Raw genomic sequence first — 72,089 nt, 5'->3', positions numbered from 1 at the left:
ACACACACACACACACACACACACACACACACACACACACACACACACACACACACACACACACACTCATCTGCAGCAGGAGAGACTCCAGTAGACGGGGGATTGTGACAGAAGGAACACACACACACACACACACACACTAATCTACAGCAGGAGAGACTCCAGTAGACCGAGGATCGGCAGTCCTGACAGAAGTAATGTGCGCGCGTGCACACACACACACACACACACACACACACACTCATCTGCAGCAGGAGAGACTCCAGTAGACGGAGGATCGTGACAGAAGGAACGCAGAGGTCAGTGACTGTAACTTGATTTCTGCTGCTTTTACTCTCTGACGGTCTGTTGATGCTTCTGTTGTCATAGACAAAGAAATGAAAAACCTTATAATACACAGCTAAATTTACAAGGTTTTATTAATTTTGGATTGCATGACACACTGAAGTCATGAATGATGGTTCATGACTGTAATAACAGAATAAAAATACAACACAACATTTATCTGCATAATCCACTGAATGCTCTGTAATACACCCTATAAAGTCAGGGCCAAATGTGTGTACACTTAGAGGAATGTTCATAAGTCTGGTGGATGTGGATTGCTCTTTCTGTGTTGTGGATGTTTGTAGAGCAGCCGTACGCCTCTGCGTTCATCTTACGCCTCAAATACTCAAATATATATAAAGTGAAATGTTTGCACTACTTGTCTATGTATGTATCAGATGCATGCAAGCCTTTATGCTGAAGGACAAACTCACTTCATCACAAGATCCTCAGAAAACAGAATGAAAGTGACTATTAGTTATTGTGTGAGTTTAAAAACAAACCTTGAACCGGCTTGAGACGCAACTTTATCCGACTGGGTTTCTTCCAGCGAGACCTTGCAGATTTCTCATCTAGCTCTCAAACACTGTTACTGTGAGTAACTTTTTCCATCCTGGTTTTGAGTCTGCTAGCGCTCGAATAAGCTTTACATGCCTTACATTTTCATGTTCAGATGAAGATGCTTTATGGCTATACATGTAGAGTACAGTAGTTCACTCCTGACAAATCTGCAAATGTTTATGCAGGATTACTAGTATTGTTGAATTTAACAAAAAGTGACATGCAAAACCTCTGAATGTGTTTTTTTGATGTTGTTGGTAGAATAACAGTTCATTTTCCATATTCTCCTGGTGTTTTTTATTTTATTCATATTCAACAAATGCAAACAATACAAGTCTGAAAATTGTCAGTGTTTTGTTCATTTTTGTGAATAATTGGGATCATGGTTATTAATATCCAGCTGCATGCACACAAGCCCAAACATCCTTTATGCTTCAACAATGTGGATTTATTCTCAAGTGTTTCTTTAATTCAGCAGCGATTGAGTTCCAGAGCATCTCAAATGATTTATTGTTTGACTTTTCCATCCCTACATGGCAGAGCAGAGAACTACTAGAAGAAAATCTGACCTAACTTATTTTCTTTGACTCGGGATGGCAACAGATCCTTTCCCTCCCCCGTTCTGTTTTCTGGACATTGTGAAAGAGCAGTGTTGGTGATGGAAAATACTGAAGCCGCCAGTCCTGCTTTTCACCAAGCCGCTGGAATAATGTTCATGTTATTGTGACTGAACTCATCAGTCGTGCCAGGCTCTATTTAAGGCTGCAGTTCTGCTCATGACAAACACATTTCTATTTTCCTGAACAGACAATCCTTCACACTGAATTTGGCAAAGGGTGCTAATGCGGCGCCCGCAATATGACAAACACACAGGCTACACTTACAGTGAAATCTCTTGTTTTAATGTCATATTCTTCATTTCTAAATAAAGCATGCCTACTGAAACCTTAAATCACAGATGAGTTTCCACTTTGAATGACAGCGATACGCTACCTATGCTGAAGGAGTCACTGGGTTTCTTATGAGAAACCAAACCTTTCATGAGCAGAGAAGGGAAAAACTGGACCACTAATAAGATGGAAAGCAAACTCACCTGACCGTGAGCTGTCGTTTGACGGCCAAACGCTCCTCACAGAAACCCTCCCCTCAAACATTAATACTGCATTCTGTCATCATTCATCCATGTGAGCCGCGAAAGGAGATGTTGTTAAAGCTCATCTGTGTCTGAGACCGTTCAGACTTACTGCACCCGATTGTGTGATGTTAAAGGAGAATTAAAATCTCCTGATAATTTACTCTCCCCACGCCAAGATGTTCATGTCTTTCGTTCTTCAGTCAAAAGGAAATTAAGGTTTTATGGAAAACATTCCAGGATTTTCTCCATATAGTGACTTCAATGGGGTCCAACGGGTCGAAGGTCCAGATGTGAGTTTCAGTGCAGCTTCAAAGTCTCGACACGATCCAGCCGAGGAATAAGAGTCTTATCTAGACAAACCAGCGGACATTTTATAACAAAATAAACTTTTATATACTTTTTAACAACAAAAGCTGGTCTTCCAAATTTCCTCAAAAACCTTAGTTTCGTTCGACTGAAGAAAGAAAGACATGAACATCTTGGATAACGTGGGGGAGAGTAAATTATCAGGGGAACTAATCCTCTAATCACGCCAATGCTTCTTATAATTGAATATGACACAGCAAATCTTTCATAGTGTTTCTGTTATTTTGGAAGTGTGTCATTGAATGTAAACTATATCAACAGAGGTGCAGCATCATCCAGTAAGTGCAGTGTGTGTGTCTCTGTGGTGTTTGTGACTCAGGGTCGGTCTCCTGCTCCGCTGCGATGAGTCCTCATGCCTGGATCTTGTGCGCTCTTCTCTGGGTCCTCACCGGTGAACGGAGCCAGGGCGCTTCTAGGGGGCCCGTCCCGAGCCGAAAGAGGAGGCTCGCAGAAGACGGGGAACCCAAAAAGTGCTCTTACACGTTCTTGGTCCCGGAGCAGAGGATCACAGGGCCGATCTGTGCCAGCCAGGGCCCTTCTCTGCACGATAAAGAGCGCGTGACGCAGACGGACGTGGCGGATGTCCGCGAGATCTTGACCAAGCAGAGGCGTGAAATGGACACGCTCCGGTTGATCGTGGACGTGGATGGAAACATGGTCAACGAAATGAAACTGTTGCGTAAAGAGTCACGCAACATGAACTCGCGCGTCACACAGCTGTACATGCAGCTGCTGCACGAGATCATCCGCAAGCGGGATAACTCCCTGGAGCTGGCGGCGCTGGAGGGCCGAGTCCTGAACAGCACGGCGGAGGCGCTGCGGGTGTCCGGCCTCTACCGGGAGCTGGAGCTGCGCTTCTCCACGCTGGCGGCGCTGGTCAACAACCAGTCTTTGCTGATCGCCGCTCTGGAGGAGCGATGCTTGCAGGTGTACGGGAATCACCCGCGGGAGCCGCCGCCTCCGCCGCTCCTGCAGGTCGTGCCGGAGAACATCCCTGTGTTCGTGCCCCGCCTCTCCAACGAGATCCAGAGGAGCCCCGGCGTGCCCGTCTCAGAGGACAGGCCAACACGTCAGGCCAACGCCAGTCTGGAGGGTAACACATCATTGATCAACTCATTACACACCAAAACACACGTCAGCCAACACACACTCGTCATTTCCATGACACCCATGACCAGACGCCACGACACATGATAAATGGTGTATTTTGTTTAATGTTAAAAGCATCTGATGTGAGTTTGAATATCATTTATAACCGTATAATGATACTCAAAATAAATGAAAGGAAACTAGAACATACAAACTGTGAACAAACAAGTGTAATCTATGATTGATTCAGTCACTCAGTATGTATTTTTAATTATGTTAAAATGGTGTAATATTTATAAATTTATTTATTTATCCATTTGGTTGTGAGTGCAGTGCGCTTGCAGAGAGACTCCGCCAACACTCTCTTCTGATTGGCTGTGATTTTGGATTGATTTGGTTGCCAGTGCAGTGCGCTTGGAGAAAGACTCCGCCCACACTCTTCTGATTGGCTGGGATTTAGATTAGATTTCGTTTAGACGTGTACAAAAAATTGAGATTAATCATAAATAGTAGGTCATGGCGCTGGCAATGTCAGTCTCATAGGATGTGGCGTGAAGCAGTGCGGGGCCAAGAGCAGTGGGATTAAACTTACCCACATTTAAGTGTTGATAAAAAAGAATGCATGAAGCTAGAATAAAACTTTTTTGGGGGGGGGCCATGAAACTTTTGTGAAAATGATTAAAAATGCTGGCAGTGACTGGCAAATAGTTTTTTTTAAATGCTGGTGAGAAAGAGTTAACTTCATTACAGTTTAATTCCCAGTGAGTGCATAAACCGATCAAATGAACACTTTGAATGCAATGCAAGTCGCTTTAGGTAAAAGAGTCTTATGAATGTAAGTCAAGCATATCAGAACTGTATTATTAAGATTGGTTTATACTCGCCGCGTGTCACAGTATCTGGTTTGTGTTTCCCCGGGTATCCACTAGAGGTCCTCTTTCCCTTATCGCACCTCAAGTTTGTGGAGAACCCGGTGCTAAATGACTCGTAGACGACCTGATTCTGGGTCGGGGTCCATTGAAAGGATGACACCGTGGGGAAGAGGACCTCTAGTGGATACCCGGGGAAACACAAACCAGACACTGTGACACCGCATCCGCACCAAGCGTGCCGCACAAGCCCTCAAAAGTGAAGCCAAAACGTCTCGATCGCCCCCCGGTGACCGGTCCTAGTATAGCTCATAAGCCCCGCCTCCCCATGTTATTCAACGGGACGTGAGACCAACAAAAATAATTAAATTACACTTCACATATCTTTTTTCTAAAGATAGTTTCTGTCATTTACTGTAGTTTCTATCACGTGGATGTGATTTCAAGTGTTTGTTTTTAAAATAAGTTAGTTTTTAGTTAATTATTTGATGCTATAAAAACGGTGCTGTGACATCATGATTGACAGCTGTGATTGACAGGTTCTCTGTGCGAAGTAGTAACTGTAGCATGGACTTTTTTTCATAATGTTGACTATGTGGTTAGTAGTTGTATTTACCTTATTTTAACGAGGTACTGCAATCAGCAGACATCATTGGAGAGGAACGGAGCAGACAAGGCCACTTAAGAAAAGTGCAGGGCGTGTGCTTGCGATTGATTCAACGAGCGCGAGGGCGGGGCCTTGATTTCGCGGCTTTACTTCCTGCGCATGACTGGTCCCGAAAACGCTACTGCGCAGACTCAAGTTCCAATATGTCAGCGCCAATACGGGACTCTGGCGGCTTCAGTTCTCTCCAATGGAAAAGAGCGAAGGGGCGTCGTCCATCTTTTTTTACAGTCTATGGTCCGCACAATCAAAAATGATGTCATAGCGGTGTGAGCGGTCGTGCGCGATACCCCTTTTCGCTTGACAGCATTTTTTTATTTTCTGCGCGGCTCCGCATCCGAAGATGCACGACTTTGAGCCGAATCTGGCCGAGCATATACATATCACCGCACCGGCACCCAGTTTGTGCGTCTAAATTAGTTGCAGACATATAGCATATTATAGCAGACATAAGCCCTTTAAATAAAAAAGGTCCATGTTTTATAAAAAAAAAATGCTCACGAAACTAAATGAAAATGTTTAGTGAGATTAGAAAATATGTATATCGTTAATTTAGTTGAATAGGCTACGTTCTCATATCCATTCAAATTTTGTTCTGATGTCACAAGTAATAATCCCAAGGTTTACTGCTTTACACAATTCTTTTGAAGTGTGGTTTTGGTGGTTTTACTGAAATAAACATTCAGGTGTGTACCTTAGTTCTTCTCACCGATGATTCCTGATGGTTTAGAGGACAATTAGCCCGAGTCGCCCCCTGTGGTTTCAAAGAATAGTACAGCGGCGAAGTAACCCTCCACGTGTGTTTGGGGAGGTGCGCAAGCAGGCAGCAGAGGCTTGCGCTGTGGAGCCAGGCGAATGTATAAACAAGGCTTTACTGCTCCTTCCTTCCTCATCAGCACTCATTAGTGTGTTCTGGTGTCCCGAGGTCCGTTCCGGGACTGTGTGCAGGTGATGCAGGCGGGACACACCACCAGCGGGGCGTACCTGCTGACGCCGGAGGGCTCGGAGACGCCGGTACAGGCCTGGTGTGAGCATGACGTGGACCGAGGCGGCTGGACCCTCATCCAGAGGAGGAAGGACGGGTCCGTCAACTTCTTCAGGAACTGGGACAGCTATAAGGTATAGTGACGGCCAATGCACCAATGAAATGCTGTGAAATGATTCTGTAACGGATGAATTATCCAGGAATAAAACTAGAGTTGGAGACCCCTCTGTGCTAACAACACTGGCAAATAATATTAAAGTGGTCATATTCTACTTTTTTTTATCTCTCTTTAGTGTGTAATGTTGCTGTTTGATCATGGAAAAGCTCCAGTTCTTCTCTATATGAGTGTCAGTGTTTCTGAACTCATGAAACGCCTCCATTGTAGTCTTGAGTTTCTTCCGGGAACGAACACGTCACAATATTCCTCATTATAATAACTCATATGCAGAATAAAGGGGCGGGGCCTGGTTGAGTTAGTTAGTAGTGTGTAAAACTGCCTGTTATAGTAAGGGGCGGGACATTTCCCAAACACACTCAAAGCGCTCGACCAATCACAACACACTGCTCCAGCTGCCCAATCAGAACACAGTGTGGTTTTTTGAAGGAGGGGCTCTTGTATAACAGTCTTTTGGGTATATTGGTAAAGCTGTGCAGAATATAATAATTGCTTGATCTGGATCACGTCTTTCTGAGCTGAGGCTGTTAGAGAATCACAGACGCTGCTGCTGAGTGTGTCTCTGAGAGGCGTACGCTACATTAGAGACAAACAGCTGGATCTGGTTCATGTCCGTTTGTTTTGATTGCGCTCGTGTGTCAGCGGTCCTTTCACCTCGAGCCCCACACACACACACACACACGCATTGAAGTCTCCTAAACCTCATCCTAACACAAATCCCAGTGTTGATGAGCTGCTTCGGGTGTGTTTGAGTTGTAACTGAACTCGTGCACTCGTTCACTCATGAAATAATAATACGCCGCAGTATGTGCTGAAATCAGCAGGCTAAAGTCTGGTGATATCTTAAACATCCTTCATCAGCTAAGCCCAGTTGTTCAAAGAAGCCTTTCCAGTGTTTCAAAGGCCAGTGTGACGGTAATGAAAACAGTGTTTTCAGCAGCTCTCTTTTCCTTTTCCTCCAGAAAGGCTTTGGAAACGTGGACGGCGAACACTGGCTGGGTCTGGAAAACATCTATAACCTGGGCAGGCAGGAGGACTACAAGCTGCTGGTGGAGCTGGAGGACTGGATGGGTAAAAAGGTTTACGCGGCATACAGCAGCTTCCACCTGGAGCCGGAGAGCCAGGCGTACCGTCTGCGTCTGGGCTCGTACCAGGGCAACGCTGGAGACTCCCTGACCAGCAACAACGGCAAGCCCTTCACCACGCTGGACCGCGACCACGACGTCTTCTCAGGTGCTTTCACACGCCACACGGCTAATGGTGTGTCAAACCCTGGCTCAATCAGATCCATCACACACACTACATCTGAACACCCAGGGTTGAGGATTGTGAAGTCTTGTGTTCCAGTACAAATACCTAAACGCTCTTAAATCAAGATGCTTTCCCTGTTAGCAGGGTGTGGCCTTCGCTTGTGCGTGTTCGTGAAGCCCATGAGGTGAAAGACTCGATGCATTTTATGACTCAAAGCAAGACTAAAGCTCCTTGCCCACTGAGTCCGAAATTTTGGTATATGTGTTTTTCGTATATGTGTTTTTCGTACATGTCATCTGAAAAATCTGGCCCGCACAGAAACCTTGCACGCTGAGTCCAATGCGTATTAAAGGGGTCATATAATGGTACATGCACTTTTACAAGTTGATTGTACTGAAATGTGTGTTGGCAGTGCCTGTACACAGCCATCATATAATGATAGAAATCCATCCAGTGTTTTTTTTAAAATCTCCTTATATGTTTTCCCTGTCTCAAATCGAGCCGTCTGACCGTGTGACGTCACTAAAACGGACGCCCCTCCCACGATTTACAGATAATTCGCTGTATTTAATACATCATGATGACGGGTTGGCGGGTGTTGATTTAAACCCTGGTCGTCTTGTCTTCCACAGGGAACTGTGCTAATTTCCACAAGGCCGGCTGGTGGTACAGCGCCTGCGGTCAGACCAATCTGAACGGCGTGTGGTATTCAGGAGGAGTGTATCGCAGCCGGTTTCAGGACGGCATCTTCTGGGCCGATTATGGAGGGGGTTTTTACTCCATGAAGTCTGTGCGGATGATGATCAGGCCCGTTGACTGACGCTCGAGCGGATCACCGATCTCACACGGGTCATACTTCATCTGGGTCCAGCGGGAAACACCATGGGAATCATTGATGAATTCATCTGTCCTTATGCCTCAGGTCTTAACCAGTCTGTATTAGTAATGTTTGGGGTTAACTTAAGATGAAAGATTGTCATCACCATTTTGTAATAAAATAAAAGAGATTTCTAACATCTGTGACGACTATTGTGAGCTTTCCACCCAGAAGAACAAGTAGGAAGACTTGGACTTCATGGGAACCTTTCATGTAAATGTTCTTATTGTACACCTAAATATATCCTGCTGCTTACAAAGTGTTCCCAGAAAACAGGGAACGTTCTCAGAAGGTCTTCTGAAAGTTATTATCAAACGCTCTTCCAGCAACATTAATAAAACATTCATTCAAAGTTATCTGGTTTTTAATAATGTTCTCAAAACGTTGTTGTTGGAACTTTTTTTCTGAAAATTTTTAATTGGATGTTCATCTAATGTTTTTTAAATGTAACTTGTTTCAGAGAACATTCAAAAGTGAAGTTTCCATAATGATTGAAGAATGATACAATGGAATATTCTCTTAAAGATCATGTGACCAAGAGAAAACATTTTTAAAACATTAATAAACTGGACGTTTTGAATGTTCAGAAATATTACCTCAAATGGGAACGTCAGCAAAATGTTCTTAAATCATAGAGTTGTAGGCATTAACAGATTATAACTCATGTGTTCCTCTCTCTGTCATGCTGTTCGTTCTGATCCAACACAGATTCTGGGAGCGTCAGACGTGTGCTTTAACACACATCAGGTGAAATAAAGCGTGGGTTTCTCCCATCCGGAGGAATCAGGGGGAGCAGAAGAACAGATCACGCTCGATGAGAAACATATAGCTGAGATCCAGGCGGCGCAGGGAAGAGTGTGTGAGAGGAACCGCTGGGAGGGAACCGGGCCACATATCTGTGGTTGTGTGTGTGTGTTTTCCTTCTGCTCCATCGGTCCAGCTCCTGGCTAAAGCACACGATCCCTGTGCAGCGCTTTACCACTTCATCAGTGCAACGCTAGTTCACTAACTCAGAGTCGGATCCATCTAGCCTGGGAAAACCCAGACAACTTCCGGCAAATTTAGATTTGCTCTGAAAGTTAGTCTGGCGAAGAGCTCATTCAAGCTCATTTCCAATCCGCCGAAAACGCGGCACCAATCAGAAGCGTTGGGGCGGGCTTTACACGATGACGACAGCGCTGGGGTTTTGAAGCAGATTTTGTAGCCTACATTACAGAGATGGATGCCGCCGTCGAACATCACTCGTTCCAATCAGCTATCGCGTCTGTTTTAAGCCATTTGAACGTTTCCTTTTAGTTAAAAACCGAGCAAAGAACAACACTCGGAGATGTTTCTCCGCCGCTCTGCATACGTCATCTCCTTCATCGCTCTGATTGGTTTAGGTCTATCCACCACGTCCGTTGGTGACGCCCCTCTGGAAATGATCTGTCTATGACGCTTTGCCAGACCATAACTCAGTTACAACTGAGAATGCTCTGGGTTTAACCAGGCTAGGATCCATCAACCGCAACCACCCAATAAAACACAAAAAGAGCTAACAGCGACTTTTTATCTCACAATTCACTTTTTTTCTCAGAATTGTGAAATAAAACCCTATAACATGAGGTTTTTACCATATTTTTCAAGCTTCCATACTTTGGAAATGCAGACAGTGCTGATAATGTTATTGCAAAAGCAACATGGCGTCTAAAAACCCGTCCAGTCCCTGTCATGTGACCCTCACTACCGTATTAGTGTCTGTACTGCTCAACCGCACACATGCACATGACGAGCATTGGGTTGGTTTCACTGCTGCCAAAATCATACGTTACAAAAGGCTTTTGATCAAAACGTGCCATTCTTTTCATTCTCTGGCCTTCAGAAATGCAAAGCAACTCTTGATAGCTTGTCAGGGAACCTGGGAAAATGAAAAGCCCAAAGGGATCCGGACCTGTGTTGTTCTCGGAGTAAGATACACTCCACCATCACATGAAGGAGAAGGAGTCACTCGTGCCATTATCTCAGAGAGAGATGACCTGCTGGTCTACTATCACACACAATGTGGGAAAACTACAGATACTATAAACAGACTTAAACTTGAGCATTTAAACAGCTTCTTCTCAAACTAACTATCAAATGAGAGCAATAACATGCACCACGAAAACTTCAACACGCCTTTATAGAGTGTTTATTGCAATATAAATGGTGGAGAGTAATCCCACAATAGGGTTTATAGGTTCAATTCTGTGTTTTTGTAAAACTGGAGCTCTGTGTGCTTGTGTGTCTGTGTGTTTTATTCCTGTCTGTCTGGTGTGAAAGAGCGGCTCCTGATCTTCTGCTCTGCTCCTTCAATGAGTGTCTGTGGGGGTTTTCTGCTGTTTCTCAGTTCCAGCAGGTGAGTGTGTGTGTGTGCGCATAGTGTGTATAGCGCAGTCAGATGTTCTTCACTACTGTACGTCTCAATGGTTCTCCTGTCTGCAGCACACGAGTGACGCTCACAGTCATATACACACACACACCTGAGAGCGTCCACGCAGAAGTGCAAACCTCAGATTAGCATAGCCGCATCGAGCCTCAGATTAGCATAGCCGCGTCGAGCCTCAGCACACAGTGCGACCCAGTGTTTCAGCCGAGCCGGGGCAGGAGCTTGAGCAGACGCTGGACTCTCCGGAGCTGATGCTGCGAGCAAGGTGACATCTTTGGCCCGTATGCAGAGACCACACACACACACACACACGCTTCTGAACGGGGCTGAAGAGAGCCTTTGTGTGTGTAAGAGCTGAGAGATGCTGTGGAAACACTCGTGGTCTCTCTGGAGTCTGTGAAAGATGTGTGTGTAATTCAACACACAGATGAGAAGATGATAACGAAGTCACACACTCCTGAACTGATCACACAGCGCTTTATATCTGATGGAAACAGTGTAGAGATCAGTCCAGTGCCGTTCGTCCTCTCAGTGTGATCATCACAGGAGGAGAGCCAATCACAGCTCTGCATGTGAAATGTCTCGGGTTACGTATGTAACCCTTGTTCCCTGAGAAAGGGAACGAGACACTGCGTCGGTGACGACACTAGGGGAACGCCCTTCAGCGTAGCGCGTCTGAATTCATGAATGAAATCGAATCGAATCCTATTGGCTTTGCGTGATGACGTAGCGAGTGACGGCATACGCGGATGTGTATAAGAGCACACTGGCACAAGCAAAGTCAGCTCTTTGCTATGAAGCAAGTGCTCCCGGCGGGGTGAGGCTTGGCGAACCGACGCAGTGTCTCGTTCCCTTTCTCAGGGAACAAGGGTTACATACGTAACCCGAGACGTTCCCTTTCGAGCAGTGCTCTGACAGGGCAGAGCAGATGAAGTCTCTCCTCATCCGCCGTCACATGAGGTGGAGGATGAAAAGCCTGCAGAACCATAGGCCGTGCCACATTAGATGGCACCTTGGGCAAATAGCCGGGCCTGGGATGTAAGATGGCCTTAATGTTGCCTGGAGCAAACTCCAGGCACCCATTAGATATAGAGAGCGCCTGGAGATCTCCGACCCTCCTCAGAGAAGTAATGGCCAACAAAAAGACCACCTTAAATGAAAGGTTCTTGGCCTCAGCCGACTCCAGTGGTTCGAAGGGGGCCTCGGCCAGCCCTTCGAGAACCACTGCCAGGTCCCAAGAGGGAACCCTGGTGCGAGTCGCAGGTCTCGTCCTCCAGGCTCCACCGAGGAAACGTACGACCAGGTGATGCCTCCCCAGGGGACCATCACTCAGAGGAGCATGGAAAGCCGCGATGGCAGCCACATAAACCTTGAGTGTGGATGGGGTAAGCCCGGCAGAAAAGCGGTCTTGGAGAAACTCCACCACTGAAGCCACTGGGCAGTGAACTGGGTCCAATTCACGCTCTCTGCACCAAATGGAAAAAACATTCCACTTAAGGCCGTATAACTTCCTCGTGGAGGGAGCTCTGCAAGTGAGTATAGTTTCAACCACTTCTGCTGACAGGCCGGCTTCTATGTACTGCGCCCCCTCAGGGGCCAGACCCACAGTTTCCACAGCTCGGGCCGAGGGTGGAGAACTGAGCCCCCCGCCTGAGACAACAGGTCCCTCCTCGGAGGGATCTGCCACAGCGGGCCTGCCAGAAGCAGGATAATGTCCGAAAACCATACTCGGGCCGGCCAAAACGGGGCTACTAATAGTAGGCTGACACCGTCCTGACGGACCCTCTTCAGAACCACCGGGAGCAGAGCGATCGGGGGAAAGGCATACAGACGCAGCCTCGGCCACGTCTGCACGATGGCATCCAACCCCAGCGGGGCTGGATGTGTGAGGGAGAACCACAGTGGACAGTATGTCGTCTCTCGAGACGCAAATAGGTCCACTTCCACTGGGCACCGCGACCACCCTCTCAGCCAGCATGGCCGGGCTTTGCAGCAGCCGCTGCTGCGATGAGGAAGACAGATGGGAGCTAGGAATGTGGGACCGGCTCCCAGCGGACAACAATCTGGCCATCGTCCGAGATCTGATGGCTCCGGACCATGGGGAAGCATTCATTTGCGGCCGCGGCGGCGAGAAACCGCACACCCCACCCCGAGGAACGGAAGCAGGGCCGGCTCTAGCCCTTTGGTTGCCCTAGGCGAGATTGAGTTTTGCGCCCCCTCCCCCCCACCCAGTTGCATTGTACAAATACATTTTATCTGACCATGTAACTTGTAGTAGATAAATTACAATTTCTACCACCAGTACTATTATTACTAATCTAATGGGCTGCTACAAAGCTTAGGGGGGTTAAGAATTTTTTTTGCATTTTAATGTTAAATTCATCAATCTGGTGCACTTTGAGAGTTCAAAATTAAAAGCTCCAACCCATATTCAGTGTGCAAATTTAACAAAGAAAAATGCAAACCTCTTGCAGATTGCGCTCCTCACAATCGAGCATGCTGGTTGTTCCTAAAACTCGCTTAAAGTCTTTGGCTGACAGGGCTTTTTCCTTCTATGCACCTGTCCTTTGTCTCTTGAACTCAGGGAAGCCCAGTCTTATGCCATTTTTAAAGGTCAACTTAAAGGGATACTCCACTTTTTTTGGAAATAGGCTCAATTTACAACTCCCCCAGAGTTAAACTGTTGAGTTTTACCGTTTTTGAATCCATTCAGCCGATCTCCGGTTCTGGCGGTACCACTTTTAGCATAGCTTAGCATACATCATTGAAGTGGAAAAGACCATTAGCATTTCTCATTAAAAAATGACCAAAGTGTTTCGATATTTTTCCTATTTAAAACTTGACTCTTCTGTAGTTACATCGTGCACTAAGACCGACGGAAAATGTAAAGTTGCGATTTTCTAGGCTGATATGGCTAGGAACTATACTCTCATTCCTGCGTAATAATCAAGAAACTTCACTGCCGTACCATGAGAGCAGCAGGCGTAATGATATGACGCAGCGCCTGAAAATAGTTCCGTTGTGTTGACGGAAGGTGGCCTATTTTCAGGCGCTGCGTCATATCATTACGCCTGCTGCTCTCATGGTACGGCAGTGAAGTTTCTTGATTATTACGCAGGAATGAGAGTATAGTTCCTAGCCATATCAGCCTAGAAAATCGCAACTTTACATTTTCCGTCGGTCTTAGTGCACGATGTAACTACAGAAGAGTCAAGTTTTAAATAGGAAAAATATCGAAACACTTTGGTCATTTTTTAATGAGAAATGCTAATGGTCTTGTCCACTTCAATGATGTATGCTAAGCTATGCTAAAAGTGGTACCGTCAGAACCGGAGATCGGCTGAATGGATTCAAAAACGGTAAAACTCAACAGTTTAACTCTGGGGGAGTTGTAAAATGAGCCTATTTCCAAAAAAAGTGGAGTATCCCTTTAAGACATACTTTTTTAAAAACTTGCATTCACTTGTTGATGTGTTTTTTTTTGGCAATTGCCCATTGTTTAGGCCTATACAGTGCTTTGAGAAGCTGCTTTTAAAGGTGCTTTATAAAATGAAGGTTTTTGTTATTATTTTGTTACAGTGTCTGTCTGCATTACACTACTGCATAATAATAGTTATAATATTAATCCCATGACAGTAATAGCCATATATTGTAAAACAAATGCAATGAAAAATAAAGGAAACTTTCATAGCCTACTAAGTTTTGTACACATTTCTTTACTTGAAAGCAAGTTATAACCCAGCGCCACCAATTAAACAAAACAAAACGAATGGGCCGCCGATGTACGAGTTTTATGGGCCGTTCAGACAAAAAATAAATAAATATATAAAAGTATTCGAGATGTATCGGCCCAAAAAGCACGTCGGCCCACCGGGAATCTCCCGGTAGTCCCGATGGCCAGTACATGCCTTTGCACAATACTAAGTCAATTTATTTCGTTTGACACCTTAAAGGAGAACTCCGGTGCAAAATGAACCTCAGGTGTAATAACACATTGGTACAGACTAAATCGTTCCCTGAGATTTGTTTTCATGATAATCGAATGTAAAGAGTTTTATCTCTAAAAACAGTTTAGCTTATAACGCTAGTATATTGGGCATCGAGTAAGCAAAAAGAGATCGCTAGTTAATACCATTAACAAGGCTCAAATTAGCCCCACACTAACACGGCAGCATAATGAGTGTCCTTACATGCAAACCGAAGCATTGAGAACTTTGTAAGTGTATAGACAGTTTAATAAGAAGATACTTTACACAGACAGTACAGTTAGCGCATACAGACAGGAGCCATCTTGGAAAACAGTCTCGATCAGTCAAACCACGAACACGGTGATACGTGAGCTGAACTGTGACTTGGAATCTCATATGGTCCGTTGTTTCCGGAAGAAAGCACTGAGCGCATAAGAGAAGCACTGAACACAACAGAGAAAATAAAAAAAAATATATAATTGATCTTATCTTCAATATCTACACGTACTGTTCGCTCACCTTCGTGGTTCGATTGATCGAGACTGTTTTCCAAGATGGCTCCTGTCTGTATGCGCTAACTGTACTGTCTGTGTAAAGTATTTTCTTATTAAACTGTCTATACACTTACAAAGTTCTCAATGCTTCGGTTTGCATGTAAGGACACTCATTATGCTGCCGTGTTAGTGTGGGGCTAATTTGAGCCTTGTTAATGGTATTAACTAGCGATCTCTTTTTGCTTACTCGATGCCCAATATACTAGCGTTATAAGCTAAACTGTTTTTAGAGATAAAACTCTTTATATTCGATTATCATGAAAACAAATCTCAGGGAACGATTTAGTCTGTACCAATGTGTTATTACACCCGAGGTTCATTTTGCGCCGGAGTTGTCCTTTAATGGCTGAGATGAGAAGACTTACCTCTATACTGGGCTTTCTTTTTATCTTGTTCCTTTCTGCTTTTCTTCCCTGTGCACCAGAGGGTTTAGACCGCTTCATTTTCGATCAATGCGCCAGCAGCTGAGCACTTGCCTAACCTAACGTAACGCAACTCCCCCCTCCCCCATTAGGAAATGATCGACAATAATCATCAATTCAATCTAATAATCAAGTTGACAAGTAATTAAACGTGTGGCTGAGGGGCGCATTATGATGATCATGTTTAATAAACATGTTTTATTTCGCTTGTCATTCTAATTCTATGATTAATGGGAAGTAGGCAAAGGGCGACACAAGAGTGCGCCTGCGCTCCCAACACATTTGTCGCCCTAGGCGATCGCCTAGTTCGCCTATAGCAATCGCCGGCCCTGAACGGAAGAAAAAGCGTGCGACCTGACACGAAAATGTTCCCCTGCACTTCTCTCTCCGCCCGCAAAGAGTAGGAGAGGGTCCAGCCCTGTCGTTCTGAGTTCAGTAAGGGCTCGCGCTGCAAGCTATCAAGTTCAGACTGTTCACCAGTGTCACCAAGCACTCACACGGGGTTTTCAAACGCCAATCTGTTCAGGCTAATGTTTAATAAAGAATGCATCATCGCATCGAAGCCACAAGCTAAGGGCGATATGCTCCCCGAATTCAATAAACACAATAAAAAATGTTTCACCATCGCAGCCAGGCAGACAGCCGAGGGCGATAGATTGCAAGAAATTCAAAGATTGAAACGTGTATCCCTAGCCTCACCGCTGGAGAGAGTGCACGCTCCATCAGAAGGGTCCTGCGCAGAAACTTCAATGACGTCATCAAAGCGCGCCCACAATGGGGAAGTATACAGGGCAGTAGCGGAGATAGCGTGGGTGCTTGGGTGCGGCCGCCCCAGGGCCCCGTGCCAATTAGGGGCCCCTCAAACGCTGCCGATCTTGCGTCACTGGACAGGAACGGGCCCTCGCCAGCAGTGATGCCGGTAACTTTTTTCAGGAACGAGTAATAACGCGTTACTATTTCCAAACCAGTAATCAGATTAAAATTACTGATCCAAATTACTGTGCGTTACTATTTTTTGTCATTTTCTTTAGTAGAAATGATGGCTGATATGCGATATGAAACCGAAATGTGAGTGAGAAGGCAGAATCGCGACACACTCCAACTCCCAGCGTTATCCTTCCCATCCAGATCCAATGCTACCACATCTTTAAATTACTATTAGTAGGCTATTGTTTGAAGTTAACATTATAAAATACGTAGACCTACACTACACCACAAAACTATTCGAGGATAATTTCTTTAAAATTGGGCAATTCCAGCGTTATGGACGTGACATTTGGTAAAAAACTTAAAATGTAAATTCTCAGAAAATGCATTTAATACCAATATATTGAAACGTCTCTTTATCCTCCTTAATAAAGGAGTCCAGACTCCAGACATTAGAAAAATATCAGTCTACACATGCGTTTTATATTTAATATGAGGGAAATACACGGACGTGACACAAAAAAACTTTAACTTTTAGGTGGCAAAAGTACAAAAAGTAATACCCACCGGATGAAGAAGGGCTGGCTCTCCACAGAACAAAATATTCATTTTGTCTTATTTTTTGTGTTCGCATTTATGAGGGAAAAACAATGTTACGAGACAGTTCCCTGTTACGGACGTGAGCGCTCTGAAAGCGGCACTGAAAGACTGTTTTAAAATTTTCCCAGAGACATTAAACATAAAGTACAAAGCCATTCATTAAGGTGAATTTCGTTTTGTATTAATTGTTTCTTAATTTTAATCAATGCTTCATCAACCAATTGCCTGGATTTAATAAATAAGAAGTAAATATAGCAGACAATAGATAATCACGACACGGAGGCGCCGGCGTGTGAACTGGAGCTCGTCTTGTGAGTCATAAATGAACCGAAACACAGAGTAGTGCTACTTGCAGAGTTGGGTCCGAGTCCACCTTTGTCGAGTCCGAGTCGAGTCCAAGTCCTTAACAATCGAGTCCAAGTCCAAGTCCAAGTCCGAGTCTAAAGAGGGCCGAGTCGGACTTGAGTCCGAGTCCTTAACATCCGAGTCCGAGTCCAGTCCGGCCGAGTCCTCAAAGATTTAAATGATTTGAAATTGACCTTTCACAAAGACCCGCCCCTCTTAGTTACTGTTGCTACGTCCGATAAGCCATTCCGCTCTCACTTCACATGTTCTCACACAGTGAAAAATATATTGCGGAGCAAAGAGGACACTGACAATGCGCCAACATACAAGACAGAGCAGCCTACTTTTGGTATGAAATAAAAGTTTAATTATTTTAATAATAAAAAAATAAAAAAATTTATTATGAAATTCAAACAATAAATACTGTTTTGTGGTGCTTTAATGTGTAGGCCTCAGTTCAAGCAGCACATGAACTGATAATCTCTTCTAGTTATAGCACGAATTAAACATGAATGAAAATCAGAGCTGCAAAAGAAATCAATACACCATTTTTCAAGTTCAAGTCCACTGACTTTAATCTACTAACTGGTTTGGTTTGTTTGTCGGACAAAAATGGCGGGTGTCTACATTATAATTGGTCAGATCGCCTGTCAATCAAAGTCCGGCAAAAGGTCTCAACACTGAGCTCTTAAATTAATATTTTAAACCTTACAAAATTATTGCACTGTATAGTCACAGTGATACGTTTACCTATTGTACATCTTTCAGAATCTGCAATGTAATACTCAAGAATGCAACACGATGCCTCTGAAGGGCAGGACTAAATTAATTAATTAATTTTTAAACAAAGTAAGAACAATTTACACCAATTTACATCGTTCAAAAGTTTACACCCCCTGGCTCTTAATAGATGCTTCCTTCTTGAGCATCACTAAATGTCTGCAGGGTTTGTAATAGTTGTGTGTGAGTCCCTCAGTTGTCACCAGTGCGAAAAGATGGATCTCACAATCATAGCCACTGCTAGTAAGGAGTCAAATATGAAGAAGATGCTGGAAAAGCAAAGAATGTGCAGGAGCTGGAGGATTTTTCCTCATGAACAACCATTACAAAAACAAAAACAAAAAAAACACACACAAAAAAACAGTTGTGGATCATTCAGGTAATGACACAATATAAAAATCAAGTAATTTATCTTGTATTGTGTGTTTGTATTTTGTCTTGTGGACTAGGCTATTAAACATCTGTTATGTGAAAAAGCTTTTTCAGTGCAGTACTTAATTGAAACAATGTTTTTATGATCCTTTCTTATAAATAAATAAAAATTACATTTTGGAGATTCTGAAAGGTGTATGTAAACTAAAGTGTAAATGTAACAAAAATCATAAAACTATTAGACGCCAAAATGTTTCTATGGTTACTATGTCAATCATCGCAATTTCAAGATTCACAGGACTAAAATTTTGCGGATTCACTCCCACATTTAAATGCATTTATCACTGTTTATAATTTACTGTGTGAACGTAACCACTGGTCCTCTAGAAGCACGAAAAACAAAACTATTATTTAGATTGTCAATAGCGCTCCCTTTAAGCCATCACTTACCGCGTTCTGCACTCTCCCTGAAACTCTTGTCATAAACACTGAAGTTGTCCGCACTGCACAGTGAATCTCTCTTTTATATCGCGTCTAGACTTTGTTGATTATGAGGGGATTTGCGAAAGGATAAAGCTCGCGCTGATTCTGAACATACATTTTGAGCGAATTCTCCGCATGTTGACTAAAACGCCTCTGATTTGCCACTGTGTTCATGCGCTTAATATACATGTCTGTGATTGGCTAATGCTCAACGCGGAATCAACACAAGTAGTTTCGTTTCGTTTTTGAATAATATTGTGTCCTCCAGTGCCCGGACTCGACTGGACTCAGACATTTTTCCGAGTCAAAAATGTCAGAGTCCGTGTCAAGTCCGAGTACAAATTCATCCAAGTGCGTGACAAGTCCGAGTTCATTCAAAATTCCGAGTTCGAGTACCCCAACTCTACCTACTTGCCTCACACACCTGAGAAATATATCTATAGAAAGCTCGAAAATACTTTTACAGAACAATTCAAAACGAAAGAAAACAGACTGTTCTCTGAAAAGAACGAGATAGCCTTTGTGTTTTATTTAACAAATAAGCTTACTTGGCTCAACAAGTGACACATTAGTACATTCATCAGATATTTTACTTTTTTTTAACGGTTTTAATTTTAAAATGACTTGGTAGCAGAGGGCCCCATGATGAAGCTCCGCCCCCACTGTACTGAGAGTCTAGCTCCGGCCCTGATACAGGGGACCTCTCTCGGCTCACATACTCAGTTGGCGCGCATGCGCAGCTCATCCGTGGGTGGTAAACACTATTTCACGGGGATACAGACTTCAATTTGCCATGAAACCACCCAGATTCAATGGTATGATAGTCTCAGTGGCCGAAGGAGAATCAGCTCGCGTCCTGACGGCCGAGATAGACACTCTCTTAGACAAACGAGCCATCAGAGTGGTGCCAAAGGAGGTGAGCTGTCAGGGTTTTTACTCCCGTTACTTTGTGATTCCAAAGAAAGGGAGCACATCGCTGCATCCAATTTTAGATCTCCGTGTGTTAAACAAGCACCTACGGAAGTATTCATTCAAAATGTTGACACACAAGACACTTTGTCGATCCATCCGCCAGAACGATTGGTTTGTGACGATCGATCTGTCAGACGCGTATTTTCACATAGATATTTACCCGTCTCACAGAAAATATCTCAGGTTTGCATTCCGAGGCACTGCTTTCGAGTTTCAAACCATGCTATTTGGTCTATCTCTAGCGCCATGAGTATTCAGCAAATGTGTGGAAGCAGCACTTTTTCCTTTGAGAAACAAAGGTATAAGAATATTGTCGTACATAGATGATTATCTGATATGCGCCTCGTCGAAGGAGCAAGCGATCAAAGACACAGATATGGTGTTAATTCATCTCGACAGCTTGGGATTCAGAATAAACAGGGAAAAGAGCCGCTTAGAGTCAGCGCAGCACACAGAATATCTAGGACTCAGTATAAACTCCCTCTCTTATCGAGTCACTCTGACAGAGGGGAGGATCACGTCCTTCACTCAGTGTCTCCCTGTCACGGGAACACACGGGAAAACAGGAAGATCCAAATGCAGCATATTTATTATAAGGGCAATCCAATTCATAGTCATCCAGGCAGGGTTCAAAGTCCATTTTAGCAATCCAAACACAATTAACAAAACAAGAAACAGGCTAGAACACAGACCAGAAGTGTAGTGACAAATAACAACGAATCCGTACACAAACTAACACAGACAGGGCATATATACACAGATCTAACAAGACTAACAATGAACAGCTGGGAACAATGATGACGGGGAAGAGCTGAGTGCAATGAACTGATGAGTGACAGTGACAGACAGAATGCTGGGAAATAAAGTCAATAGTGAAAGACACCGTGATAATTCAATTCAATTCAATTCAAATTTATTTGTATAGCGCTTTTCACAATACATATTGTTTCAAAGCAGCTTTACAGAAAGTGCATTTCAGAAATGTACATAGAAGAATATAGTTAGTTAATCATCATGTATTAATTTAGGGCATAACATATCGCCGGCGTTGAGTCGTCTCTTCACAGGCGTCGAGTCGTCTCTTCACAGGCGTCGAGTCGTCTCATCGCAGGTGTTGGGGCATCTGAAGTCTCCGTGAGAGGCTGGATACAAACTGGAGCTGACGAACGCTATTTACCTCGGGACTAGCGTCCCGAGATAACAGCAGAAAAGCAGATGGGAGATAATTAGCGTAGCTGCTGTTCATAATATTAATGCAGTCGATCTGATTCAACGGTGGTATAAAAGGTAAGCATTATGTGAATGCTTGGCTGAAGAGATGCGTCTTTAATCTAGTTTTGAACTGGGAGAGCGAGTCTGAGCCACGAACAGTATCAGGAAGGCTATTCCAGAGTTTAGGAGCTAAATGTGAGAACGCCCTCCCTCCTTTAGTGGACTTAGATATCCTAGGAATGACCAGAAGCCTCGAATTTCGGGATCTTAAAGAACGCGATGGATTGTAGGGCGATAGAAGGTCCATTAAATACACAGGAGCTAAACCATTAAGGGCTTTATAGGTCAGTAGTAGTACTTTGTAATTGATACGGAACTTAATAGGTAACCAGTGCAGAGATGATAGAATCGGTGTTATATGATCATATTTTCTCGACCTAGTAAGAACTCTAGCGGCTGCATTTTGGACTAACTGTAGCTTGTTTATTGAGGATGCAGGACAACCAGCTAATAAAGCATTACAGTAATCTAGTCTCGAGGTCATGAATGCATGAACTAACTTTTCTGCATCAGAAACAGATAGCATGTTACGTAATTTAGCAATGTTTCTAAGGTGGAAAAAAGCTGTTCTTGTAACATACGAAATATGATTTTCGAAAGACAAGTTGCGGTCTAGTATAACACCCAGGTCTTTTACTGTAGTCGATAAGGTAACAGGACATCCTTCTAAATTAAAGTTGTATTGTAAGAGATTTTGTGGGTAGTTTTTTGGACCAATAAGTAATACCTCAGTTTTATCTGGATTTAGTAGCAGGAAATTACACGTCATCCAGCATTTTATATCTTTAAGACATTCTGTCAATTTAGATAAGTTAGTGTATTCATCTGGTCGTGATGAAATATATAATTGAGTGTCATCAGCATAACAGTGGAAATTAATTCCATGTTTTCTTATAATATTACCAAGTGGCAGCATATATATTGAGAATAGCAGAGGGCCTAACACCGATCCTTGCGGCACTCCATAGTCTACTGACGTTATCTTCGATTTTTCCCCATTTAAACAAACAAAATGGTAACGGTCCGATAAGTACGATCTGAACCAGCTTAATGCCTGTCCCTGAACACCAGTGTAGTTTTGTAGTCGATCCAGGAGTATTTTATGATCTATAGTGTCGAACGCAGCGCTAAGATCGAGTAGAACTAGTATTGAGATACAGCCTTGGTCGGATTTCTTTCTTACATCTAAGAGCGTAACATTTAGCACAAGTACTTCAAACGAATTAAACCTGTGACCTGTTTTCTGAGTAACATTAAGAATATCTCTATAGATTGTTGCAACACCGCCGCCACGACCGATCAGACGGGGCTCATGCTTATAACAATATCCTGACGGAGTAGACTCATTTAGACCGAAATACTCATTTGGTTTAAGCCAGGTTTCAGTAAGGCAAAGTACATCGAAGCTATTATCTGTGACCATTTCATTTACAATAACCGCCTTAGGTGTGAGCGATCTAATGTTTAGAAGACCTAGTTTTAGAAATTGTTTTTGTTCACTGATATTTAGATTTTCTGGTTTAATTACAATAAGATTTTTCCTAGATCCTACACTAGATTTATTGTTTGGCCTCACTAGACGAGGAATAGACACAGTTTCTATATAATGTTCTACACTACTTATATCAATTATGTTGGGACAGCAAAGACTGTGAATTGGACTTTGACTTACTAGTCAGATGGTGTGCAACGTCTTGGAGATGTTGTCCGACAGAACAGCCGCTCCGATTCTGCTGGGGTGCAGGCCATCAGGACGGAAGAGCCTAGGTCGCTCCCAGAACAGATTCCAATTATTTACAAAGAGCAGTTTCTGTTCATTACACCATGACATTAACCATTCATTTAGAGCAAATAGTCTACTGAACCTTTCTTGTCCTAGTCGGTACGTGGGAAGCGGTCCAGACACGATGATCGTTGCCTCAGGCGCTGTGTTGCGTACCGCCTCGATCAGGCTCCTGTAGTCCTTCTTCAGAACCTCCGTCTGCCGCAGCCTGATGTCGTTCGTTCCCGCATGGAGGACAACGGCTCCGACGCGCTTGTCACCGTTCAGGATCTCGGGAACCTGTGCGGCGACATCAAGAACACGAGCACCAGGAAAGCAGTGAGTGCGCACCTTACCCTTACCTGAGGTAGCGCGGACATGACGGACCATGGAAGTGCCGATGATCACGGCGTCGTCGCGTTCCGACTCGTGAAGAGGGGAGAAGCGGTTCCGGGTGGAGATCTCGAAGACCGGGAGGGGCGGAGAGGCTCTTGCTCTGGTCCTGGCTCGTGTCTTCCGCTGTGGGATCACCCAGGGTCCATGGTGTTGTGTAGGTGCCGGAGTGAATGAAGCCAGAGATGATCGCGTCCTCCTGGGCAGAGAAACGCACGGAGTCGAGGAAGTCGGAGTCAAAAAGTTACTAACCACTGACTTGTGAGCATCGGCGCGTGACGTTTCAAGCGCTGATCGCCGATCCCGCAGCTCGGCTTGCCTCTCCAGCAGACCACGGATCTGTTTCTCCACCGATTCCAGTTCCAATCGTACCAACATCAGCTCGAATGTGTCCTCACCTGCACTCAGAGGTAACGTTAGACACACATCCGATATGTTCGCCATTATAACAGATGAACAGTAAATTAGCAGTGATACTACCAATATCACTACTAATTTAGGACTGGAATGCTGGATATAACCTGTATCCTTTCAGTGAAACGGGTGTAAAATCAGACGCTCGATAGGCGCAAGCCCACGCGTGAAATGCTAGCGGGCTAAAGGCTAGTAGCCGAGATTCGCAAAGTTGGATCTAAGTAGCGATATCAAAGCAATCCGATTGTTTTTTTTATAGGGAATAGTATCGAGGATAGGTTCACACGATATAAAAATAGAAAGTGCTTGTTAATAAATGAGTGGTAAAGAAGAAAATCAAGGATTAATGAATCAATTCGACGAAGCTCTAAACACAAACAAACACATAATGAGGACCTCTAGTGACAAACAAGGGAACACAACCAGACACTGTGACATAACCCCCCCTCTACGGAGCGGCTACCAGACGCTCCACGACAACACTGAAACCCAACACAAGAGTTCAGGAGGGAGGTGGAATGGTGGAGGATCAGGGGAGGGATGGTGGGCCAGGTCCATGAAGGGAGACAGGAACAAGAGGTGAGGGCTTGACCGGGGACCAGGGCAAAACAGAGAGTCTATCGGGCATCCAGGGCGAAACAGAGAGTCCATCGGGCGGCCAGGGCGAAGCAGACAGTCCATCGGGCGACCAGGGCGAAGCAGACAGTCCATCGGGCGGCCAGGGCGAAGCAGACAGTCTACCAGATGGCCAGGGCGGTGAAGACCCTTCGGGCGGCCAGGGCGGTGAAGACCCCTCGGGCGGCCAGGGCGGTGAAGACCCCTCGGGCGGCCAGGGCGGTGAAGACACTTCGGGCGGCCAGGGCGGTGAAGACCCCTCGGGCGGCCATGGCAGAGGCTCTGGAACAGACACTGGCACCGGCTCAGGAACAGCAACCGACACCGGCTCAGGAACAGCAACCGACACCGGCTCAGGAACAGCAACCGACACCGACCCGGCGGCGGCCATCCTGTCTGGGGGCACTGGAACAGGCTCAGGAACAGACACTGGCTCCGGCTCAGGGACAGTCACTGGCTCCGGCTCAGGGACAGACACTGGTTCCGGCTCAGGGACAGACACTGGCTCCGGCTCAGGGACAGACACTGGCTCCGGCTCAGGGACAGACACTGGCTCCGTCTCAGGGACAGACACTGGCTCCGGCTCAGGGACAGACACTGGCTCCGGCTCAGGGACAGACACTAAAACTGTAACAGCCACAAGAACAGACACAAACACAGAAACAAACACTGGCTCCGGCTCTGAAACGGGCACTGGCTCCGGATCTGGAACGGGCACTGGCTCCGGCACTGGCTCCGGCTCTGGAACGGGCACTGGCTCCGGCTCTGGAATGGCAGAGAGTGGCATCTCCAGGATCCGAGCCAGATGCTCCAAATAATCCATCATAGCCTTGGCGGCCACACGAATGGGCATCTCTTGATCTATCTCTGGCTGGGCAGACGGAACGTGAACAATCTCTGACTGGGCAGACGTGACGTGAACAGTCTCTGGCTGGGCAGACGTGACGTGAACAGTCTCTGGCTGGGCAGACGTGACGTGAACAGTCTCTGCCTGGGCAGACGTGACGTGAACAGTCTCTGGCTGGGCAGACGTGACGTGAACAGTCTCTGGCTGGGCAGACGTGACGTGAACAATCTCTGGCTGGGCAGACGTGACGTGAACAGTCTCTGGCTGGGCAGACGTGACGTGAACAGTCTCTGGCTGGGCAGACGTGACGTGAACAGTCTCTGGCTGGGCAGACGTGACGTGAACAGTCTCTGGCTGGGCAGACGTGACGTGAATGAACATCATTACCATATTCACAAATATACGTCTCACTTAGTGAACAAGAACTATTGTGCATAAAGGAGTTGAACCCTCATGATTTGGTGCAATGGAAGTTTATTCTCATGACAATTATGCTCATATACTCCAATATTTGCCTGAACGTAATGTGGCTTTTTATTTCCTCTTATTCTCTGTCTTTTATTGCCTGTAGTACAAAAGTTACTGTTAAGTTAAAACAGTAGTTAAAAATACACTAAGTTAAAAATAGTAACATCACCTTTATTTCTTTAGTGCTTTATACAATACAGATTGTTTTAAAGCAGCTTCACAGTGATAAAAATGAAAATAAGTGTTAATGATGCAAACTTCATCAAATATAGCTGCGTTTCCACAGAAATTACCCTGAACAATCTGTCCCAGTATCTTTTTTTTCCCCCAGACCTGTTGCTGTCTGTTTCCATCGTGGTCTAAAATACCGTGAAGATTAGGCAAATTAGTCTGGTGACGTAGGACTGTATGCGACTTTCCAGTTCCCGCTGCATTTTGTCCTCCTCAAATAAGCTTAATAAAGCCTGAACCTCATCGTCGGTCCATCGGCCGTATTATTTAAACTCCACTGTTGATTCGAATAGCAAACAACTGCTACTGCACGCACAGATGAAATGCTGCGTGGAGTTAACCAATCAAAATGCTGCATGAACTCAACCAATCAGCATGTTCAGCGCCCAAGTCCCACCCCTGAAAGTTCCTGAACTTTGAAAAAGTACTACCTCAGAAGCAGGGACTTTCTGAGGGAGAAATATTTACCTGGAACTTCATTTAGACCCTGGTGAGTTCCACCCCAGAGTCCCTAGTTCCTGGGGAAAGTTCCTGCGGTGGAAACACACAGAGTACCAGCCCAGAGTCCCTAGTTCCTGGGGAAAGTTCCTGCGGTGGAAACACACAGAGTACCAGCCAAGAGTCCCTAGTTCCTGGGGAAAGTTCCTGCGGTGGAAACACACCGAGTCCCACCCCAAAGTCCCTAGTTCCGGGGGAAAGTTCCAGCGGTGGAAACACACCGAGTCCCACCCCAAAGTTCCTAGTTCCTGGGGAAAGTTCCTGAGGTGGAAACACACCGAATCCCACCCCAAAGTCCCTAGTTCCTGGGTAAAGTTCCTGCGGTGGAAACGCACCGAGTCCCACCCCAAAGTTCCAAGTTCCTGGGGAAAGTTCCTGCGGTGGAAACACACCGAGTACCAGCCCAGAGTCCCTAGTTCCTGAGGAAAGTTCCTGTGGTGGAAACACAACGAGTACCAGCCCAGAGTCCCTAGTTCCTGGGGAAAGTTCCTGCGGAGGAAACACACAGAGTACCAGCCCAGAGTCCCTAGTTCTTGGGGAAAGTTCCTGCGGAGGAAACACACAGAGTACCAGCCCAAAGTTCCTAGTTCCGGGGGAAAGTTCCTGCGGTGGAAACACACCGAGTCCCACCCCAAAGTTCCTAGTTCCTGGGGAAAGTTCCTGAGTTGGAAACACACCAAGTCCCACCCCTAAGTCCCTAGTTCCTGGGGAAAGTTCCTGTGGTGGAAACACAACGAGTACCAGCCCAGAGTCCCTAGTTCTTGGGGAAAGTTCCTGCGGAGGAAACACACAGAGTACCAGCCCAAAGTTCCTAGTTCCTGGGGAAAGTTCCTGCGGTGGAAACACACCGAGTCCCACCCCAAAGTTCCTAGTTCCTGGGGAAAGTTCCTGAGGTGGAAACACACCGAGTCCCACCCCTAAGTCCCTAGTTCCTGGGGAAAGTTCCTGCGGTGGAAACACACCGAGTACCAGCCCAGAGTCCCTAGTTCCTGGGGAAAGTTCCTGCGGTGGAAACACACCGAGTACCAGCCCAGAGTCCCTAGTTCCTGGGGAAAGTTCCTGCGGTGGAAACACACCGAGTACCAGCCCAGAGTCCCTAGTTCCTGGGTAAAGTTCCTGCGGTGGAAACGCACCGAGTCCCACCCCAAAGTTCCAAGTTCCTGGGGAAAATTCCTGAGGTGGAAACACACCGAGTCCCACCCCAAAGTCCCTAGTTCCTGGGGAAAGTTCCTGCGGTGGAAACACACCGAGTACCAGCCCAGAGTCCCTAGTTCCTGGGTAAAGTTCCTGCGGTGGAAACGCACCGAGTCCCACCCCAAAATTCCAAGTTCCTGGGGAAAATTCCTGAGGTGGAAACACACCGAGTCCCACCCCAAAGTCCCTAGTTCCTGGGGAAAGTTCCTGCGGTGGAAACACAACGAGTACCAGCCCAGAGTCCCTAGTTTCTAGGGAAAGTTCCTGCGGAGGAAACACACCGAGTACCAGCCCAAAGTTCCTAGTTCCTGGGGAAAGTTCCTGCTGTGGAAACACACAGAGATTGCGAGATTTACATTTGTAATCATGAGAAAAAAGTCGGAATTGCGAGATATAAACTCGGAATAATGAGAAAAAAGTCGGAATCGCAAGATATAAACTCGGAATCGTGGGAAAAAAGTCAGAATTGTGAGAAAGTTGCAATTGTCTTTATTATTTTGTTCTGTGTCAGACACAAGCTTCAAGAGTGTCAGTGCAGTCAAACTGATATTACTGAATATTAAGTGTGTCTTAAAGCATAAGATGTTACAGTGGTATATTACTGTACTGTATATATCATTATGTGTTTTGGCGTTGTAGTCATGAGGAGGATGAGAATTGTTGCTGGTCTAGAGTAGACTTCTGTCGCTGTAAGCGTGGTCTGGTGTGTGTGTGTCGCTGTAAGCGGGGTCTTTGTGTGTGTCGCAGCACCGCTTCCAGCCCCAGAACCCCCTGCAGGCTGCACAGGCCTTCAGCCCTCGGGAGGCAGAGGACGAGGAGCTACGGCTCAGCGCACAGACGCTGCTGCTGCCCACCAGAGGACAGATGGAGGCGCGCATGATGGTCAGCGCCTTCGAGATGGGCCTGGACAACGTGAGCGAGGACGCCGTCAGCAGCCTGCTGTGTGCTCTGGAGGTCAGCCGTCATAACAGCTCCTGCATTCATAACTCATGCAGTCATAACAGCCCCTGCATTCATTACTCATGCAGTCATAACCGCTCCTGCATTCATAACAGCTTGTGCAGTCATAACAACTACATTCACAACAGCTTGTGCATTCATAACTTGTAGATTCATAAAAACTACATTCATAACCGCTCTTGCATTAATAACAGCTTGTGCAGTCAAAACAACTACATTCATAACCGCTCCTGCATTCATAACAGCTTGTGCATTCATAACAACTACATTCATAACAACTCATGCATTCATAACAGGTCATGCATTCATAACAGGTCATGCATTCATAACTACTACATTCATAACAGCTCATGCATTCATAACAACTACATTCATAACAACTCATGCATTCTTAACTTGTAGATTCATAACATCATGTAAATTCATAACTCGTAGATTCACAACTGCTCAAGCATTCATAACAGCTCACACATTCACAACAGCTCACGCATTCAAAACAGCTCACGCATTCATAACAGCTCACGCAGTCACAACAGCTCACGCATTGATAACAGCTCACGCATTGATAACAGCTCACGCATTGATAACAGCTCACGCATTCAAAACAGCTCACGCATTGATAACAGCTCACGCATTGATAACAGCTCACGCATTGATAACAGCTCACGCATTGATAACAGCTCACGCATTGATAACAGCTCACGCATTGATAACAGCTCATGCATTGATAACAGCTCACGCATTGATAACAGCTCACGCATTGATAACAGCTCACGCATTGATAACAGCTCACGCATTGATAACAGCTCATGCATTGATAACAGCTCACGCATTGATAACAGCTCACGCATTGATAACAGCTCACGCATTGATAACAGCTCACGCATTTATAACAGCTCATGCATTGATAACAGCTCACGCATTGATAACAGCTCATGCATTGGTCACAGCTCACGCATTGTTAACAGCTCACGCATTGATAACAGCTCATGCATTGATAACAGCTCACGCATTGATAACAGCTCACGCATTGATAACAGCTCACGCATTGATAACAGCTCACGCATTGATAACAGCTCAAGCATTGATAACAGCTCACGCATTGATAACAGCTCACGCATTGATAACAGCTCAAGCATTGATAACAGCTCACGCATTGATAACAGCTCACGCATTGATAACAGCTCACGCATTGATAACAGCTCATGCATTGATAACAGCTCACGCATTGATAACAGCTCATGCATTGATAACAGCTCACGCATTGGTAACAGCTCATGCATTGAAGTTCATGCATTGATAACAGCTCACGCATTGATAACAGCTCACGCATTGAAGCTCATGCATTGATAACAGCTCACGCATTGATAACAGCTCACGCATTGATAACAGCTCACGCATTGAAGCTCATGCATTGATAACAGCTCACGCATTGATAACAGCTCACGCATTGATAACAGCTCACGCATTGATAACAGCTCACGCATTGAAGCTCATGCATTGATAACAGCTCACGCATTGATAACAGCTCACGCATTGATAACAGCTCAGGCATTGATAACAGCTCATGCATTGATAACAGCTCATGCATTGATAACAGCTCACGCATTGAAGCTCATGCATTGATAACAGCTCACGCATTCATAACAGCTCATGCATTGATAACAGCTCACGCATTGATAACAGCTCACGCATTGATAACAGCTCACGCATTGATAACAGCTCACGCATTGATAACAGCTCACGCATTGATAACAGCTCACGCATTGATAACAGCTCACGCATTGATAACAGCTCATGCATTGATAACAGCTCACGCATTGATAACAGCTCACGCATTGAAGCTCATGCATTGATAACAGCTCACGCATTCATAACAGCTCATGCATTGGTAACAGCTCACGCATTGATAACAGCTCATGCATTGATAACAGCTCATGCATTGATAACAGCTCACGCATTGATAACAGCTCACGCATTCATAACAGCTCACGCATTGATAACAGCTCACGCATTGATAACAGCTCACGCATTCATAACAGCTCACGCATTGATAACAGCTCATGCATTGGTAGCAGCTCACGCATTGATAACAGCTCACGCATTGATAACAGCTCACGCATTGGTAACAGCTCATGCATTGGTAACAGCTCACGCATTGATAACAGCTCACGCATTGATAACAGCTCATGCATTGATAAAAGCTCATGCATTGATAACAGCTCATGCATTGATAACAGCTCATGCATTTATAACAGCTCACGCATTGATAACAGCTCACGCATTGATAACAGCTCACGCATTCATAACAGCTCACGCATTGATAACAGCTCACGCATTGATAACAGCTCACGCATTGATAACAGCTCACGCATTGATAACAGCTCACGCATTGATAACAGCTCACGCATTGATAACAGCTCATGCATTGATAACAGCTCATGCATTGATAACAGCTCACGCATTGATAACAGCTCACGCATTCATAACAGCTCACGCATTGATAACAGCTCACGCATTGATAACAGCTCACGCATTCATAACAGCTCACGCATTGATAACAGCTCATGCATTGGTAGCAGCTCACGCATTGATAACAGCTCACGCATTGATAACAGCTCACGCATTGGTAACAGCTCATGCATTGGTAACAGCTCACGCATTGATAACAGCTCACGCATTGATAACAGCTCATGCATTGATAAAAGCTCATGCATTGATAACAGCTCATGCATTGATAACAGCTCATGCATTTATAACAGCTCACGCATTGATAACAGCTCACGCATTGATAACAGCTCACGCATTCATAACAGCTCACGCATTGATAACAGCTCACGCATTGATAACAGCTCACGCATTGATAACAGCTCACGCATTGATAACAGCTCACGCATTGATAACAGCTCACGCATTGATAACAGCTCACGCATTGAAGCTCATGCATTGATAACAGCTCACGCATTGATAACAGCTCACGCATTGAAGCTCATGCATTGATAACAGCTCACGCATTGATAACAGCTCACGCATTGATAACAGCTCACGCATTGATAACAGCTCATGCATTGATAACAGCTCATGCATTGATAACAGCTCACGCATTGATAACAGCTCACGCATTCATAACAGCTCACGCATTGATAACAGCTCACGCATTGATAACAGCTCACGCATTCATAACAGCTCACGCATTGATAACAGCTCATGCATTGGTAACAGCTCACGCATTGATAACAGCTCACGCATTGATAACAGCTCACGCATTGGTAACAGCTCATGCATTGGTAACAGCTCACGCATTGATAACAGCTCACGCATTGATAACAGCTCATGCATTGATAACAGCTCACGCATTGATAACAGCTCATGCATTGATAACAGCTCACGCATTGATAACAGCTCATGCATTGATAACAGCTCATGCATTGATAACAGCTCACGCATTGATAACAGCTCACGCATTCATAACAGCTCACGCATTGATAACAGCTCACGCATTGATAACAGCTCACGCATTCATAACAGCTAACGCATTGATAACAGCTCACGCATTGATAACAGCTCATGCATTGATAACAGCTCACGCATTGATAACAGCTCATGCATTGATAACAGCTCATGCATTGATAACAGCTCACGCATTGATAACAGCTCACGCATTCATAACAGCTCACGCATTGATAACAGCTCATGCATTGGTAACAGCTCACGCATTCATAACAGCTCATGCATTGGTAGCTCATGCATTGATAACAGCTCATGCATTGATAACAGCTCACGCATTGATAACAGCTCACGCATTCATAACAGCTCACGCATTGATAACAGCTCACGCATTGATAACAGCTCACGCATTCATAACAGCTCACGCATTGATAACAGCTCATGCATTGATAACAGCTCACGCATTGATAACAGCTCACGCATTGATAACAGCTCACGCATTGATAACAGCTCACGCATTGATAACAGCTCATGCATTGATAACAGCTCATGCATTGATAACAGCTCACGCATTGATAACAGCTCATGCATTGATAACAGCTCACGCATTGATAACAGCTCACGCATTGATAACAGCTCACGCATTGATAACAGCTCACGCATTGATAACAGCTCACGCATTGATAACAGCTCACGCATTGATAACAGCTCATGCATTGATAACAGCTCATGCATTGATAACAGCTCATGCATTGATAACAGCTCACGCATTGATAACAGCTCACGCATTGATAACAGCTCACGCATTGATAACAGCTCACGCATTGATAACAGCTCATGCATTGATAACAGCTCACGCATTGATAACAGCTCACGCATTGATAACAGCTCACGCATTGATAACAGCTCACGCATTGATAACAGCTCATGCATTGATAACAGCTCATGCATTGATAACAGCTCACGCATTGATAACAGCTCATGCATTGGTAACAGCTCACGCATTGATAACAGCTCACGCATTGATAACAGCTCACGCATTCATAACAGCTCACGCATTGATAACAGCTCATGCATTGATAACAGCTCACGCATTGAAGCTCATGCATTGATAACAGCTCATGCATTGATAACAGCTCACGCATTGATAACAGCTCACGCATTGATAACAGCTCACGCATTGATAACAGCTCAAGCATTGATAACAGCTCACGCATTGATAACAGCTCACGCATTGATAACAGCTCACGCATTGATAACAGCTCACGCATTGATAACAGCTCACGCATTGATAACAGCTCACGCATTGATAACAGCTCACGCATTGATAACAGCTCACGCATTGATAACAGCTCACGCATTGATAACAGCTCACGCATTGATAACAGCTCACGCATTGATAACAGCTCACGCATTGATAACAGCTCACGCATTGATAACAGCTCACGCATTGAAGCTCATGCATTGATAACAGCTCACGCATTCATAACAGCTCATGCATTGGTAACAGCTCACGCATTGATAACAGCTCACGCATTGATAACAGCTCATGCATTGATAACAGCTCATGCATTGATAACAGCTCACGCATTGATAACAGCTCACGCATTCATAACAGCTCACGCATTGATAACAGCTCACGCATTGATAACAGCTCACGCATTGATAACAGCTCATGCATTCATAACAGCTCACGCATTGATAACAGCTCACGCATTGATAACAGCTCATGCATTCATAACAGCTCACGCATTGATAACAGCTCACGCATTGATAACAGCTCATGCATTCATAACAGCTCACGCATTGATAACAGCTCACGCATTGATAACAGCTCACGCATTCATAACAGCTCACGCATTGATAACAGCTCATGCATTGGTAGCAGCTCACGCATTGATAACAGCTCACGCATTGATAACAGCTCACGCATTGGTAACAGCTCATGCATTGGTAACAGCTCACGCATTGATAACAGCTCACGCATTGATAACAGCTCATGCATTGATAAAAGCTCATGCATTGATAACAGCTCATGCATTGATAACAGCTCATGCATTTATAACAGCTCACGCATTGATAACAGCTCACGCATTGATAACAGCTCACGCATTCATAACAGCTCACGCATTGATAACAGCTCACGCATTGATAACAGCTCACGCATTGATAACAGCTCACGCATTGATAACAGCTCACGCATTGATAACAGCTCACGCATTGATAACAGCTCACGCATTGATAACAGCTCACGCATTGATAACAGCTCACGCATTGATAACAGCTCACGCATTGAAGCTCATGCATTGATAACAGCTCACGCATTGATAACAGCTCACGCATTGAAGCTCATGCATTGATAACAGCTCACGCATTGATAACAGCTCACGCATTGATAACAGCTCACGCATTGATAACAGCTCATGCATTGATAACAGCTCATGCATTGATAACAGCTCACGCATTCATAACAGCTCACGCATTGATAACAGCTCACGCATTGATAACAGCTCACGCATTGATAACAGCTCACGCATTGATAACAGCTCACGCATTGATAACAGCTCACGCATTGATAACAGCTCACGCATTGATAACAGCTCACGCATTGAAGCTCATGCATTGATAACAGCTCACGCATTGATAACAGCTCACGCATTGAAGCTCATGCATTGATAACAGCTCACGCATTGATAACAGCTCACGCATTGATAACAGCTCACGCATTGATAACAGCTCATGCATTGATAACAGCTCATGCATTGATAACAGCTCACGCATTGATAACAGCTCACGCATTGATAACAGCTCACGCATTGATAACAGCTCAAGCATTGATAACAGCTCACGCATTGATAACAGCTCACGCATTGATAACAGCTCACGCATTGATAACAGCTCACGCATTGATAACAGCTCACGCATTGATAACAGCTCACGCATTGATAACAGCTCACGCATTGATAACAGCTCACGCATTGATAACAGCTCACGCATTGATAACAGCTCACGCATTGATAACAGCTCACGCATTGAAGCTCATGCATTGATAACAGCTCACGCATTGATAACAGCTCACGCATTGAAGCTCATGCATTGATAACAGCTCACGCATTGATAACAGCTCACGCATTGATAACAGCTCACGCATTGATAACAGCTCATGCATTGATAACAGCTCATGCATTGATAACAGCTCACGCATTGATAACAGCTCACGCATTGATAACAGCTCACGCATTGATAACAGCTCAAGCATTGATAACAGCTCACGCATTGATAACAGCTCACGCATTGATAACAGCTCACGCATTGATAACAGCTCACGCATTGATAACAGCTCACGCATTGATAACAGCTCACGCATTGATAACAGCTCACGCATTGATAACAGCTCACGCATTGATAACAGCTCACGCATTGATAACAGCTCACGCATTGATAACAGCTCACGCATTGATAACAGCTCACGCATTGATAACAGCTCATGCATTGATAACAGCTCACGCATTGATAACAGCTCACGCATTGAAGCTCATGCATTGATAACAGCTCACGCATTCATAACAGCTCATACATTGGTAACAGCTCACGCATTGATAACAGCTCACGCATTGATAACAGCTCATGCATTGATAACAGCTCATGCATTGATAACAGCTCACGCATTGATAACAGCTCACGCATTCATAACAGCTCACGCATTGATAACAGCTCACGCATTGATAACAGCTCACGCATTGATAACAGCTCATGCATTGATAACAGCTCATGCATTGATAACAGCTCACGCATTGATAACAGCTCACGCATTCATAACAGCTCACGCATTCATAACAGCTCACGCATTGATAACAGCTCATGCATTGGTAGCAGCTCACGCATTGATAACAGCTCACGCATTGATAACAGCTCACGCATTGGTAACAGCTCATGCATTGGTAACAGCTCACGCATTGATAACAGCTCACGCATTGATAACAGCTCATGCATTGATAAAAGCTCATGCATTGATAACAGCTCATGCATTGATAACAGCTCATGCATTTATAACAGCTCACGCATTGATAACAGCTCACGCATTGATAACAGCTCACGCATTCATAACAGCTCACGCATTGATAACAGCTCACGCATTGATAACAGCTCACGCATTGATAACAGCTCACGCATTGATAACAGCTCACGCATTGATAACAGCTCACGCATTGATAACAGCTCACGCATTGATAACAGCTCACGCATTGATAACAGCTCACGCATTGAAGCTCATGCATTGATAACAGCTCACGCATTGATAACAGCTCACGCATTGATAACAGCTCACGCATTGATAACAGCTCACGCATTGATAACAGCTCACGCATTGATAACAGCTCATGCATTGATAACAGCTCATGCATTGATAACAGCTCACGCATTGATAACAGCTCATGCATTGATAACAGCTCACGCATTGATAACAGCTCACGCATTGATAACAGCTCACGCATTGATAACAGCTCACGCATTGATAACAGCTCATGCATTGATAACAGCTCATGCATTGATAACAGCTCACGCATTGATAACAGCTCACGCATTCATAACAGCTCACGCATTGATAACAGCTCACGCATTGATAACAGCTCACGCATTGATAACAGCTCACGCATTGGTAACAGCTCATGCATTGGTAACAGCTCACGCATTGATAACAGCTCACGCATTGATAACAGCTCACGCATTGATAACAGCTCACGCATTGATAACAGCTCATGCATTGATAACAGCTCACGCATTGATAACAGCTCATGCATTGATAACAGCTCATGCATTGATAACAGCTCACGCATTGATAACAGCTCACGCATTCATAACAGCTCACGCATTGATAACAGCTCACGCATTGATAACAGCTCACGCATTCATAACAGCTAACGCATTGATAACAGCTCACGCATTGATAACAGCTCATGCATTGATAACAGCTCACGCATTGATAACAGCTCATGCATTGATAACAGCTCATGCATTGATAACAGCTCACGCATTGATAACAGCTCACGCATTCATAACAGCTCACGCATTCATAACAGCTCACGCATTGATAACAGCTCACGCATTGGTAACAGCTCACGCATTCATAACAGCTCACGCATTGGTAACAGCTCATGCATTGATAACAGCTCACGCATTGGTAACAGCTCACGCATTCATAACAGCTCATGCATTGGTAACAGCTCACGCATTGATAACAGCTCACGCATTGATAACAGCTCAAGCATTGATAACAGCTCATGCATTGATAACAGCTCACGCATTGATAACAGCTCACGCATTCATAACAGCTCACGCATTGATAGCAGCTCACGCATTGATAACAGCTCACGCATTCATAACAGCTCACGCATTGATAACAGCTCATGCATTGATAACAGCTCACGCATTGATAACAGCTCACGCATTGATAACAGCTCACGCATTGATAACAGCTCACGCATTGATAACAGCTCATGCATTGATAACAGCTCATGCATTGATAACAGCTCACGCATTGATAACAGCTCATGCATTGATAACAGCTCACGCATTGATAACAGCTCACGCATTGATAACAGCTCACGCATTGATAACAGCTCACGCATTGATAACAGCTCACGCATTGATAACAGCTCACGCATTGATAACAGCTCACGCATTGATAACAGCTCATGCATTGATAACAGCTCATGCATTGATAACAGCTCACGCATTGATAACAGCTCACGCATTGATAACAGCTCACGCATTGATAACAGCTCACGCATTGATAACAGCTCATGCATTGATAACAGCTCACGCATTGATAACAGCTCACGCATTGATAACAGCTCACGCATTGATAACAGCTCACGCATTGATAACAGCTCATGCATTGATAACAGCTCATGCATTGATAACAGCTCACGCATTGATAACAGCTCATGCATTGGTAACAGCTCACGCATTGATAACAGCTCACGCATTGATAACAGCTCACGCATTCATAACAGCTCACGCATTGATAACAGCTCATGCATTGATAACAGCTCACGCATTGAAGCTCATGCATTGATAACAGCTCATGCATTGATAACAGCTCACGCATTGATAACAGCTCACGCATTGATAACAGCTCACGCATTGATAACAGCTCAAGCATTGATAACAGCTCACGCATTGATAACAGCTCACGCATTGATAACAGCTCACGCATTGATAACAGCTCACGCATTGATAACAGCTCACGCATTGATAACAGCTCACGCATTGATAACAGCTCACGCATTGATAACAGCTCACGCATTGATAACAGCTCACGCATTGATAACAGCTCACGCATTGATAACAGCTCACGCATTGATAACAGCTCACGCATTGATAACAGCTCATGCATTGATAACAGCTCACGCATTGATAACAGCTCACGCATTGAAGCTCATGCATTGATAACAGCTCACGCATTCATAACAGCTCATACATTGGTAACAGCTCACGCATTGATAACAGCTCACGCATTGATAACAGCTCATGCATTGATAACAGCTCATGCATTGATAACAGCTCACGCATTGATAACAGCTCACGCATTCATAACAGCTCACGCATTGATAACAGCTCACGCATTGATAACAGCTCACGCATTGATAACAGCTCATGCATTGATAACAGCTCATGCATTGATAACAGCTCACGCATTGATAACAGCTCACGCATTCATAACAGCTCACGCATTCATAACAGCTCACGCATTGATAACAGCTCATGCATTGGTAGCAGCTCACGCATTGATAACAGCTCACGCATTGATAACAGCTCACGCATTGGTAACAGCTCATGCATTGGTAACAGCTCACGCATTGATAACAGCTCACGCATTGATAACAGCTCATGCATTGATAAAAGCTCATGCATTGATAACAGCTCATGCATTGATAACAGCTCATGCATTTATAACAGCTCACGCATTGATAACAGCTCACGCATTGATAACAGCTCACGCATTCATAACAGCTCACGCATTGATAACAGCTCACGCATTGATAACAGCTCACGCATTGATAACAGCTCACGCATTGATAACAGCTCACGCATTGATAACAGCTCACGCATTGATAACAGCTCACGCATTGATAACAGCTCACGCATTGATAACAGCTCACGCATTGAAGCTCATGCATTGATAACAGCTCACGCATTGATAACAGCTCACGCATTGATAACAGCTCACGCATTGATAACAGCTCACGCATTGATAACAGCTCACGCATTGATAACAGCTCATGCATTGATAACAGCTCATGCATTGATAACAGCTCACGCATTGATAACAGCTCATGCATTGATAACAGCTCACGCATTGATAACAGCTCACGCATTGATAACAGCTCACGCATTGATAACAGCTCACGCATTGATAACAGCTCATGCATTGATAACAGCTCATGCATTGATAACAGCTCACGCATTGATAACAGCTCACGCATTCATAACAGCTCACGCATTGATAACAGCTCACGCATTGATAACAGCTCACGCATTGATAACAGCTCACGCATTGGTAACAGCTCATGCATTGGTAACAGCTCACGCATTGATAACAGCTCACGCATTGATAACAGCTCACGCATTGATAACAGCTCACGCATTGATAACAGCTCATGCATTGATAACAGCTCACGCATTGATAACAGCTCATGCATTGATAACAGCTCATGCATTGATAACAGCTCACGCATTGATAACAGCTCACGCATTCATAACAGCTCACGCATTGATAACAGCTCACGCATTGATAACAGCTCACGCATTCATAACAGCTAACGCATTGATAACAGCTCACGCATTGATAACAGCTCATGCATTGATAACAGCTCACGCATTGATAACAGCTCATGCATTGATAACAGCTCATGCATTGATAACAGCTCACGCATTGATAACAGCTCACGCATTCATAACAGCTCACGCATTCATAACAGCTCACGCATTGATAACAGCTCACGCATTGGTAACAGCTCACGCATTCATAACAGCTCACGCATTGGTAACAGCTCATGCATTGATAACAGCTCACGCATTGGTAACAGCTCACGCATTCATAACAGCTCATGCATTGGTAACAGCTCACGCATTGATAACAGCTCACGCATTGATAACAGCTCAAGCATTGATAACAGCTCATGCATTGATAACAGCTCACGCATTGATAACAGCTCACGCATTCATAACAGCTCACGCATTGATAGCAGCTCACGCATTGATAACAGCTCACGCATTCATAACAGCTCACGCATTGATAACAGCTCATGCATTGATAACAGCTCACGCATTGATAACAGCTCACGCATTGATAACAGCTCACGCATTGATAACAGCTCACGCATTGATAACAGCTCATGCATTGATAACAGCTCATGCATTGATAACAGCTCACGCATTGATAACAGCTCATGCATTGATAACAGCTCACGCATTGATAACAGCTCACGCATTGATAACAGCTCACGCATTGATAACAGCTCACGCATTGATAACAGCTCACGCATTGATAACAGCTCACGCATTGATAACAGCTCACGCATTGATAACAGCTCATGCATTGATAACAGCTCATGCATTGATAACAGCTCACGCATTGATAACAGCTCACGCATTGATAACAGCTCACGCATTGATAACAGCTCACGCATTGATAACAGCTCATGCATTGATAACAGCTCACGCATTGATAACAGCTCACGCATTGATAACAGCTCACGCATTGATAACAGCTCACGCATTGATAACAGCTCATGCATTGATAACAGCTCATGCATTGATAACAGCTCACGCATTGATAACAGCTCATGCATTGGTAACAGCTCACGCATTGATAACAGCTCACGCATTGATAACAGCTCACGCATTCATAACAGCTCACGCATTGATAACAGCTCATGCATTGATAACAGCTCACGCATTGAAGCTCATGCATTGATAACAGCTCATGCATTGATAACAGCTCACGCATTGATAACAGCTCACGCATTGATAACAGCTCACGCATTGATAACAGCTCAAGCATTGATAACAGCTCACGCATTGATAACAGCTCACGCATTGATAACAGCTCACGCATTGATAACAGCTCACGCATTGATAACAGCTCACGCATTGATAACAGCTCACGCATTGATAACAGCTCACGCATTGATAACAGCTCACGCATTGATAACAGCTCATGCATTGATAACAGCTCATGCATTGATAACAGCTCATGCATTGATAACAGCTCATGCATTGATAACAGCTCACGCATTGATAACAGCTCACGCATTGATAACAGCTCACGCATTGATAACAGCTCACGCATTGATAACAGCTCACGCATTGATAACAGCTCATGCATTGATAACAGCTCACGCATTGATAACAGCTCACGCATTGATAACAGCTCATGCATTGATAACAGCTCATGCATTGATAACAGCTCATGCATTGATAACAGCTCATGCATTGATAACAGCTCATGCATTGATAACAGCTCACGCATTGATAACAGCTCAAGCATTGATAACAGCTCACGCATTGATAACAGCTCACGCATTGATAACAGCTCAGGCATTGATAACAGCTCAGGCATTGATAACAGCTACATTCATAACAGCTTCTGTATTCATAACAATTGCATTCATTACAGCTCGTGCAGTCATAACTCGTAGATCCATACTCATGCATTCATAACAGCTCGTGCAGCATACACAACAGCTCATGCAGAATTCATAACAGCTCGTGCAGCATTCATAAGAGCTTGTGCAGCATTCATAAGTGTTCTCTAGCTCACTTATGAAGCTGCTCTTCATGGGTCGACCTCGCTATAACGGCTCAATGACTCAACGACTCAAAGAATTTATACTTAGCATTAAAAAAAAGCGTATTTTATGTTTTGTTAAGGGAGGGATTGTGCTGAATTGTCATGAAATGTTAATACAAGGGAGGGATTGTGCTGAATTGTCATGAAATGTTAATACAACCCAAACATTTTCAAGCACATTCATAATTGAGAATGACACACTCATCCTTCACAATTACCCATTAACTTTATTACATCATGCATTTATTGGACTTTAAAAAAACAAGCCTTCAAGTCAAATTTGCTTGGATAGCACACAGAAAACCACTATTTTAATGTTTATAATATTTTAATATTAGAGCTTGGTGATAATATAGTTACAGAAATCAGGCATTTGAGGAAGAGCTGAACACACACAGCTGTAAGAGAAAGACTCCGCTGATCGAACTCAAGACAATACAAGAGCGTCATTATGAAAACCTATAATATCTTTATCCTGTAAGTGAGAGTAAAACGTGATAAATGTGCTCATGAGTTCCAAAAATGTGACCAAAAGTTCTCCTGTGCAGGTTCATCTGAAGGATATCCTCACAGCGCTGGTCTCGCGGAGGAAAGGCTACCGCCTGCGCGACGGACACTTCCAGTACGCGTTCGGCAGTGACGTGACGCCGCGGCCGTATCTGAAGAACAGTCTGGCGGCCTACCTCAGCGTCACAGAGCGGTACGTCAACTTCCTCCTCTTAGCTCAATCACTCAGCACCAGTGTTCGGGACAGTTACTTTTAACAGTGATGCATTATAATATTGTGTTATTCACAAAAAAACCTAACTAATTGCATACCTGTCAAGTTTTGGATTTGAAAATAAGGGAAATTTTCCGGCGCCCACCGCGAGCAGTCCCACCACCCCAACCAAGCTCCAGTATCCCTTACATTTTAAGACAGGTGTTATAGCCTAAATGAACACACGCACACACACACACACACACACATATGTGTGTGTGTGTGTGTGTGTGTGTGTGTGTGTGTGTGTGTGTGTGTGTGTGTGTGTTTTTCATTTAGGCTATAACACCGGTCTTAATAGGCCTATGTATGGTAACGTTATAGGGTATTAAGAGCGTTTATTTAAAGGCTTATTTGCATATTTTCGGTTCATTTAACATTGCTTGTCTTTACATTTACATTTTATTTTCATTCCACACATTTTCATTTCATATTGCTTTTCTTTTACAGTTTTCCTTTTCATTTGCAGTTTTTCTTTTTATTTCACATAACTTTTCTTTACTCTTTTAGTGAGTTATTGAAAAAAATTGTTGCAGACTTTGTATTAACTGTTTTGGAAGGAGTGTATTTGTGGACTGGGCCAGAGTGGTTAATTTTACATGAGAGTAGACTAGAGCAAACAGTTCTGTGTTGTCTAACGTCATCCTATTCTGTGTAACAATCTTTCGTACCATATAAAACACCCTTTCTCGTGCTGATCGAGATACATCATTCCTTTCCCGTGTGAGATGCTAAAGTCGCAGTTACAAAACTTACAAAACGCGTGACTGTCCCCCACGCTGCTCCTCTTCAGAAAAGAAAATTCGCTATCCCATTGATCGCGGTATTTAGTACATGAGAGTTTTGGTTTTTTGGCAGGAGTGCCTTGCTCTGTCATAGCGTCCATCATCCGTCTCTGTTTTTGTTTGTTTTTTGTTTCCCCCGCGTTGTCACTCATCATCTGACCTCACACTAACATCGCGACAACTGCCACCTACAGTACCTGGAACGTTAGTTATCGCGAGGCTAGTGACAGAGCTCAGATTGGGAATGTTTTTTTTTGTTTTGTTTTACTCCGCCCGCGGTATTATTATTTTTCAATAACGCAGGTTAAAATACGGGAGATTTACGGGAAAATCCTAATACGGGAGGACGGCGGGAAAGAAGGGTTAAATACGGGACTTTCCCGGCCAAAACGGGATACTTGACAGGTATGTAATTGTGTTAATTAGTTACTTTTTATGAAAAGTAATGCATTACATTACTTTTCCTCACCTGGGCTGGGCTTGCTTGTTTGTTTTTTAGTAACAACAAAAAAAGTTATATTTTTGGCAAATGTAAAGACCCTTTCACACCAAAAGTGAACTGAATGAGTGAGGTGGAGTACAGTAGAATAAGGAGGACAGTAGAGTGAGGAGGACAGTAGAGTGAGGAGGACAGTAGAGTGAGGAGGACAGTAGAGTGAGGAGGACAGTAGAGTGAGGTGGAGTACAGTAGAGTGATGTGGAGTACAGTAGAGTGAGATGGAGTACAGCAGAGTGATGTGGAGTACAGTAGAGTGAGATGGAGGACAGTAGAGTGAGGTGGAGTACAGTAGAGTGAGGTGGAGTACAGTAGAGTGAGATGGAGTACAGTAGAGTGAGGTGGAGTACAGTAGAGTGAGGTGGAGTACAGTAGAGTGAGATGGAGTACAGTAGAGTGAGGTGGAGTACAGTAGAGTGAGGAGGACAGTAGAGTGAGGTGGAGTACAGTAGAGTGATGTGGAGTACAGTAGAGTGAGATGGAGTACAGTAGAGTGAGGTGGAGTACAGTAGAGTGAAGTGGAGTACAGTAGAGTGAGGTGGAGTACAGTAGAGTGAAGTGGAGTACAGTAGAGTGAGGTGGAGTACAGTAGAGTGAGGTGGAGTACAGTAGAGTGAGGTGGAGTACAGTAGAGTGAAGTGGAGTACAGTAGAGTGAGGTGGAGTACAGTAGAGTGAGGTGGAGGACAGTAGAGTGAGGTGGAGTACAGTAGAGTGAAATGGAGTACAGTAGAGTGAGGTGGAGTACAGTAGAGTGAGATGGAGTACAGTAGAGTGAGGTGGAGTACAGTAGAGTGAAGTGGAGTACAGTAGAGTGAGGTGGAGTACAGTAGAGTGAGGTGGAGTACAGTAGAGTGAGGTGGAGTACAGTAGAGTGAAGTGGAGTACAGTAGAGTGATGTGGAGTACAGTAGAGTGAAGTGGAGTACAGTAGAGTGAAGTGGAGTACAGCAGAGTCAGGTGAAGTACAGTAGAGTGAAGTGGAGTACAGTAGAGTGAGGTGGAGTACAGTAGAGTGAGGTGGAGTACAGTAGAGTGATGTGGAGTACAGTAGAGTGAGATGGAGTACAGTAGAGTGAGGAGGAGTACAGTGGAGTACAGCAGAGTCAGGTGAAGTACAGTAGAGTGAAGTGGAGTACAGTAGAGTGAGGTGGAGTACAGTAGAGTGAGGTGGAGTACAGTAGAGTGATGTGGAGTACAGTAGAGTGAGATGGAGTACAGTAGAGTGATGTGGAGTACAGTAGAGTGATGTGGAGTACAGTAGAGTGAGATGGAGTACAGTAGAGTGAGGAGGAGTACAGTGGAGTACAGCAGAGTCAGGTGAAGTACAGTAAAGTGAAGTGGAGTACAGTAGAGTGAGGTGGAGTACAGTAGAGTGAGGAGTACAGTAGAGTGAGGTGGAGTACAATAGAGTGAGGAGGGAGTGAGGTGGAGTACAGTAGAGTGAGGTGAAGTACAGTAGAGTGAGGTGGAGTAAAGTAGAGTGAGGTGGAGTAGGGAAGTGGAGTACAGTTGAGTGAGGTGGTGGAGTACAGTGGAGTGAGGTGGAGTACAGTAGAGTGAGGAAGAGTACAGTAGAGTGAGGTGGAGTACAGTAGAGTGAGGTGGAGTACAGTAGAGTGAGGTGGAGTACAGTGGAGTGAGGTGGAGTACAGTAGAGTGAGGGGGAGTACAGTAGAGTGAGGTGGAGTACAGTAGAGTGAGGAGTACAGTAGAGTGAGGTGGAGGAGTACAGTAGAGTGAGTGAGGTGGAGTACAGTAGAGTGAGGAGTACAGTAGAGTGAGGTGGAGGAGTCCAGTAGAGTGAGGTGGAGGAGTACAATAGAGTGAGGTGGAGTACAACAGTAGAGTGAGGTGGAGTACAGTAGAGTGAGGTGGAGGAGTACAGTATAGTGAGGTGGTGGAGTACAGTAGAGTGAGGAGGAGTACAGTAGAGTGAGGTGAAGTACAGTAGAGTGAGGTGGAGTACAGTAGAGTGAGGAGGAGTACAGTAGAGTGAGGTGGAGTACAGTAGAGTGAGGTGGAGTAGGGAAGTGGAGTACAGTTGAGTGAGGTGGTGGAGTACAGTGGAGTGAGGTGGAGTACAATAGAGTGAGGAGGAGTACAGTAGAGTGAGGTGGAGTACAGTAGAGTGAGGTGGAGTACAGTAGAGTGAGGTGGAGTACAGTGGAGTGAGGTGGAGTACAGTAGAGTGAGGGGGAGTACAGTAGAGTGAGGTGGAGTACAGTAGAGTGAGGAGTACAGTAGAGTGAGGTGGAGGAGTCCAGTAGAGTGAGTGAGGTGGAGTACAGTAGAGTGAGGTGGAGTACAGTAGAGTGAGGTGGAGGAGTCCAGTAGAGTGAGGTGGAGTACAACAGTAGAGTGAGGTGGAGGAGTACAATAGAGTGAGGTGGAGTACAGTAGAGTGAGGTGGAGGAGTACAGTATAGTGAGGTGGTGGAGTACAGTAGAGTGAGGAGGAGTACAGTAGAGTGAGGTGGAGTACAGTAGAGTGAGGTGGAGTACAGTAGAGTGAGGAGGAGTACAGTAGAGTGAGGTGGAGTACAGTAGAGTGAGGTGGTGGAGTACAGTGGAGTGAGGTGGAGTACAATAGAGTGAGGAAGAGTACAGTAGAGTGAGGTGGAGTACAGTAGAGTGAGGTGGAGTACTTTAGAGTGAGGTGGAGTACAGTGGAGTGAGGTGGAGTACAGTAGAGTGAGGGGGAGTACAGTAGAGTGAGGTGGAGTACAGTAGAGTGAGAAGTACAGTAGAGTGAGGTGGAGGAGTCCAGTAGAGTGAGTGAGGTGGAGTACAGTAGAGTGAGGAGTACAGTAGAGTGAGGAGGAGTACAGTAGAGTGAGGTGGAGTACAGTAGAGTGAGGTGGAGTACAGTAGAGTGAGGAGGAGTACAGTAGAGTGAGGTGGAGTACAGTTGAGTGAGGTGGTGGAGTACAGTGGAGTGAGGTGGAGTACAATAGAGTGAGGAGGAGTACAGTAGAGTGAGGTGGAGTACAGTAGAGTGAGAAGTACAGTAGAGTGAGGTGGAGGAGTCCAGTAGAGTGAGTGAGGTGGAGTACAGTAGAGTGAGGTGGAGTACAGTAGAGTGAGGAGGAGTACAGTAGAGTGAGGTGGAGTACAGTAGAGTGAGGTGGAGTACAGTAGAGTGAGGAGGAGTACAGTAGAGTGAGGTGGAGTACAGTTGAGTGAGGTGGTGGAGTACAGTGGAGTGAGGTGGAGTACAATAGAGTGAGGAAGAGTACAGTAGAGTGAGGTGGAGTACAGTAGAGTGAGGTGGAGTACTTTAGAGTGAGGTGGAGTACAGTGGAGTGAGGTGGAGTACAGTAGAGTGAGGGGGAGTACAGTAGAGTGAGGTGGAGTACAGTAGAGTGAGAAGTACAGTAGAGTGAGGTGGAGGAGTCCAGTAGAGTGAGTGAGGTGGAGTACAGTAGAGTGAGGAGTACAGTAGAGTGAGGTGGAGGAGTCCAGTAGAGTGAGGTGGAGTACAACAGTAGAGTGAGGTGGAGTACAATAGAGTGAGGTGGAGTACAACAGTAGAGTGAGGTGGAGTACAGTAGAGTGAGGTGGAGGAGTACAGTATAGTGAGGTGGTGGAGTACAGTAGAGTGAGGTGGAGTACAGTAGAGAGGTGGAGTAGAGTGAGGTGGAGTACAGTAGAGTGAGCAGGAGTACAGTAGAGAGATGGAGTGGAGTGAGGTGGTGGAGTACAGTGGAGTGAGGTGGAGTACAGTAGAGTGAGGAGGGAGTGAGGTGGAGTACGTGTGCGGTGTTTGTTTGTGTTTGGAGCTCCATCGAATTGATTCATTAATCCTTGATTTTCTTCTCTACCACTCATTTATAAACAAGCACTTTCTATTTTTATATCGTGTGAACTTATCCTCGATACTATTCCCTATAAAAAGCAATCGGATTGCTTTGATATCGCTACTTAGATCCAACTTTGCGAATCTCGTTTCACTGAAAGGATACAGGTTATATCCGGCATTCCAGTCCTAAATTAGTAGTGATATTGGTAGTATCACTACTAATTTACTGTTCATCTGTTATAATGGCGAACATATCGGATGTGTGTCTAACGTTACCTCTGAGTGCAGGTGAGGACACATTCGAGCTGATGTCGGTACGATTGGAGCTGGAATCGGTGGAGAAACAGATCCGTGGTCTGCTGGAGAAGCAAGCCGAGCTGCGGGATCGGCGATCAGCGCTTGAAACGTCACGCGCCGATGCACAAAAGTCAGTGGTTAGTAACTTTTTGACTCCGACTTCGTCTACTCTGTGCGTTTCTCTGCCCAGGAGGACGCGATCATCTCTGGCATCATTCACTCCGGCACCGACCCAACACCATGGACCCTGGGTGATCCCACAGCGGAAGACATGAGCCAGGACCAGAGCAAGAACCTCTCCGCCCCTCCCGGTCTTCGAGATCTCCACCCGGAACCGCTTCTCCCCTCTTCGCGAGTCAGAACGCGACGACGCCGTGATCATCGGCACTTCCATGGTCCGTCATGTCCACGCTACCTCAGGTAAGGGTAAGGTGCGCACTCACTGCTTTCCTGGTGCTCGTGTTCTTGATGTCGCCGCACAGGTTCCCGAGATCCTGAACGGTGACGAGCGCGTCGGAGCTGTGGTGCTGCACGCGGGAACGAACGACATCAGGCTGCGGCAGACGGAGGTTCTGAAGGTACTACAGGAGCCTGATCGAGACGGTACGCAGCACAGCGCCTGAGGCAACGATCATCGTGTCTGGACCGCTTCCCACGTACCGACAAGGACAGGAAAGGTTCAGTAGACTATTTGCACTAAATGAATGGTTAATGTCATTGTGTAATGAACAGAAACTGCTCTATGTAAATAATTGGAATCTGTTCTGGGAGCGACCTAGGCTCTACCGTGCTGATGGCCTGCACCCCAGCAGAATCGGAGCGGCTGTTCTGTCGGACAACATCTCCAAGACGTTACACACCAACTGACTAGTAAGTCAAAGTCCAAATCACAGTCTTTGCTGTCCCAACTTAATTGATATAAGTAGTGTAGAACATTATATAGAAACTGTGTCTATTCCTCGTCTAGTGAGGCCAAACAATAAATCCAGTGTAGGATCTAGGAAAAATCTAATTGTAATTAAACCAGAAAATCTAAATATCAGTGAACAAAAACAATTTCTAAAACTAGGTCTTCTAAACATTAGATCGCTCACACCTAAGGCGGTTATTGTAAATGAAATGGTCACAGATAATAGCTTCTATGTACTTTGCCTTACTGAAACCTGGCTTAAACCAAATGAGTATTTCGGTCTAAATGAGTCTACTCCGCCAGGATACTGTTATAAGCATGAGCCCCGTCTGATCGGTCGTGGCGGCGGTGTTGCAACAATCTATAGAGATATTCTTAATGTTACTCAGAAAACAGGTCACAGGTTTAATTCGTTTGAAGTACTTGTGCTACACGTTACGCTCTTAGATGTAAGAAAGAAATCCCTATTATCTCTAGCCTTGGCTACTGTATATAGACCTCCAGGACCATATGCTGAATTCCTAAAAGAGTTTGCAGACTTTCTCTCAGATCTATTGGTCAATGTCGATAAAGCAATAATTGTTGGAGATTTTAACATACACGTAGATAACACAAATGATGCATTAGGGACTGCGTTTACAGATTTATTAAACTCCTTCGGGGTCAAGCAAAACGTCAGTGGTCCCACTCATCGTCTAAATCATACACTAGATTTAATTATATCATGCGGAACCAATCCAACCGATATAGATATTATACCGCAAAGTGACAATCTCACTGATCATTGCATGGTAACGTGCATAATACATACTGCTGAAATTTGTCATGTTGCGCCGCGTTATCGACCAGGCAGAACAATCCTTCCGACCACTATAGATAGATTCTCAAATAGCTTACCTGATCTATCTCAGCTGCTCAGTGAACCCAAACAAACAGATGAACTAGAGGAAATGACCAGCAGTTTGAGCACCATTTTCTCTAGTACATTAGATATTGTTGCACCAATTAGATTAAAAAAGGTTAGAGAGAAAACTAAAGCACCATGGTACAATAGTACTACACATGTTATCAAGAGAGAAACTCGTAACCTAGAGCGTAAATGGAAACAAACTAATTTAGAGGTCTTTAGAATCGCGTGGAAAGACAGTATGTCACGTTATAAAAAGGCTCTAAAAGCAGCCAGGGCTGAGCATCTCCGCAAACTAATAGAAAATAACCAAAATAATCCAAGGTTTTTATTTAACACCGTGGCTAGACTAACAAATAAACAGACATCACCAGAGCAAAATATTCTGTTACAGTATAGTTGTAATGATTTTATGAATTACTTCAATGAGAAAATAGAAAGCATCAGAAACACAATTGTAAATGTACAATCCTCTATGGTGTCTTATGATTTAGCCTCAACTATGGCCCCTCTGGAACAACTACACCGCTTTACAACTACAGGACAGGAAGAGCTAAATAAACTTATCATTGCATCTAAACCAACAACATGTTTATTAGATCCAATACCCACTAAACTACTGAAAGAAGTGTTACCTGTAGTGGAAGAGCCTCTTCTCAATATTATTAACTCGTCTTTATTTTTAGGTCATGTTCCAAAAATATTCAAGCTGGCAGTAATAAAACCTCTCATTAAGAAACCGCAATTAGATCCAAATAACTTAGCAAATTACAGACCCATTTCAAATCTTCCATTTATGTCTAAAATACTAGAAAAAACTGTGTCCGCTCAATTGTGCTCTTTCCTGCAAGAAAATGAGATATATGAAAAATTTCAGTCAGGATTCAGACCACATCATAGCACAGAAACTGCGCTAGTTAAAATTACAAATGATTTACTTTTAGCTTCTGACCAAGGCTGTATCTCAATACTAGTTCTACTCGATCTTAGCGCTGCGTTCGTCATATAGATCATAAAATACTCTTGGATCGACTACAAAACTACACTGGTGTTCAGGGACAGGCATTAAGCTGGTTCAGATCGTACTTATCGGACCGTTACCATTTTGTCTGTTTAAATGGGGAAAAATCGAAGATAACGTCAGTAGACTATGGAGTGCCGCAAGGATCGGTGTTAGGCCCTCTGCTATTCTCAATATATATGCTGCCACTTGGTAATATTATAAGAAAACATGGAATTAATTTCCACTGTTATGCTGATGACACTCAATTATATATTTCATCACGGCCAGATGAAAACACTAACTTATTTAATTTGACAGAATGTCTTAAAGACATCAAATGCTGGATGACGTATAATTTCCTGCTATTAAATCCAGATAAAACTGAGGTATTACTTATTGGTCCAAAAAACTACCCACAAAATCTCTTACAATACAACTTTAATTTAGAAGGATGTCCTGCTACCTTATCGACTACAGTAAAAGACCTGGGTGTTATTCTAGACCGCAATCATATTTCATATGTTACAAGAACTGCCTTTTTCCACCTTAGAAACATTGCTAAATTACGTAACATGCTATGTGTTTCTGATTACCTCGAGACTAGATTACTGTAATGCTCTATTAGCTGGTTGTCCTGCATCTTCAATAAACAAGCTACAGTTAGTCCAAAATGCAGCCGCTAGAGTTCTTACTAGGTCAAGAAAATATGATCATATAACACTGATTTTATCATCTCTGCACTGGTAACCTATTAAGTTCCGTATCAATTACAAAGTACTACTACTGACCTATAAAGCCCTAAATGGTTTAGCTCCTGTGTATTTAATGGACCTTCTATCGCCCTACAATCCATCGCGTTCTTTAAGATCCCTAAATTCGAGGCTTCTGGTCATTCCTAGGATATCTAAGTCCACTAAAGGAGGGAGGGCGTTCTCACATTTAGCTCCTAAACTCTGGAATAGCCTTCCTGATACTGTTCGTTGCTCAGACTCGCTCTCCCAGTTCAAAACTAGATTAAAGACGGATCTCTTCAGCCAAGCATTCACATAATGCTTACCTTTTATACCACTGTTGAATCAGATCGAATGCATTAATATTATGAACAGCAGCTACGCTAATTATTTCCCATCTGCTTCTCTGCTGTTATCTCGGGACGCTAGTAGCGTTCGTCAGCTCCAGTTTGTATCCAGCCTCTCACGGAGACTTCAGATGCCCCAACACCTGCGATGAGACGACTCGACGCCTGTGAAGAGACGACTCAACGCCGGCGATATGTTATGCCCTAAATTAATACATGATGATTAACTAACTGTATTTTTCTATGTACATTTCTGAAATGCACTTTCTGTAAAGCTGCTTTGAAACAATATGTATTGAAAAGCGCTATACAAATAAATTTGAATTGAATTGAATTGAAGTATAGTGATGTGGTGGAGTACAGTAGAGTGAGGTGGAGTGAGGTGGTGGAGTACAATAGAGTGAGGAGGAGTACAGTAGAGTGAGGAGGAGTAGAGTGAGGTGGAGTACAGTCGAGTGAGGTGGAGTACAGTAGAGTGAGTGAGGTAGAGTACAGTAGAGTGAGGAGTACAGTAGAGTGAGGAGGAGTAGAGTGAGGTGGAGTACAGTAGAGTGAGGAGTACAGTAGAGTGAGGAGGTAGAGTGAGGAAGTGGAGTACAGTAGAGTGAGGTGGTGGAGTACAATAGAGTGAGGAGGAGTACAGTAGAGTGAGGAGGAGTAGAGTGAGGTGGAGTACAGTCGAGTGAGGTGGAGTACAGTAGAGTGAGTGAGGTGAGGAGGAGTACAGTAGAGTGAGGAGTACAGTCGAGTGAGGTGGAGTACAGTAGAGTGAGTGAGGTGGAGTACAGTAGAGTGAGGAGTACAGTAGAGTGAGGAGTACAGTAGAGTGAGGAGGTAGAGTGAGGTGGTGGAGTACAGTAGAGTGAGGAGGTGAGGAGGAGTACAGTAGAGTGAGTGAGGTGGAGTACAGTAGAGTAAGGAGGTAGAGTGAGGTGGTGGAGTACAGTAGAGTGAGGTGGAGTACAGTAGTGTGAGGAGGTAGAGTGAGGTGGAGGAGTACAGTGGAGTTAGGTGGAGTACAGTAGTGTGAGGAGGTAGAGTGAGGTGGAGGAGTACAGTAGAGTGAGGTGGAGTGAGGTGGTGGAGTACAGTACAGTGAGGAGGAGTACAGTAGAGTGAGGAGGAGTAGAGTGAGGTGGAGTACAGTCGAGTGAGGTGGAGTACAGTAGAGTGAGGTGGAGTACAGTAGACTGAGGTGGAGTACAGTATAGTGAGGAGGAGTACAGTAGAGTGAGGTGGAGTACAGTAGAGTGAGGTGGAGTACAGTTGAGTGAGGAGTAGAGTGAAGAGTACAGTACAGTGAGGAGTACAGTAGAGTAAGGAGGTAGAGTGAGGTGGTGGAGTACAGTAGAGTGAGGAGGTGAGGAGGAGTACAGTAGAGTGAGTGAGGAATGCATTAATATTATGAACAGCAGCTACGAGTGTAGTACAGTAGTGTGAGGAGGTAGAGTACAGTACAGTAGAGGTAGACTACAGTACAGTAGAGGTAGACCACAGTACAGTAGAGGTAGACTACAGTAGAGTACAGTAGAGGTAGACTACAGTAGAGTACAGTAGAGGTAGACTACAGTACAGTAGAGGTAGACTACAGTAGAGTACAGTAGAGTTAGAGTACAGTAGAGGGCACTGCTCAAACAAACTTTTCAGCTTCTGCTGTTCTGGATTAAAGAACAACAGTTCAACACTTATTATTTTTGCTTATTCGTATGGTTGAATTAGATCATTGAAGGTCAGCAGCAAAGACATTGGTTAATAAAGTGAGATTAAATATATAAAGTATTTTTGTGTAACTTAATATAGCTGATTATAAAAGTTTTGAGTAAAATTCTGAGATTGCATTTTGAGGAATACTGAATGTTTTTGTGCAAGTGAGATGAGTAAATGCATTTTCACATTTAGTGTAGAACTAAAATAACCATCATGTTTACACACAACACCGTTTCTCTTTATTTCTCTCAACAAGAGAGCTTTCAGTCAATAAATGTGGGAAAGTAACTCAGATATTTTGTTTTAAATTAAAAAGGTAATGCGTTTACTAGTTTCTTGAAAAAGTAATCTGATTACGTATCTCGAGTTACTTGTAATGAGTTACCCCCGACACTGCTCAGCACTGTTGACCTGCAGCTCGTGATGTAAACGTTGTGTGTGTGTGGCAGGCCTCCCCCGAGCGCATCACTTCCTGCCGGGCCTCCTCCTCAGGTGTCACCTGACGATGCGGAGCAACAGGCCGCTCTCCTGCTGGCGTGTTCAGGAGACCGTGTCCCGCCTCCACTGCCGCCCATCAGCGGATACGACCTGCTGGAAGCCCTGCAGGTGCGACTGAACACACAACAATAACTCATGCTGTGCCTCTGTGTCACAGGTCAACTACGCTACTGTAAACCAGCGACAGAATGTCCTACATGTCACTAGCTGTGTTTCCAGACAACTGCTTATATGTGCATTTTGGGATATCGCATTAAACAAAACCCGCCAAGATGTGCATCTTTCTGAAAATGCACATACAAACGTCTGCTCTCAATTAAAGCAGATAATTGTTTTATCCGATAAGATGACATGCACATAAACTAAGATGAAAACACATTTACTGAACAAATTCCTCAAACTCACGTGACTTTGGCACAGCATCAGCTGTGATTGGATAACTGGAGTAGCCAGCGGACCAATGGCGTCGCAGCATCTCAGATGTTGTTTTGGTGTTTCTGAAACGCCGGAGTCGAAGTGTGTGTGATCAGAAGGATATGGTGTAATGCCCTCCAGAAGCGTCTCACACACACGAGTGTGTTCCCGAACACCAGCATCCGAACGCCAGAGAATACGACAGTGTTTACTGTGTTTTGTCTGATGCTCTGAGACACACTAGTTTATGATGGAGGGAAAAAAGAAAGATTGCAGAAACTTATTTTATTACTGATGTTTTGAGCCAATTTCCCTGGAAGTGACAATTCTGTTCTCTTGAACCCAAGCGATGGATGCTAACTGCCTAATGCTAACTGGCACTCAAGGTCGAGCAGACAGCGGCACTCAGCTCAGAGCGCAGCCGAGTACAGGACTCTGGTAGTGGGTGACTCCATAATCAGAAACATTACTAGCAGGGATACAACTACATGCTGCCTTCCACAAGCAACAACTTCTGATGTAAACAGGGAACTTCAGAACATTCTGATGAAACATAAGACTGCAAATCGACTCATCATTCATGTGGGGAAAATGATATTCATAAAGAGCAGTCAGAAGTCCTTAAGAAGGATTTCAATGAACTTTTTGAAACACTTAAAAGACTGAAAGTTCAGACATTCATCAGTGGACCACTCCCAGCAAGAGGAACAAACAGGTTTTCACGGTTGCTTGGGCTCAACACATGGCTGCAAAAAACCTGCAATATAAAAGGAGTGAACTTCATTGACAACTTCAATCTTTTCTGGAGTCAGAGGCAACTGTTTCAACAGGATGGGCTCCACCCAAACAAACTTGGTTCAAGAGTGCTAAAGGACAATATCTACTTCTCCCTCAATCATCCTTCTGCAGTGTGTGCCAATCCACTCAAGCTGAATGGCACACACACACCTGGACACAGTATGAATGATCACAGGACTTCACTTCAGCACCTGAATGGACATGCGGTTGACATATCACACAAGGACAATGATAACACCATGCAGCCACAACAACTTCTGCTCACGGACACAATCTCAGCAGAGCCCTGCCCACAGAGCTCACCACAGACAGACCGGGACATATTAGAACTGCTCCAAGATTCAGCTCCCAATGACAACTTTCTGGAAAACAGTGAGGGAAACCAGGACAGCATATTACAGCCTCCGATAACACCAGAGCAACAGCCCCTCTCCCCAGACACGTTATCCCTCTCTCCATTATCTCCACTTCTGTGCTTCTCAGAGAAAATGGAAAAACTGGTGTATGCTGGAACCAAACTATCCCACTCTTTTGCTGCAAGCCCCCAGATGTCAACCAAAAAATGGTAGGCCCCACAACCACCAAAGCCTAAGGGCCCAGCCCCTCCCCCTCCTCCTGTGAGAGCTTTTCGGCCTCTACCACAGCGCCAGGGCTCACACCCTCCTCCAGCGGCTCGAGGTGAACCAAAAACAACTGATACCAGCTCTCAGTGATATGTGTCGGGTCCCCGCTATGATAACAGTAACTTTCTTAAATGTTTACAGAACAAGCGTGTGCCTGAATCTTTCTCTATTGCTGTTCAATTACATGATAGAAAATCTAAGGCCTTCAAAAGCCGTACAGCAAACCCGTCTAATCTGGTGCCTATTATGAGCCAAACTAAGATTGCTGTGGGGACAAAAAGTAAGACTGTTAAGTTAGCACTTTTAAACATCCACTCACTTAAAAATAAATCACTTCCAGTCAATGACTTAATAACCACATACAACCTGGACTTTATGTTTCTAAATGAAACTTGGTTAGAAGACAGCTGCAGTGGAACAGTCCTCAATGAAACATCCCCTCCTAAGAGAGGCGGGGGTTTAGCTGCTCTTTTTAAAGATGTCTATGAATGTAAGCAAATATCATTTGGGAATTACCTGTCTTTCGAATATCTGGGTATTGTGTTAAAAGGTGCTCCACGTATTTTACTTATCATTATTTACAGGCCTCCAAAATACTCTCCAGCCTTTGCTGAGGACTTTACAGAACTGCTATCAACAATTTCCTCTGAGTTTGACTGTTTTGCCATTGCTGGAGATTTTAACATTCACAGAGATAATGCAGAAAACAATATGGCAAAAGAAATCAAAACTGTTTTAAAAACTTTTATTCTGACTCAGCATGTACATGGTCCCACACACAATCGTGGACACACTCTAGATTTACTTATCAGTAAGGGTTTAAACATCTCATCGATTGTTATTAAGGATGTAGCACTGTCTGATCATTTCTGTATTATCTTTGATATATTGATCTCTCCTGCCATTGAAGCTAGATCTGTGTCTGTCAAGAAGAGATGCTTAAATGAGAACACTAGTGTGCTATTTATTAAGGCTATATCTTTAAAACCAAGCATATCTGCTGACTCTGTTGATTTTCTCCTCGATTCTTTTAACTCAAAAGTTAAAAGTGTAAATGATGATATTGCTCCTGTGAAAGTCAGGAAGAATAGTGGTAGACAAAAAGCACCTTGGAGAAACTCAACAGCTGTGCAAAATATGAAAAGACAATGCAGAAGAGCAGAGCGCATGTGGCGGAAGACAAAACTTGTAGTCCATTATAACATCTACAAAGACAGTATCCATGCTTTTCATATGGAACTAGGCAAATCTAGACAGACTTTCTTCTCGAATATTATAAAGAGCAACTTAAACAACACACGCACTCTTTTTGCTACTGTAGAAAGACTGACAAACCCCCCAAGCCAGATTCCCAGTGAAATGCTCTCAGACAGCAAGTGCAGTGAGTTTGCTTCTTTCTTCTCTGAGAAAATCAATAATGTCAGAAAGGTGATCAGCACATCATTGAGTTGCTCTGGGGTCAGACAGATCAGACCACAACCAGAGAAAGTAGTTACTATGTCTGTTTTCGAAGAAATTGAAGGCACAATTTTGGAAGAAACCGTACAGCACCTTAAAACATCAACCTGCGCCCTTGACGCACTTCCCACATCTTTTTTTCAAAAATGTGTGTTAAACAGCTTAGAAGCAGATCTCCTAGAAGTGGTCAATGCCTCACTTCTCTCTGGGAGTTTTCCAAACTCCCTGAAAACTGCAGTTGTCAAGCCCCTCCTGAAAAAGAGCAATCTGGATAAGACCATCTTAAGCAACTATAGACCGATCTCAAATCTTCCTTTCATAAGCAAGATCATTGAAAAAGTTGTCTTCAATCAGGTGAACAAATTCTTAAACTTGAATGGATACTTTGACAATTTTCAATCTGGTTTCCGATCGCATCACAGCACAGAGACAGCGCTCATAAAGATAATAAACGATATTCGCTTAAATACTGATTCAGGCAAATTATCAGTACTGGTACTACTCGACCTCAGTGCTGCATTTGACACTGTCGATCACAACATACTTCTTGACAGGCTGGAAAACTGGGTGGGGCTTTCTGGGATAGTCCTAAAATGGTTCAGATCATACTTAGAAACTTAGAAGGGAGAGGTTATTATGTGAGTATAGGGGACCATAAGTCTGAGTGGACATCCATGACATGCGGAGTCCCTCAAGACTCAATTTTTGCACCACTCCTGTTCAACCTGTATATGCTCCCAATGAGCCAAATAATGAGAAAGAACCGAATCTCTTTCCACAGCTATGCAGACGACACACAGCTCTACTTAGCCCTATCGCCTAACGACTACAGCCCCATTGACTCCCTGTGGCAATGCATTGATGAAGTAAACAGTTGGATGTGCCAAAACTTTCTTCAGTTAAACAAAGACAAAACTGAAGTCATTGCGTTTGGAAACAAAGATGAAGTTCTCAAGGTGAATGCATACCTTGACTCTAGGGGTCTAACAACTAAAAATCAAGTCAGGAATCTTGGTGTGTCTCTAGAGTCAGACCTTAGTTTCAGTAGTCATGTCAAAGCAATAACTAAATCAGCATACTATCATCTGAAAAATATTGCAAGAATTAGATGCTTTGTTTCCAGTCAAGACTTAGAGAAACGTGTGCATGCTTTCATCACCAGCAGGGTTGATTATTGTAATGGACTCCTCACTGGCCTTCCCAAAAACACCATAAGACAGTTGCAGCTCATACAGAACGCTGCTGCCAGGCTTCTGAGCAGAACCAGAAAATTTGAACATATCACACCAGTCCTCAGGTCTTTACACTGGCTCCCAGTTACATTTAGGATTGATTTTAAAGTATTATTACTGGTATATAAATCACTAAATGGCCAAGGACCTCAATATATCGCAGATATGCTCACTGAATATAAACCTAACAGATCACTCAGATCATTAGGATCACATCAGCTAGAAATACCAAGGGTTCACTCTAAGCATGGAGAGTCTGCTTTAGCTATTATGCTGGAACAGCTTCCAGAGGAGATCAGATGTGCTCCTACAGTCACATTCAAATCCAGACTCAAAACACTTCTGTTTAGCTGTGCATTTACTGAATGAGCACTGTGCCACTGTTCGTCTGACTGTTTGTACTGTATTTTATTTTATTTTATTTTTTATTCTTAACTGTTTTAATTATTCAGATTTTTAAAATTATTATTTTAATTTACTCTATTGTTACGTCCACATATATACTTGGCATCTAGAGGTTATGGGACGCAACATACAATAAAAAAAAATCCATAGAAAGTTGTTTAAAGTAATATATTTTTACTCTATTGAGGAAATGTGATGTGATAAATTAAGAAACAGGCAGAGACCAAACTGAATTTGTACTTGCTTTTAGTAAGTAAAGTAGTTGGATGTAACAAGACACCCAATAACACAATAAACCGTGAATCAAATATACTTCCAAACAACAAACATCTATTTACAAATTATATACAACATAAAAGATTAACGATTACAAAGTGAGGGACAAAAGAGCGGTGCTAAAGAAAATAAATAAATAAATAAAACAAACACATTAACTAAACCCCAGTACAAACACTAAACTCAAGTAAAGAAAACAAGAGAAAGAAAATGTCATGATCGTCAAACAATACAGGAAGCAGTTGCAGGTAACTCAGGTTTATTAGGTCAGAACACAATGAACAGATAAATGACACGGGCGTGGACAGATGACGCAGGGACTAGATGGCCAGCGTGAGAAATCCGTGAAGTGAGAAGTCCGTGAAGTGAAGATCCGTGAAGTGAAGAATCCGTGAAGTGAAGACACAAAACGATAATCCAACACTAAGACAACGAATCCACAGGAACACGACGACGGGAATTGCAGGAAGACTGGACAGGAACACCACACGAGAGACATCAACCAACGATCTGACAAAGGGGATGAGAAAACGGTGAGTATATATAGTGTGATGAGATCGGCTGCAGCTGGTGATGGAATGATGAACAGCTGGAGCGGATCAAGGAATGTCACTCAGTCACACCCACACACACGTGCTTTTATACAACAACATCAACACGAGACGAGAAGGAAACAATGAATTTGTATACCGTGACAGTACCCCCTCTCCTAGGAACGCCTCCTGGCGTTCCCAGACTCCCTTACCTGTCGATTGTAATCATCGATCAGAGAGTGATCCAGGATGTCTCTAGCAGGTATCCAACTTCTCTCCTCCGGACCTTAACCTTCCCAGTCCACCAAGTACTGAAATCCACGCCCCCTACGCCTGGAATCCAGAATACGATTTACCGAATAGGTGGTATCCCCATCTACGAGACGCGGCGGGGGGGGGGGGAACCGGGACTGGCGGATTAATGCGAGCCTGAAACACGGGCTTGATCTTTGAAACATGAAACACGGGGTGAACCCTCCTGTACGCCGGAGTTAAACTAAGGCGAACTGCCACCGGACTAATGATTTTGGTGACAGTGAACGGGCCAATGAATTTGGGAGCAAGTTTGTTAGAGACGGATCTGAGAGGAATGTTCCTAGTAGAAAGCCACACTTTTTGACCAACGACGTATACGGGAGGCTTTGACCGGGGGCGATCGGCCTTAGCCTTGGTGCGCGCCCCCACTTGGAGTAGAGTCTCACGGGCTCTAGTCCAAGTGCGGTGACACCTCTGGATTAAGGCGTGGGCGGAGGGGACCGCGACCTCGGATTCCAGACTAGGAAAAATAGGTGGCTGGTAACCTAATCTACACTCAAACGGAGATAGGCCCGTGGCCGACACTGGTAATGTGTTGTGGGCGTACTCCACCATAGACAGTTGTTGGCTCCATGAGGAAGGATTCTTGGAAACCAAACATCGCAACACTCTCTCCAGATCTTGGTTGGCTCTCTCGGTTTGGCCATTGCTCTGGGGATGAAACCCTGAGGACAGACTAACCGTCGCTCCCAGTAACTTACAAAACTCTTGCCAAAATTTGGACACAAATTGGGGTCCTCTGTCGGAGACCACGTCCATCGGGAGGCCATGTAAGCGAAACACGTGGTCAACGACTGTCAATGCTGTCTCCTTAGCTGAGGGTAATTTGGGTAAGGGAATAAAGTGAGCCGCCTTCGAGAACCGGTCCACCACGGTCAAAACTACCGTGTGACCCTGGGAGGGTGGGAGGGCGGTGATAAAATCTAGAGCGATATGGGACCAGGGTCTCGAAGGGACAGGCAGCGGTTGAAGGAGCCCATCTGGAGGTCGATTGGAAGTCTTGCCAGTGGCACAAACCGAGCAAGCCAAAACAAAACTGTGAATGTCACGAGCCATAAGTGGCCACCAAAATCGTTGCTTTACTAAAAACTTAGTACGATTGACTCCTGGATGACAAGCCACGTTGGAGCTATGACCCCATTGGATCACGTCAGACCATAATCCCTCCGGCACAAATAAACGATTCGGTGGGCAACCGGGCGGAGGCATTACCCCTTCTCAGGCCGTCTTGACCTTCGATTCGACCTCCCATACGAGTGTGTAAACAAATAGGGTCTCCGGTAAAATGCACTCGGGAGTAGACGGGCGTTCGGAACGATCAAAAATGCGAGATAAAGAGTCGGGTTTGATGTTCTTGGAACCCGGGCGGTACGAGAGGAAAAAATCAAAACGACCGAAAAAAAGTGCCCACCGAGCCTGCCTGGAGTTCAGTCTTTTGGCGGTTCTGATGTATTCTAGATTCTTGTGATCGGTCCAGACGATAAAAGGTACCCCCGAACCCTCCAACCAATGACGCCATTCCTTTATTCTTTATTCTTTAGCCCCTTGAGATGTACCATCTCATTTTCGAGGGGGTCCTTACAATAATGACAAACAAAACAAGATGATAAAGAGTAAATATTGGAGATAATTCCAAACACATAAGTACAAAGACACACACACACACTCACACACACTCCAACAATGCTCCCTGAAACTAGCCCCCCACCCCCTCACCAGCCAGTAATGCACAGACAAGGTATGAAAAAAAAGGAGAAAAAAGAAATATATATATATATATATATATATATACACACATACGCACATATATATATATATATATATATATATACATACATACGCATATACACAAAAAATATAGAATATAAAAAATAATAACAATAATAATATTAATAATAAAAATAATAATAATAATAGATAAATAAATAAATAATAGATAAATAAATAAATAAATAAATAAATCCCTTTACAAAAAATAGAGATAGACATTTGTACACATAAGCATACTATACCCCCCCTTAGAAATACATCTGCTTGCATTCACGAGTAAAGTAAACAATCCATATTTGTAAACAAATACACACATATATACAGTACACTGGACAGTGAGTAGTATGAGACCTAAAACAGTTCAGAAACACGAGCAAAGTGTTTGAAATTGAGTAATTAAAGATGATTTAAAGATATAAAGAGAAGTGATCGACCTTAGTGAGGAAGGAAGGTTATTCCAATCAGATGGAGCTTTGAATTTGAATGCACGACGACCAATTTCTTTACTGATTCTAGGTGTAACTAGAAACAGTTGGTCCATGTGCCTTAAGTTGTATTGAGAGCTGAAGGGCATTAAAAGGTCTTTCAAATATGACGGGAAATTAAAATGAATACATTTAAAAATAAGTGTTAACCAGTGGAGTTGTCTTCTGGTCTTCGGCGTAGGCCAGTTCAATGACTCATACATTAGACAGTGATGGGTTCTGTAAGGACACCTGAGCACAAATCTACAAATACTATTATATAAAACATTAAGAGGACGGAGATTTGTTCCAGAGGCGTTACCATAGACCACATCAGCATAGTCCAGTATCGGGAATATTAATTGTGTTATAATTCTCTTACGTACTTCTAGTGAGAAGCAGTCAGCAGAACGATAAAGTGATTTCAGACAACCAAATATTTTCTTAGTAATCCAATTAATATGAGATTTAAAGGATAGCTGAGAATCAAGCCAGAGCCCTAGATATTTGAGTTCTTCAATTTTTTCTATTGTTGTTCCATCAAAAAAGCTAATCGACCAGTTACTTAACATCGAAGGATCAGATCGAGTGCAAAACAACATGCTATATGATTTTCTCTTATTCAAAAGAAGCTTGTTCGAGGAAAGCCATTCTTGAACCAAATTGAAATCAGATTGGAGAGAGTACTGAATTTGAGAAATATCAGAGCTAGAAAAGTATAATACAGTATCATCTGCATATAAATGAAATTGACAGTTAGAACAGATTTGAGATAGATCATTAATAAAGATTGAGAACAAAAGAGGACCTAAGGATGATCCTTGTGGAACAACTTTATCACTTATCTTAAAATCTGATTGACTTCCCAGAAAGGCGACACATTGACTTCTATTGTGAAGGAATGAATTGAAAAATAATAAAGAATTCAGAGAGAGACCAATAGCATACAATTTATCTAAAAGAAGATAATGATCAACCATATCAAATGCTTTTGAGAGATCAATAAATATAGCACCCGTACGCATTCCTCCAACGGTAACTTGACTGCCAACAACTCTCTATTACCAATATCGTAATTGCGTTCAGCTGGGGACAAACGATGAGAAAAAAACGCGCAGGGATCCATCTTGTCGTCTGCGGAAGAGCGCTGGGACAGAACTGCTCCTACCCCCACCTCTGATGCATCGACCTCCACCACGAACTGACGTGAAGAATCAGGGGCAACGAGGATGGGAGCTGAAACAAAGCGGCTCTTGAGTTTGGCAAACACAGCCTCGGCTGTATCTGACCACCTGAACGGAGTTCTGGGGGAGGTCAAGGCAGTCAGAGGCGCGGCTAGTTGGCTGAAATTGCGAATAAAACGTCGATAGAAATTGGCGAACCCCAGAAACCTCTGTAGGGCCTTACGGGAATCTGGACTTGGCCACTCTACCACAGCCTTAACCTTCTCAGGGTCCACACGCATTCCCTCAGACGAAATGATGTACCCTAGGAAAGGAACAGACTGTGCATGAAAATCGCACGTGTTGCACATGTTCCTGGAGAGACGAGGAAAATATCAATATGCCATCCAGGTAGACATATATGAACTGATCAATCATGTCTCGCAACACGTCATTGATCAGTGCCTGGAAGACTGCTGGGGAGTTGGACAGGCCGAAAGGCATGACCAAGTATTCAAAGTGCCCCCTGGGGGTATTAAAAGCAGTCTTCCATTCATCCCCCTCCCTAATGCGAACCAAATGATAAGCGTTACGCAAGTCCAATTTCGTGAAGACGGACGCTCCCTGCAACCTCTCGAAGGCTGAAGACATCAACGGCAAAGGATAAGTATTCTTTACAGTGATGTTATTCAACCCCCGGTAATCAATACAAGGTCGCAAAGACCCATCCTTCTTCCCCACAAAAAAGAACCCCGCCCCCGCTGGAGAAGAGGAAGGACGGATGAACTTGGTTGCTAGAGAATCAGAAATATATTTCTCCATGGCCTCCCTCTCTGGGACCGAAAGCGAGTATAACTTGCCCTTAGGCGGAGACTTACCTGGCAGTAAATCTATGGCACAGTCATAGGGACGATGCGGAGGAAGAGAAGCAGCCCGAGACTTACTGAACACTTCCTTCAGATCGTGGTACTCCTCGGGCACGTTAGACAAATCCCCTGCCTCCTCCTGAAACACAAAAACAGGCACAGACGGACAAGCAGACACAAGACAAGACTTATGACATTCCTTGCTCCACTCCAATACAGATTTCTGATGCCAGTCCACCCGGGGGTTGTGACGGATAAGCCAGGGATGTCCAAGAACGATGGGTGCCAGGGGTGAATCCAATATGTAAAAAAAAATAGAATCTGAGTGATTGCCTGAAGTAATGAGAGTGATATCTTCAGTGGTGAAAGAAATGGTAGGAAGTTCTTGACCGTTTAGAGCGTGTACTGCAATCTTCTGTGTGAGTGGTTTGAGAGGAATCTGAAATCTGTGTGCAAAAGTGCTGTCCATGAAATTACCTTCCGCCCCAGAGTCCAGAAGTGCTCGACAGTCGTGCTGGTGAACTGACCACCTGAGTCTTACCGGGAGGAGGGTAGATGTGGATGAGGTCTTCTCGGCGGAGATCCCACCCGATAGTAGCCTCATACTTACTATCGGGCTTGGCCTTTTACTGGGCAGTTGTAAGCATAGTGTCCCGCACCTCCACAGTATAGGCAAAGGCCCTGGGACCTCCGCCTTTCCCTCTCCTCCCGGGAAAGCCGAGCTCGACCCACCTGCATGGGTTCGTGATCGAATACTGGGCTGACCGCGTCCCTGCCGCTGGACCGTTGACTCTCTACTCCTCCTGGAGGTCGGATAGACGAGACTCTACCTCCGGCTCTAGTAAGTCGAGCGTCCACCCTCAGAGCCAACTCTATCAACCCGTTCAACGACGTGGGGAGGTCCAGGGCGTAGATCTCTCTCTGGACGCGGTCAGCCAACCCATGCAGGAACATGTCCCACTGCGCCCCCTCGTTCCAATGACATTCGGCCGCCAGGGTGCGGAACTCGATGGAATAATCCGAGGCCGACCTCTCACCTTGACGGAGGTCGGCCAACACCCTAGCGGCCTCTCTCCCCGCGACGGCTCGGTCGAAGACCCGTCTTATCTCCGCGGAGAGTGTCTGGAACGAGGCGCAGCATGGATCTTGATTCTCCCACACTGCCGTTCCCCATAACGCCGCTTTCCCTGTCAACAGAGTTATAACGAACGCCACCTTGGCCTGTTCATTATTAAATGTCCTGGGTTGCAACGCGAAATGCATAGAACACCTTGTCAGAAAGGCTCGACAGTATGCAGACTCACCCGCATAGGCTTCCGGAACCGGTAGGCGTGGTTCAGAGGTTGCAGTATTCTCTGGTGGTGTGGGGGGAATGGCGGGTGTGGGGGGCGCAGTGGGAACCTGAAGAAGCTGGAATCGTTGGGTGAGCTCGGACACCTGCGTCACCAAGGCTTGTATCGCACGACCCGTGTCACCAAGAATCCTCTCTTGTGAGTCCATTCTCCTTACGCTGTGGTGAACGAACTCCTCCAACGTGGTGGATGATTCCCCTGCTGCTTCCATAGCTGGGTCAGATCGTTCTGTCATGATCGTCAAACAATACAGGAAGCAGTTGCAGGTAACTCAGGTTTATTAGGTCAGAACACAATGAACAGATAAATGACACGGGCGTGGACGGATGACGCAGGGACTAGATGGCCAGCGTGAGAAATCCGTGAAGTGAGAAGTCCGTGAAGTGAAGATCCGTGAAGTGAAGAATCCGTGAAGTGAAGACACAAAACGATAATCCAACACTAAGACAACGAATCCACAGGAACACGACGACGGGAATGGCAGGAAGACTGGACAGGAACACCACACGAGAGACATCAACCAACGATCTGACAAAGGCAATGAGAAAACGGTGAGTATATATAGTGTGATGAGATCGGCTGCAGCTGGTGATGGAATGATGAACAGCTGGAGCGGATCAAGGAATGTCACTCAGTCACACCCACACACACGTGCTTTTATACAACAACATCAACACGAGACGAGAAGGAAACAATGAATTTGTATACCGTGACAGAAAATCTTCAGCCTAGACGCCACTAACTACACTATCTAACAAACATAAATACATAGATTAGCACCCGCTCATAAACTAGTGTGTTAAACAATTTTTCTCTACGTGTTGTGAAATGTAAATCACGTGATGTACTAACCTGGTCCCATCACTATGCATCGAATATAAGCTCAGGGAAAAATCAAGAGTCGGATCACAGCATAAACGCAGTAAAACAGCGTTACTAAAAGTACAGTTCCAACAGAGTAAACTTTAACACACAAAACTAAGCAAAAACAAGCAAGGGCAAATAACCGTAGAAATACAAGAGAGAAAAACAAAGGAGAAACGAAAACGCTCTCCCGTGCTCGCATCATATCCGGGTCTTTATACGCGCCCACTAGTCTCTGATTGGTTCTCGGGGTGTCTGGTGAACTCGATGACTGGCAGGAACACCATCCAATCACTGGACCTGTGAGAAAATAGCGGAAAGAGAGAGAGGAAACAAAAACAACCCTCCCAAAACACTACAGGACGTAACATCTATGTACAGCACTTTGAATTACCATTATGACTGTTTGTACTGTATTTTTTTTTCTAAACTGTTTTAATTATTCTGATTTATTTTTATTTTTTAAATTTCTTCAATGTAAAGCACTTTGAATTACCATTGTGTATGAAATGTGCTATACAAATAAACTTGCCTTCCCTAAATAAACACGTTTTACTTGCAATTGCATCTGACTCTTGATTCGTCACACATATTTTCATCGTTCTGTGTACATGATTCTACTATAAGAAAAAACATTCCTATCAGTCACACCAAGCAACTTGACGTCAAATACACACACAGCCATGAACTCTGGAACCACACAGTCACACACAGCCAAAAGGTCACATACCACCTGATCCCCCATGGCAGGGGCGTAATTTTTGGGGGGGTTGGGGGGGAGATAACCCCCCCCAATATTTCTACCATGATCACATGAAAAATACGCAGAACAATTTTTTTAAACTATATTAAACATTACAACCCCCCCCCCCAATGTTCAAACCAAATCTACGCCCTTGCCCCATGGTCATATCCTGCCATAAAAATATGTCATAAAACCATCAATCAGGGTCATAAATCATTTGACATAGGCTACCTTATACAGACTACTATGATGCCTTATATTGATCGAAAGTAACAGTAAAGAAGACATTTTTTAATGTTAAAAAATCTTTCTATTTCAGATAAATGTTCTTTTGAACTTTCAGTTCATCGAAGAATCTTGACATTTTTTTACACAACTGTTTTCAACTTTGATAATATTCAAAAATGTTTCTTGAGCAGCAAATCATCATATTAGAATGATTTCTGAAGGATCATATGACACTGTAGACTGGAGTAATGATGCTGAAAATTTATATTACAGGAATAAATTACATTTTAAAATATATTTAAATAGGAAACATTATTTAAATTGTAAAAAATAAACTGTTTTTGCTTTATTTTGGAACAAATACGTACAGATCTAAAACTTTTAAATGGTAGTGTAGGTCTAAAGTTTTTAAGTAAAGTCTTTGTGTATAGAAAATATATAGTCAGATTAGGCCTACTTCTTTTAACTTAAACTTGATTTTGTGATTAAGCCAAAACAATACATTCAATCATTAAGTCTCCTCTTATTCATTCTCTATAGTTCCCTGTGTCACATTCCTTCCCAGGGGAGGGACTTTGTCTCTTCAGGTGCGAATCGCAGCATTATTCATGATGTTTCACGCCCTCACGCATACAGCCATTCTGACTATTGTCTTACAAAAGCGAAATAATTATATTGTTTTGGATGAAGGAGTGAAGGAAAAATTCTAGACAACAAGATCCAGTTTTGAAAAGCCTTGTGAACAAATGTTCACTATGTGTTACATGGCCTTATTTCAGAGACTTAATTATTTTTTAATTTTTTAAAACCATACATAAATGTTATTTTCTCAAAACTACAAACTTTTATGTACATGTTGCTCATATATTACTGTAGCCCTGTTTGAGCTGAATAAAGTGTAATCAGACTTTAGCCATTTATATGTTTTTAAGTAACTGAAAAAAGCACAAATATCAGTGCATGTCTTAACTTCTTCAGGGCCCCAAAATACCCTTAGGGCCCAGAAATGAGACTATGGTAGGCTACACACACAACTAAACTAAGCAAAGATTGTATAGAAAATCAAGAAAGAAAGAAAAGTTAAGAAAGAGAGAGAGAGAGGAGAAGAGAATGGCAAGATTACAATCAGTTAACCACAACCGGGCTAATATGGTCATACTTCCTGGTTCTGGTGAGAACTCTAGGGCTGCATTTTGGACCAGCTGTAGTTTGTTTATTAAGCGTGCAGGGCAACGGTCACCGTGATTTTGTCAAGTAAGACATGTTCCTGGATAAACATATTTTGTTGGTCCTGGAATAACATTCCTGTCCCAATATTTAGTCCTTACCCTATCCCTACCCCTAAACCTAACCCTATCCATAACTTTTCTCTAAAATCAGAGGGAAATGATAGGTGAATAACACTAATGTTGAAGCACCTTACCCTGGTTCTAAGCCTAAACTTGACATAAACTGTAAACTTGTCCCTCAAATCTGATCGGTTGATCTGAAAGTCATTCCAGGATGAACAAAGATGTTGATCCAGGAACTTGTGGTACTTGGTGAAATCACGTTCACCCAGGGGAACCACCCATAATAGCATTACAATAATCGCCTTGATATCATGAACACATGAACTAATTGTTCTGCATTTGTCATTGAGAGCATATGACGTAATTTAGATATATTTTTAAGATGAAAAAATGCGGTTTTACAGATACTTCACAGATACGTTATCACTGTGTTATCCAGATCTGATGAAGGACCATCACATGGACACACTCACAACACACACACACACACACACACACACACACACACACACACACACACACACACACACACACACACACACACACACACCAGATCTGATGAAGGACCATCGCATGTACACGACGACAACGCATCCCTAAAGTGCCAGCCTCATCAACACTGTGAAGGCCTCATGGACACCTCAACAAACTCGTCTCCATACCGGCGTGATGACTCTGACCCCAACCAGATGAACTGGATAAATATTGTAAAAGTTCTGATCCCATCATGACTTCTGACCTGTAATGCTGCCTGAATCATAATCATACACTGTTCGTTTGCTGGCCAGAGGAGGACTGAGACTGAGCCTGGGTTCTCCCAAGGGTTTTCTCCATTCTGTCACTGATGGAGTTTTGGTTCCTTCACTGTCGCCTTTCTTCGCCTTTGTCGCTATTGGCATTTGGCTTGCTTAGTTGGGGACATTTAATTTTATATTTAACAATATTATTACAACATTATTTTCTTGTTATCTTTGTAAAGCTGCTTTGAAACAATCTGTATTGTCACCATTAGTTGGTTTCTGGTTTTGCTTTTGACCTTCTCCACTTACAGTTTAACTCAGCTGTTATTTGTCAAATAAACAGAGACAGAAACACATACAGGAGAACTGAGAGATCTTTAATTATATTAATGATAGAAAAGAGAGAATACAGGACAGTCTCTGACTCGATATGTGACATATGAAACACTTCTATAAAGACACAACAATATTACAAATAACTCTCTTCTGATTTCCATGCAAGCTCTGGTTAATATTTGTATATAGACTTAGTACTCTTGTAATATACTTTGTACACTTTAAATCAAGTCTTTTTAGGGATAGTTCACCCGAAACTGTCCACTGACTTCTAATGTATGGACAAAAACATCGCAAAATATTATTTTATGTTCCACGGAAGAAAGAAAGATATTCAGCTTTTGGTCGACATGAGGATTATGTACATTATATCAATTTTTGAGTGAACTATCTTTGTAATACATTTGTAATACATGAATAATAGCATGAACCGTAGTTATTTGGTAAAAAGAGTATAATGTACATGCATTAGTAACACAAGCAAGACTATGAGCTGAAACTACTTGATGTTGTTGATCTGTCAGTCTATGGGGGAATGAAGTGCGAATAAACCATGCTTTGTGTGCATGTGTTTATGTGAACTTTTATGGACAGAATTTCTAGATGCAGCCAGGGGGCTGGAGGGTGTCCGGTTTGGGGACCACACGATTTCATCTCTGCTTTTTGATGATGTTGTCGTGCTGGCCCCAACAGACCAGGACCTTCAACATGCACTGGGACGGTTTGCAGCCGAGTGCGAAGCGGCTGGGATGAGAATCAGCACCTCCAAATCCAAGGCCACGGTTCTCAGTTGGAAAAGGGTGGCTTGCTCACTTCAGGTTGGTGGAGAGTTCCTGCCTCAAGTGGAGGAGTTCAAGTATCTTGGGGTCTTGTTCACAAGTGAGGGAAGGATGGAGCGGGAGATTGACAGACGGATCAGTGCAGATTCTGCAGTAATGCGGTCGATGTACGAGTGTGTCGTGGTGAAGAAGGAGCTGAGCCGCAAGGCGAAGCTCTCGATTTACTGGTCAATCTACGTTCCTACTCTCACCTATGGTCATGAGCTGTGAGTCATGACCGAAAGGACAAGATCCCGGATACAGGCGGCCGAAATTATCTTTCTCCGCAGGGTGGCTGGGCGCTCCCTCAGAGATAGGGTGAGGAGCTCGTTCACTCGGGAGGAACCCAGAGAAGAGCCGCTGGTCCTCCACATCGAGAGGGGTCAGCTGAGGTGGCTCGGGCATCTGTTCCCGATGCCTCCTGGACGCCTTCCCGGGGAGGTGTTCCGGGCACGTCCCACTGGGAGGAGACCCTGGGGAAGACCAAGGACTGGAGGGATTATGTCTCACGGCTGGCCTAGGAACGCCTCGGTGTCCCCCCGGAAGAGCTGGAGAAGTTTCTGGGGAGAGGGAAGTCTGGGCATCTCTACTCTGCTGCCCCCGCGACCCGGCCCCGGATAAGCGGAAGAAGATGGATGGATGGATAAAACTCTGTTCACTTTATGTGTTTTATGGACCGCAAACAGAGCAATTGAATTGTGAGTTGTATGAATGAATGATCTCGGTAACACTTTAGAATACTGTATCTTACTTAATGCATAACTGCATGACAGAATTCATTAGTTATTGATAAACTAACTGTAACTTAACACAATCATAAAATTCTATTACATACTAATTAGTTAACACATCTTCCTTAGTAGTTAACAGCAGTGAAGAAGTAATTAATGAAGAATTACCTATTAGTTCTTCAATAATTCCTTATTAGTTATGCAGTAAGTAAGATACAGTATTCTAAAGTGTTACCATGATCTCTAATAAAGCTAAATGTCATAGAAAGGAAGGGTGTGTGAGTGAACAGAATGGCATTGACTTCATGTATGGAGTGCAGATGTTTACACTGAAGTGCAGGGG

At 44.1% G+C, this 72,089-nt stretch overlaps 2 protein-coding genes across 2 annotated transcripts; both read left to right on the top strand.

Annotated features, from left to right (window-relative positions):
* The first annotated feature begins 2,702 nt into the window (after positions 1 to 2,702).
* angptl1b (angiopoietin-like 1b) lies at positions 2,703 to 8,257 on the top strand. Its single transcript, XM_056266558.1, has 4 exons — positions 2,703 to 3,482; positions 5,937 to 6,130; positions 7,134 to 7,404; positions 8,055 to 8,257. Exons 1-4 carry the CDS (start codon positions 2,732 to 2,734, stop codon positions 8,240 to 8,242), a joined length of 1,404 nt encoding a protein of 467 aa, XP_056122533.1. The 5' UTR covers positions 2,703 to 2,731; the 3' UTR covers positions 8,243 to 8,257.
* A 20,286-nt stretch (positions 8,258 to 28,543) lies between these two features.
* Positions 28,544 to 54,542, top strand: LOC130100928 (transcriptional adapter 1-like; the record flags this gene model as incomplete). The annotated part of the gene is made up of 3 exons (XM_056266587.1): positions 28,544 to 28,774; positions 42,632 to 42,783; positions 54,275 to 54,542. Coding segments are annotated over 3 exons (564 nt in total), but the record flags the coding sequence as incomplete, so codon positions are not given.
* Between the last annotated feature and the right edge of the window lie 17,547 nt (positions 54,543 to 72,089).

The sequence above is a fragment of the Rhinichthys klamathensis genome, unplaced genomic scaffold (genome assembly GCF_029890125.1).
Source record: "Rhinichthys klamathensis goyatoka isolate OS25496 unplaced genomic scaffold, OSU_Roscu_1.1 h1tg000011l_1, whole genome shotgun sequence".
Lineage (NCBI taxonomy): Eukaryota > Metazoa > Chordata > Actinopteri > Cypriniformes > Leuciscidae > Rhinichthys > Rhinichthys klamathensis.
Note: the sequence above shows the minus strand (reverse complement) of the source record. Positions and strands in the feature narration are given on the sequence as shown.

Bases quoted from the DNA above. Each gene is read 5' to 3' on its own strand.
- angptl1b (XM_056266558.1), top strand. From the start codon at position 2,732: ATGAGTCCTCATGCCTGGATCTTGTGCGCTCTTCTCTGGGTCCTCACC. The intron at 6,131-7,133 runs GTATAGTGACGG...CTTTTCCTCCAG, and splicing joins GGAACTGGGACAGCTATAAG to AAAGGCTTTGGAAACGTGGA. The intron at 7,405-8,054 runs GTGCTTTCACAC...TGTCTTCCACAG, and splicing joins CGACCACGACGTCTTCTCAG to GGAACTGTGCTAATTTCCAC.